The sequence below is a fragment of the Carassius gibelio genome, chromosome A20, assembly GCF_023724105.1.
Source record: "Carassius gibelio isolate Cgi1373 ecotype wild population from Czech Republic chromosome A20, carGib1.2-hapl.c, whole genome shotgun sequence".
NCBI classification, from domain to species: Eukaryota; Metazoa; Chordata; class Actinopteri; order Cypriniformes; family Cyprinidae; genus Carassius; species Carassius gibelio.
Window position 1 is genome coordinate 26,523,261 of NC_068390.1, and position 61,919 is coordinate 26,585,179.

General features: G+C 35.4%; 4 protein-coding genes across 7 annotated transcripts; 2 read left to right on the plus strand and 2 right to left on the minus strand.

Annotated features, from left to right (window-relative positions):
• Positions 1 to 309: 309 nt before the first annotated feature.
• LOC127938533 (exostosin-like 3) lies at positions 310 to 29,347 on the minus strand. Of its 3 annotated transcripts, XR_008148732.1 has the most exons (8): positions 29,174 to 29,347; positions 12,212 to 14,805; positions 11,348 to 11,475; positions 8,846 to 8,990; positions 8,433 to 8,561; positions 7,165 to 7,448; positions 5,637 to 5,758; positions 310 to 787 (listed from the first exon to the last, which is right to left on the minus strand). XR_008148732.1 is itself a non-coding variant. In XM_052535198.1 (6 exons), the coding sequence occupies exons 2-6, from the start codon at positions 14,351 to 14,353 to the stop codon at positions 7,239 to 7,241; spliced, it is 2,754 nt and encodes a 917-aa protein (XP_052391158.1). In that variant the 5' UTR covers positions 14,354 to 14,805; positions 29,174 to 29,347; the 3' UTR covers positions 5,286 to 7,238. The 3 variants fall into 3 exon arrangements, 1 of the variants encoding a protein (XP_052391158.1); XR_008148731.1 differs by lacking the exon at positions 310 to 787 and having other exon boundaries at positions 5,286 to 5,758; XM_052535198.1 differs by lacking the exon at positions 310 to 787 and having other exon boundaries at positions 5,286 to 7,448.
• Positions 29,348 to 29,577: 230 nt separating this feature from the next.
• On the plus strand, positions 29,578 to 36,263 carry LOC127938534 (ribosomal oxygenase 1). 2 transcript variants are annotated; one of them, XM_052535200.1, is made up of 15 exons: positions 29,578 to 29,743; positions 30,283 to 30,423; positions 30,507 to 30,661; positions 31,221 to 31,320; positions 31,402 to 31,515; positions 31,857 to 31,963; positions 32,055 to 32,162; positions 32,652 to 32,686; positions 32,772 to 32,950; positions 33,996 to 34,100; positions 34,186 to 34,327; positions 35,377 to 35,497; positions 35,669 to 35,768; positions 35,849 to 35,935; positions 36,027 to 36,263. In XM_052535200.1, exons 1-15 carry the CDS (start codon positions 29,672 to 29,674, stop codon positions 36,093 to 36,095), a joined length of 1,635 nt encoding a protein of 544 aa, XP_052391160.1. In that variant the 5' UTR covers positions 29,578 to 29,671; the 3' UTR covers positions 36,096 to 36,263. The 2 variants fall into 2 exon arrangements, with proteins under 2 accessions (XP_052391160.1, XP_052391161.1); XM_052535201.1 differs by having other exon boundaries at positions 30,510 to 30,661.
• Positions 36,264 to 36,478: 215 nt separating this feature from the next.
• Positions 36,479 to 38,075, minus strand: LOC127938535 (NADH dehydrogenase [ubiquinone] 1 beta subcomplex subunit 1-like). The gene is made up of 3 exons (XM_052535202.1): positions 38,001 to 38,075; positions 36,705 to 36,849; positions 36,479 to 36,624 (listed from the first exon to the last, which is right to left on the minus strand). Exons 2-3 carry the CDS (start codon positions 36,842 to 36,844, stop codon positions 36,588 to 36,590), a joined length of 177 nt encoding a protein of 58 aa, XP_052391162.1. The 5' UTR covers positions 36,845 to 36,849; positions 38,001 to 38,075; the 3' UTR covers positions 36,479 to 36,587.
• A 750-nt stretch (positions 38,076 to 38,825) lies between these two features.
• Positions 38,826 to 53,077, plus strand: LOC127939002 (cleavage and polyadenylation specificity factor subunit 2). Its single transcript, XM_052535972.1, has 15 exons — positions 38,826 to 38,981; positions 39,546 to 39,702; positions 39,784 to 39,943; positions 40,892 to 40,997; positions 41,126 to 41,255; positions 42,107 to 42,222; positions 42,309 to 42,496; positions 43,782 to 44,072; positions 45,593 to 45,693; positions 46,397 to 46,600; positions 46,732 to 46,884; positions 48,169 to 48,394; positions 49,800 to 50,111; positions 52,077 to 52,211; positions 52,719 to 53,077. The coding sequence occupies exons 2-15, from the start codon at positions 39,554 to 39,556 to the stop codon at positions 52,809 to 52,811; spliced, it is 2,364 nt and encodes a 787-aa protein (XP_052391932.1). The 5' UTR covers positions 38,826 to 38,981; positions 39,546 to 39,553; the 3' UTR covers positions 52,812 to 53,077.
• Positions 53,078 to 61,919: the final 8,842 nt, after the last annotated feature.

Sequence of the window (61,919 nt, forward strand, 5' to 3'; positions counted from 1 at the left end):
CTATTTTAATTTAGCTTTAAATATAGATTTAGTTAATAACACTGATCTATATTTTAATTAATTTAGTTTTTGTGCATTTTGTTATTTTGACACCTTGTAAAATACTATATTGGTGCGTAATATATATATATATATATATTAAAATTGTACATAAATTGTAATTTTTTTAGTAATTATTATTTTAGTATTACTTGCATATTATTTTTATGTTTATTTTTTAAATTATCTTTTTTCTGTTTTCATATTAATTTTAGTTTGGTTTTTATTAATTTTGTTATTTGGTTTTATCATTTTTAATCGTTTTTCTTTTTTAAATATCTGTATTTTGCTTTTTTATTTCAGTTTTAATGGTTTATTTAATAATTTTAGTATTTCAACCTTAACTTCTTTTATTTCAGCTACTTGCCAAAACAACACAAAACATAGAAACTGCATAGCAACGTAACAAAAACTTAAACCACTTAAGCAATGACCTGGCAACCATCCTCAACACCCTAACAACCACATAACAAAATACAGGCAACCACTCAGAAGACCTTAGCAATCACATTTCAACAAAACACAAAAAGGATTCATATTTTACAGTAATAATATGGTTGTCTGATTGGGAATGGGATGGAGAGCTCATGTGTGTGATTATGATGTCATCCTCTCACACACATCTGAGCGGTCTGAAGCTCTCAGGAAGCACAGAGTGATGATGCTGATTGTCCCGCCGAGAGCCTGTTGGTTTGACGGCAGCTGTTATCCAGTAAAGCGTCCCAGATCTCCATCATGAACCGTCAACCTGAGAGATGAGCCCAACACATGAGCCTGATGCGCAATAAACCAGAATGAGCCAATCAGAACTGATCAAGAGTAACAACATCACTTACAGCTCTCTGTAGTAATTCAACAGACCAAGACCAAATAAAGTCCAGTCAAAAATAGGTAAAAACTATTCATACTGAGAAAATTTTAATAATGAGAATGGTCAATGATAACCAACTTGCCAAGATCAAAGCAGTTACTTTAGTAAAATATATATATATATATATATATATATATATATATATATATATATATATATATATTACTAAAATGGGGGAATGTATGAAAACTATATAGACAAAGTAAAAAAAAAAACAAAAAAAAAAAAACTACAATTGAAATGAAAAGAGAAAATATAAAAAATAAAACTAATCAGAATATGAATAAAACTATAATACTATCTCAAATAGGTTGCATGATTGCTATTATTTTATTATTGCTGTATTTATACTCATTTTAAAGGCAAATAAAAATGACAAAAATTATAACAAAAATTAACAGAAAATATAAAAATAAAAACTTATCCAAAATATTTTTAAAACTATAATACTATCCCCATTTTATTGTATTATTGTACGTATATAGATAGCATTATAGCTACTTCAATATCAATCTGTATCTCACATGGAGCTATGGAACAGTTTAAGATCACTGAAATATGTTGACGAAAACGTTTTGGTGCTTTATAATGTTTTTGTGACTTTTCGTGTGGCTCAACAATAACAGAATAGTATACGCATAACATCGGATTTGGATCGGCCTCGTGTGATCAATACCCGATCCGCAGAAAATGCCAGTATCGGAGCATCGGATCTTTGCATCCCTACTGCACACCCCGAGCTGGAAACCTCTACTGAATGTGGCTGACCAACTCAGTTTTTACATCTATAAAGACTCTGTAGACACACTTTCATAAGTTATTATGGTTTAGATGAAGTCTTTTATTTGTGTTTTATATCAATGTCAAATAGCTTTCTGGAATAAAACTTTTCTGTACTTGTTTAAGCCTCGATTTAAAAGTCATCCTGAAATCAAAATCGTCATTTTCTCACCCACATATTCAAACTCAACCTGTCGTATTCAGTTCTGCTCCGCTTGCATACGTCACTTCAAAACGAGTTTTCTGCTAAAGTTTGTTTCTGTGTTGTTTCATCAGCATCAGATGTCAGAGCTGAGTTTATAAATGCAGGAATTTACACATGCTTTAATTAAAAGAGTTTGTGGGATTTTCTGTGAATTTAATCATTAATTCAGATACCTTTGCAATTCTGTTACATTAAAAAAAAAAGAAGCAGAATAAAAGATGATAGGGTTACACAGGGTTATTATAGCTAACTAAGAAACAAATAAATCAACAAAAATGACAAATAATAATGAATATGTGTGTGTGTGTGGCACTAAAACACTGTCATACAAAAGCACATAAAAACACCAAATTTAAAATAAAAGCTAATGCATAATGTTAATAAATGCTAAAACAGTATATAAATATTTTTTAAATATCACTGCAATGACTTCAAAAATATATTACAAGTTTGGGGTAATGGTAAAAGTCTCAGATTTGTAACCCAAAGGTTGTGGGTTCGAGTCTGTGTGAAGCGAATGAGACACCAGACAACATAATGCTCCGGGTGTGCGTGCACCTGGAAGGTTAAACGCAGAGCAAAAACTCAAAATATGTGATGCCATACATGTCACACACTTTCAAAACCATCAGACGAGACTTTAACATGATGAAAGAAAGCTTCTTTAGTGAGGAGAAAAGGAAGCAGACATTCAGTATCGTATGTAATGACATTCAAACTCTTAGAAGTGTCTGAATACACTTTGTTGCCACAGTCAAAAGTTCAAGACAATGAATATGAACCTCAACCTAGTTTTTTACATTCATAATGTAATCCAGCACTCGTGGTCTGAAACACACTGATATCATGTGTGTGTCTCTCATGGGAGCTGTAAACACACACCTAACATATCATCCAGCAACATGTGTTACTTTTACGAGCGCTGGGAAACCCAATGTCTGGACTCAAATCCTGTCATTATTCCAGTTTAAGTCATTAGTCAAAGTATTCCCTAGTCAGTGCTTGTGTGAGATGAATTATCAGTGATTTTATGGTAAGGCAAGTGTCTTTAGTTTTACTAGTGCTTCTACAAGATTACTGACTTTAACAAACCCCAAACCTAAATTGTATTTCGTCTGGCAGACAACACTCATATTGTGACACTATTGGACATGTACCATGCTTTAAAGTATCTTGAAGTGATATAAAAATACCGTTGCACATTAATATGGTAAACCTTCAAAATGATAGAACTAAAACACTGCATAGTCTTCACTGTTTCAGATATGAACGGATCCCAAACAAATATCCAAAAGTGATTCAGTCAAGAGCAGTGAGTGATTTTCTCCGTCTTTGGTTGTTTGTTTAACATTAATGCCACAGACAGCAGCAGATAAATTAGGCTGCTGTCCCTTTAAGACCGACTGCACGGAACTAATATACTAAAAAGCATCCTGTTTTCACCCAACTATTTACATTTAACACGTAACCCACTGTGTTTATGTGAATACTCCACACGCAGGTATCTTGGTATAATTGTGTGCGTATTTGACCATTCAAGCGCAATAAGATGTGAAAGAGATTTGAATTCGCTCATGCTTTTTGTGCTTAACTCTTATTTATCATCCAACACATCCCACTCTTTTTCTCATTCATGCATGATTCTTCATCACTCTCAGTTCAAGTGTATATAACTTGTGCTATGCCGATATATTTGCATACCGCAAAATAAACGATAAGGCCAAATCTCTAAATGATGACACTTAAATGTTATCAGGAATAGAAAACGATAGAACAAAAGAATGAAAGACACATACAACAAACAATGGGAAGAATGACAGAGAATGAAAGACTTTATATTGAAGAGTAGATATAAACACGATGGAGTGCTATAAAGAATGATAAATATAATGAACAACAATGATATAAAGAGCAATATATAAACTACAGAATGATGCAAAGAAGGCTAGATAGAGACATGATGAACAAGCGCGTCATTCATCTTTAGTCATGCTGCTGTGAAGGGTTGTGAGGTTGAAGCTCGAGATGTTTCTTCACAGGGAGGGTCTAATTTCACATTGGGGTGGTTTACAGCCGCTTTTCAGCCTCTCATCATGTGTCTGAGAGCCGCTCGGCTGATGTCAGACAGTAAGATGCATGTCTGGGGTTTGATTACAGACTGCAGTGTTTCCTGAACTGCGGACCCCGCCTGAGGCCCGTCGAAGCAGCTGCGCTCACGGTCCCTGAAGCCCACGGACCGGAGCACGTGATGGACCGTCAAAACACAACCAGAGCTAGCGGAGACGAGCACACACTAGAATGATCAAACATCACTTTAAACCAGTTATTTACACAAATGAATCCACTAAATTACTGTAACGTGTGGAGAAAAGGATTCATTTTACTACTCCAAACAAATGATGAAATCTGCTGGAAGTTGTTATTCGTAAGGTCAAGTGAATTAGAGCTGTGCAGATTTAATTTGTAATATCACATTTTTGTATGCAGTATTTCTGTCACACAAGTCTGGTTTATATATAGAAAGAGAAAGAGAGAGAGAGAGATTTCTATATAGATACATATTTTTACACCTCCTCTAATTTATTTTGTCTGTTTAGTACCATAACTACAGCTAGATTTCTATTTATGGATTTAGACAATTTCTGGGCTAAGAAAAAGTTCTGTCTGACATCATGTCTGATCTAAAATATCAAGTTTAAATAATACTAAACAAATAATATAAAGAATAATAATTAATATTTAGAATATAAAAAAATGAAAACAAAATTTTTAATATAAATTAAAAGATAATTTATAATTTAAAGAGATAAATTAATATAATAAAAGCACAAATCCAGAGAAACAGTGCTATTTTATTATTAAGATACTATTACAAATTGTATATTTTGATTTCAGTATAATTTTATTTAGTATAGTAATTTTGCTGGGGTTTTTTTTATGAATTTCTACAAATATATTTTTTTTTCTATTTTTAACATTTTTTATAAAATGTATTATGTTTTAGTTAACCATTTAATAATAAAATAATAATAAACTTTATTTTATACAGCACCTTTAAAAGTAGCATCTCAAAGTATTTTACATACATATACAAATATGAAGTTTAAAGATAAACACAGCAGTACAGGAAGTAAAGAACTAACCAAACAATACAAAGACAATATAATAAAAGACAAAGTAATCACATAAAAGCTACCCTAAAAAAGTAAGTTTTAAGGGATGATTTAGGAAACATTTTTTGAGTAATGACAATGTTTTTATTGGTTTTAATTGTAGTTCCAGTTTTAGTTAACTGTAATAAACCTCTAGTGCACATGACCTTCCATAACGAGATTCCCATCCCATCCTATATTAATGTCAGAGTCCAAATGACTGAGATCTTCACCATGATGAAGGATGATGACACTGGCTGATTTATTAGTGTGGTTGAAGAAGTTGTCAGTTATAACGTTTGCTGGCATTTAACACTTTACTATCCATAGTTTATACGGTCAGTTCCTTTCCAATCCCAAAGGCCACACGGTCTTCACAATAATAAAAAATAACAACAACAACAAAAAACATATTCCATAAAGCCTATTCAATAGATTTATACACAATACAAAAAAAGGGCCAAAAAAAAAAAAAAAGTTTAATCAAGTCATATTCCTATTCTAAGGGGAACAGAGCCACTTTTTTTGTTTTGTTTTTTAAAAAATAAAACATTAATTTACAATTGCAGAGCCATTTTCCTAAATGTACCTGTCAAACATGTCAGGACAGTCGTCATGAATTAACCATCAGACAGAAGTAGTCAAGCTCAGCGTTCTCGAAGGCATCTCAGATTTGTGAACTGAAGGGTGAAATCAGCCGCAGGTAACATCCTGGCACAGAAGAGAGACACGTACCGTTTACAGAGGAAAGATAAACTACTGCACGTCTCGTCACTGCTATCCTTCCTCACACACAAACACATTCACACATGAAGCTGTCAAGAACATGTCCAGGTCACATTTCACCACAAAATCAAAAGGAAGAAATAATATTGTGCTTGAAGGAAAATTAAGACAAATTATTTCAGGACCAGATTTTTTTGCATTGTGACATGACAAAAAAAAGCACATTTAACCTTACAAATCTACCAGATTTATTATTTTTTATAGCAATAATAATGTTTATATTTTCTATATGTCATAAGTAATATTTGTTGTATCAAATGTAGCATATTATGTAAATAGAAAAATAATAAAAAATTATGTGCATTACAGTAATGACAGATTTTTTGGGGGGATTGTAATAATGAGAACTGATAGTATTGCACTTAATTATTGTGCAAAAAAAATAAATTTGTTATACAACTATATTTTGCATTTGGAAAACTACATTAATGACATATTTTTTTGGGATTAGAATAATGAAAACTGATAGTATTGCGTTTAATTATTGTGCAAAAAAAAAAAATATATATATATTGCATTTGTTATACAACTATATTTTGCATTTGGAAAAGTACATTAATGATGTATTTTTGCATTACGAAATGAGAATTTGTGTATTTTAATTCATGATATTTGTCAAAAAAAAAAACTGGATTTTTCCTTGTGTAAAATATATGATTAAATATGACCTGGATCTTTCTTTTTTTTTAATTTTCAACTATTAAATCATTCAACCTTATTAGAATGACACACAACACATGAGCCAGTCGCCACAAACAGACGTGATTATCCAGCAAAAGGATCTGTTATTCCACAAGTGTACTGAACAGGTTACATACAGACATTTCGTTTTCTCGCATGATTGTGACAAACATGAGAACGTGTAACAGCTTGATTTGGTGCTATTCCTATGCAGTTATGTTTAATATCTTGTGCTATTCTTACTGATGATCAACAAACATTAGACAGAGTTTAATGACGCTTTGTCACCGTCAACCTACTGAACGACACACATAGCCATTCACATGTGCACAAAAGCACACACAAGTAAAAAAAAAAAAAAAAAAAACCTTGACCATCAGTGCTTTTCAAACAAGTATATGCAAAGTAAAAATAACAGGTATCATTTAGACACTTCGACTCTTCCATAATTCTCAGATATGTCATCAAAAACAGCCATTTGACTTTGCTATCCCAGACGTCCCATGAAAAGTGGTGCAAATAAAGCCTGTAGTGGTTGCTGATGAATCACGCACAACGTTAAAAACGCCTGACGGTAATCGCTCATTCTCTTTTTGTTCTCCCTTGACTTCAAGGAAGACTAGTTCAAAGTAAAATTCTCTGATATTTACAAGAAAGCTTCAGTTCCCTTCATGTTCCCAGAGAGAGACCGTCCCGTGTCCGTGCTTTTCTGTCCCCTGCTCCGCTAAATAAATTTAAAACATTTTGTCTTGTCGTGGGGCAATCGCGTCTTGAAGAGTACAGAGTCCACTCTGAACTGTGTATATAACAGCGGCATGTATCCGTAGACTTTTACGAAGAAGTTGATGCACTTGTGACGTTCGTGGAAGTGTGAATCGTCGTGCGAAAGAGCCTGTGGACAGCCGGGACAGCGGAAGGTCCAACGTGATGTCACCTGAGAGGAGGAACATCATGATAAAAATTATATTCATGACTTCAATTCAGCTTGAGAAGACTTGGAATGTAGGGCAAACGTTTGTATGAACAAACAAATATAATAGACGCGTTTAATCTGCCAAGACAGCAACAGACAGAGAAAATCCATCAAATTTCATTACACCGTTAATTGATGGCTGTCTCGAAGCTTCAGTCAATGGACTTCAGAACATCAAAGGCTTTTTAAAGCTAAAACTGAAATCCTACTGAATAATCCCATTGAAATCAATTTATTGTAACATACACGATTAAAACTGGAAGTAATGTGCTCCGTCTGGACACTTTCTAGACATTTCATTTCTTTTATAGTGCACTATAACCACAAAACTGCGGCTGCAAAATGATAAAAGGAGAATCTCACAATTTCCACGACATATTTCACCCCCAAATCAAACAAAAAAGAAAGAAATGCATTTTTTCGTGTGTATTTTTTTTAGCTTGTCTTTCTTGATGGTTATTAAATTCCAATTGTATTACAGCAATTTAGGAAACACAATATTATTGTGATATATAAATACAATTTAAATAATATAATTATTTTAGATTTAAATACTAATAAAAGGGGAAATTAAATGAATAAGAAAGCCTAATACTGCTGAAAATAAAATGAATTTTCTTCATTCACATTCTTTATATTACATTATATTTTCTTTTGATTTGAGGGTGAAATATGAAATATATTAGTATATTATGTTCATGATAAAAGAGAGATTTATCAATGGCAGCATATGTAAATTTGAGCCAGATAATTCAAATGTAACTGTGTTGTAACCAAGTTAAAAATGGGTGGGGCTACCCAGAGTGATGGAAAAATGTATTGTCTAATTAACATTTTCACATTATTCATACCCAAAAATGGCATGTCTGAGCAAGAACTTGAAATCACAAGAGACAAAAGCCCCAAAAGGCTCAAAATAAGTGTTTCAAGTAATAGCCCACTGACCTTGATGGGGGGTTTGCGAGTGATATGAGACACGAGGAAGTTCATGGCAATATCCTCACAGTTGATGTACTCGTCCACCATGTCACGTATGGCTTGAGGCATGACATACGAATAGAGGTACGCATAATACTGAGAAGAAGAAGAAATTATGGATTTTAATAAAATATTAATGCAAGAGAGCAAAAACACTTCAAATGTACCATGATGTTGAACAGCAATGCCCATAAAAGAACCATGTTGTGCTGTTCGCTTATCCACCTGGAAAATGAAGGACTGCATCTTGAACAACAATGTACTTAGTAGCAACATTGTTTTTAACTAACCAAACTGTTATCTGGGTAAACCTACATAAGCCTGGTGTCTATTTGTGGCGTGATCAGACTCTGGAAGTGTCAAAGCAGTCAAAGCTTCACCTTGTGGAAGAAGGCTGCACCAGTCAGCACCATGGAGAGCTCGCAGGAGTAGTTTGAATTGTAGAGCCAAGATTGGTGATTTACATCCCAGGCATGGAACCTTCCTGGGAATCCCACAATCCGGTCTCTGGCCTCCCGCCACACCCTGGGAGTGAGGGAAGAGAAAGAGATGGGAATGATCCAAACTATGAAATGCACAGTGATTTTAATAATCACTTGCAAAGTTTCTTAGCTATATATGCTCTCAAAAAATAAATAAATAATAATAATTAAGTCATTTAATAGTTATATATTAAACATTTCCAATTGTATTACAGTTTTAACAAAAACTATAAACAAAAAAGTTTATATATTTATCAACAATGAATACATTTTCCATCTCATTAATTTGAGCTAATTTAATTAGTTCAACCAAAAATTAAAATTAGCCCATGAATTACTCACCCTCAAGTCATCTTAGGTGTATATGACTCTTCTTTCAGACGAATCCAGTCGGAGTTATATAAAAAATGTATTTGATCTTTCAAGCTGTTTAATGGCACTCAGTGGGTGCTGCATGCATCAGTCCAAAAGAAGTTAAATAAAAAGCACCCAGCCATAAAAACAAACAAAAAAAGTCTCTCACATGGCTCCAGGGGGCTGAACAAAGACAGTCTTGTAGGGAATAAATTAATTTTTTTTTTTACAAAAAATATCAAAATTCAAAACTTAATAATCACTTTAATGTAGCTTGTGCCAACAGTTCCGGGCAGAAGACATATGAGGCCAGCTTTGTGCATGCATCGCTCAGAAGTGAACAAGGAAGCGCAGGGGAGAGATCAAAATAAAACAATGGTCACTAATTAGAAGTACAAAACAAGGATTTGTAGAGAAGAATGTCAGAGGATTCCGATATAAGCCAATAGGAAAATGGTTTTCCTTTGCTAAAGTAAGGAAACATTGCTTCCTTTGATCCTGTAAACAAACGTTGGTTTTTACGAGACTCAGAAGTGACCTCACAAGTCATCAGCCCAGAGCTGCTTCTGTGTACAACTGTTGGTGCAAGCTAGATTAAAGTGATTATTACATTTTGTATTTGGATATTTTTCTCACAAAAGGCCTTCATTCATCCCTAGGAGCTGTGTGAGACACTTTTTTTAATTATGGATGGGCGCTTTTTATTTAACTTCTTTTGGACTGATGCATGAAACACACGCTGAGTGCCATGAAACAGCTTGAAAGATCTTATACACTTAGGATGTCTTGAGGGTGGGTAATGTATGGGCTAATTTTAATTTTTGGGTGAACTAACACTAAGTTTATTAGTTTATGTTAAAATTGTGTAATCCAAATAAAATTTTGGTCTAAATATTTTCAAAGATCTCCCATAATAGACCTACAGATAAATATCATAACTGTTTAGCAATGGAAGCATCTTTGAATAAAATGCCAACCAAATAATAATTATTAGTTGACCATCCTGACCAATTCCCTAATGTTAAGACACTAAAATATATTGGGAACATTACTAGTGTTCAGCGTGTAAAGATTCTTGATATTACCATTTTTACCCCAAAACAAATGAAAAAGAAAAATAAACCAGTGCGAGCAAAATCAAATCCAAAGCTCACGCTATCTGCTCATCCTCCCAATGACTAAACATGCAAATAAATATGGAAATACACAGGAGGGAAGCACAGGGTTTCCTTCAACTGTCATGGTTGTGCTTTGAATTCCTCAAACCAAGAACTGAATCTGCAACTGTTGGCTTAAATTCTCAACATCACATGACTGAATGCAAAAAATCCTGCAGGAAGACTCCACAACAGTTCACTCCTTCTTCACAAACACATTAGATGTTCATGTGCATTTGAAAACACATCTTTGGACCACACTGTAATTTTATCTAAAATGAGATGCTTAAAACAAACAGACTGAGGTAAGAAAACAGACCGTTTTCTCAGAAATATTCTACTTTCCTTTCTTCATAAAACTTATTTTTTTTCCTAAACATACTTCAGCCCAAAGCAGTGACATCATGTGGAGTTTCACATTATTTTCTAATACTATAAATGATAATAATTAAATTCACAAAATAAAATGTATTTAAAAGATGCAAAAGTAATGGAGCCACAACATCATGGGCACCGTTCCAAACAAATAATCTCAAAATGCCCCTAAATTTATCTTTAGAATGGGGGAAATAGCTTCAAAAAAATTATCTGCAAAAATGTAGGAATTGCATTTTCAGGATGTAATTTTTTACCAAGACAAAATCAAAGGTTTATCTCAATATTTTAAGCCTTTTGACAATATTCGGTATATATATCAATATTGCTTGTATTTGCTTTGAAATGGCCAAAAGATGGATATATTTGTGAACAGCCAAAGTAGATAATTAAATATAGCATTTCATTTAAATTAAGTGTTTACATTTTCATGTAAATATTGTAAGCATCCTGTGTAGTTGCTCAGCCTTATTAAACATAATATGGTATTATCATGGCATCATAAAAACCTTACCTGAACCCAAACATAATTTCATCGTGTCGAAGATGGGCATCATCGTCAATAGACAAAATAGCCTCAGTCTCAACTGCATCCCAGGGAAGAAAGCGATTGTTTAAGCTGTTCTTTTCTGTGCGTACCACCTGCAGAGAAAAAGCCCATCTGTTGAGTCAACATGCCTCATTGTGAACGACTGCTGAGGTAGAACATGGCATTATTATGAGGTTTTACTGGGGCTGCCAGACACTCAACCATATGAAAACATCAAATGCCAATCCAAACAACATAATACTTCTCTAAACCATTTCTGATTAATAAAGCAAACTTTTTGTGTGCAGGCATGGATTAAAATTAATTTTTTTGCTAGTTCTAATACAACTTTGCAAACTTACATCCATAATTAAAGATACTCAATTTCAAAGTTCCAAACTAGATGAAGATAGTAAGAAATTGGGGTATTCGGCATTCTGTTTGGGTTGTCATTTCAAAGTATAACCTTACTGTGAGCTTAATACAGCACTGTTTCCTTTAATATCACCAGAACTAATTTGGCTTGCTGCACTAGAGACATGAAAGCTATGCTTCAAAGACAGCAGAGAGAGCAGACCAAATCTACAGCAGAATGCAATGCTTGTGAGGTTCTATCACATTTGAGCCTTGGAGAATTCTGACTAATAACAAGCTTAACAAGATTTTTTTTCCTTTAGTTGTGCCTGGGTGTCCTAAACCTGCCATCATGATGTTAGGGTGTTATGCATTGGTAGGGTATTCAGGAATCTTACTAGGGTGTTTCGGGAGGTTACTAGGAGGTTGCTTACTGGCCCAGTAAAAAAAAGTTATGACTATCACAAATATGATCAAGAAATAATGTATGCTTACCACAATTGGTAGACCAATGTCTGGCCAGAGTAGATCATCGGAAGGTGGTTTGGGGGAATTCCACACTACCACCACTTTGTTAAGATAAGGGAGTCCATTTAGTCTCTCCAGTGAGTTCATAAGAACCTCCTCCCTTTCATAAGTAAGCATGACCACAGTAAACTGCTCCCGAGGGACGTTACCTCCTAGAGCGGCCTGAAACTCTTTACCAGATCCCCCAGAACCTTGGCCGATAGGGCGGAACCCAGTCCCTGACCCTAGAAACTTGGCTTCTGAGGGAAGTACGGGGTCATGGGGAGTATGTGGAAATAGATGGAAAGGGCCAGGTGCACGATTCCAGGTGTGGTAGACATCAGCAGCTGTGTAGGTGAAGTTACGCAAGAAGCGGGGTGAAGCGTAAGGAGGCTCTACTTCAACAGGCCCCAGATCTAGGTCGCCATTGTCAGCCATGTTAGCATCGGTTCCTGCCAACTTTCCAGCTTTGTGAGGAATCTCCTGGACAGGCTCCTCACGTATAGGTGCTGCTGGTATCTGGATGCTGGTTCGTACACTAGCCAGAATGGTGCTGAAGATGCTCTCTGAGGTGGAGAAGTATGTCTCCCAAAGAAACCGACCCTGTCGTCGCATGACCAGAAGGTCATTGTCTGAGATGCTACGCAACAGAAAGTGAAGCTCTGTTATGCGAGGCTTGGGAACCATAATGACTGCCTCGTTCCAGCGTATAAGATGATGGTAGGGCAACTTTGAGTAGTCTCCAAGCACCACCGGTATTGCCCCAACTTCCAAAGCCTCAAAAAGTCTCATGCTACAGCCAGCAGACGCCACCAACTGCACATCGCCTGGAGATATCACCAAGGCGAACGTAGAGACCTTCAGTACTTCTAAACGATCCTCACGCTCACCACACAACGCCCACTCTGTTGGTAAACTTGGCTTAGCCTGATTCTTGCAAGTGAACTCCACTAGAACCTGGTCTAGGTGACTGTCTTGTACAGCCTTAAGTGTGCCAATAATGCGGTCATCATAATCAGCTGGTGGATCACCCTCCATTTCCTCCTCAAAGGACTGCGGTGGGGCTTCAAGCAAGCTGCTCCTCAAAGACTCAACCTTTTCCCCTTGAAAGGTGAAGAGATACTTCCTTTTGACCGGGACTTGCGGAGGGACCTCAAGGAAGTTGGGCTCAGACAGAGCGTGGACTAGCGGAGACAACACCATGTCGAAACCTTCCCTATATTGATTTTCAAAAAAGGTAGACTGTGCCACTGCTGCTCGGCCTGTGCTCACATTGTACAGGAAGTTCTGTGTCAGAGACTTTCTTGAAAGGTGTACAAGCAGGTGGTTGTGGCCATCTAACCTCCAATATGGCAAAGCCTTTAGCTGTTTTTCAAGATCTAAAAGCGAGACAGGAGGAGAGGAGGGTGATTCTTGTATTTCCCCAACGAGCACTATGTACAGGCAAGCAATGTTTGGATTATCGGTCACATATACACTGCTTTTGACGGATGAGGCAAAGGCTTGTTTGACAAGAGGGTCCAACTTTTCACCCCAAGGATACGACCCTGTGTCATAAACATAGACAGGGAAGCCAGAAGTAAGTGGACATCTAGCATAATCAAAACAAGTATGCAAACGACAGTTTTGTACCGACTTCGGAGGAGGGTATCCAGGATCATCCTTGTCTGGTAAAAGTCTAACTGGCAATGACAGTTTTGGCTGGTTTTGTGCCATGAGTTCCTTGTAAGAGTGCTCTGTCTGGCTGATGACATTTTTGAGTTGTAGCAAGTCCTGTTTGGCACTGTCAATACTACGTTTACAGGCCTCAATGCGTAGGTTAAGTCGGGCTATCTCGCCATTTAGTTCTTGACGCTTTGCCTCAAGCTGAAGTAGCTCCTCACTGACGGATTCCCTGATACGACACAGGTCTTGAACATGCTTCACTTCACACAGCTCCCCTCCAGGTCTTGGCCCAAAAATGCGTTTATCTGGTCCCCCTGCTTCATCAATTGTGGTGAGGTAGTAATGTGCAATGAGAGGGAAAAAGACCAGGATAAAGAAGAGCATGAAACTCAGCCAGGTGAGCCGCACTCGCCGCAGTACCCATGGCTGGCCATTGTTTCCGACCATGCCTCCGTTTCGCTGCATTGTGCAACTATCACTCTCCTCTGAACCAGATACGTAAATGAAGCCGTTGAGGAGATTCAGCTGCCATAATGCAACCTCATCTGTTCTGTACACACTTTCAGATTTACCCCTTTATGGAGTTCGTAACTTAGGTGTCCTTGTTTTAATTGGGACTCCTGATAAAATTAAATTTCATCTTTCTCGTGACAGAATGATATCATCCATAAACAATATGGTCTTGTGTGCTGTATGATGTTTGTTGAAAATCAAACTATCCAAGAGAAGAGGGAGAGTCCCAGACAGCAGCAAAAATTGAGTGCCCTTGATAGGGATCACCAATGGAGACATGGCTAAACTGCATTTTTATCTGTGGCATCATACTCTTGTCAATCTTCCATTGTTGAGATTCATGAACTGGCCATAGTGTCCCATGATCTCTTGGAAATACTGCACGCCATCCAACTGCAGTCAATCTGCAAAACAGACAGCAAGTGTCAGTTATTTACATAACAATTCAGGAAAACAAGAAGGCTTGAATACAACTGTGGGTTTAATCTGAAATGCATTGGACAGCCTCCGTATATCATTATGCCTAGGACACATCAATCTTAATCAAGTCTAAGGCCCGAAACAGTACATTAGCACAGACACTCTCAGAGATCTCTTTTTATCCCCCCTTGAATACTGAGTTTAACACATTATTGCAAGTATGCATGTGAAATATCTAGTAGGGCCTATAGGATATTACAATTGTAATGTGTTGGCCAAGCATTTATGCCTGCATTTGTTTCTGGCCTAAAAGACAAATCGCAATTCTTATTAGTGATTACAGTATTTGGCAAGAGATGTTTTTGAACACAGCTCCACAAAAAAACAGTTCACACCCATTTTTAGATTCGAAACCAACTGGCAGCACTCAGAATGACCTCCCAGACTTGTGCTATTCACTGAACACATTATCTGGTATGCTGGCAGCTAGCTCCAAGCATTAGCAGCTGTTCTAAAACAAACTCACAGAGCAAACACTCCATAAGGCATGCATACAGGAAAAACACATGTGTCTCTGCTAGAATTGCCCATGCAGCCATCAGTAAAAGCCATGCAAGATTTCAGAGAGCTTCATTATCTCTGAATAAGAGGACATGAGGGATGATTTTCCCTTTAATGGAACAGATTTTGACATGGCCATGATCCTGCAGCAGGGAGGAGATGCACTATCACACACTTCTGTCAGACCACTTACTCATATACTCTACTGATCAAAACTCACACAGAACACAAAACATATATTATGACCTATGGACTCTTTGATAATCACCATGGTGTATACTTTTTCCATTTGCAATACTAAAATAATTGGGATGCTGCACAAGCCTGATCTCCAGTGCTACAGACTATCAGAGCTAGAACATGTGAGAAAGAAGGGTATCCTGGTCTCCTCAGATTAATTACTCTAGATCTCCAGATACATGTTCAAGTAATAATAGACAGACGTTGATACTTAGGGACAAATTTGGGCTAATGATTGTGGATAATCTTTTTTTTTTTTTACATTTCCCTGATTAACCCTTTGGTGTCGATTAATGCGTATACGTGTTATGACGCGTTTTCTCCTGATAACCCCGAAAAGAACTTAAATTACAATTTCAGTTTTGATCGTACAGATAAGAGCAATACATGAATCGAATCTGTAAAGGGTCTACTTTTTTGTATATAGTAAACTTTGTGCATTTATAAAATAAAGATAACAAGGTGTGCTGTCTGCAGCCTTTGTCTGCGGTGATCTTCATTTACAAACGCGTCATTAAAATGAACTGTAACTCAGTGAATAATCAACGAAGAGACATGAGAGAGATATCTATAGAAAGCTTGACATGTCTACTTTTAAACTACACAAGTACTGCTGAAAACAAAGTAATCTGTGATAAAGTAATCCATATGAAAACAACGTGATGTCTGTTTTTCACGTCTCCCTTCATTATATGTAATGTGACCACGCCCACACGCTGAACACGCTTTTGAGATTATATCAGAAGACAACAGAAGACAATGCAGCAAGAATAAGACATAATTCACCCCAAAAATATGTGATGTGGATTACCTCATTATTTGAGATTTGGATTTCCACAGAAAAAAAGAATGAAGCCCTTTATTCAGCAGAGATCATAAACATGAGTAAGACCCTTTTTATTTATTTATATACTTGTACTAGTTTTCACATAACGTGTAAACATTTTACTAGTATTTTTCCAAACTATAATTCCTGACTAAATGTATTATCAAGTGAAACATTATGAAGTTTCAATAACAATATACACTACTACTGTAGGTAAGGAGTGTATATTGTCATTGCTTACCTAATTATTTTTTATATTCTTTTATTGTGTGTTTTTTTGTTCTGTCGCTGTCATTCTGTCGCACTGCGGAGCTTCTGTCACGAAAACAAATTCCTTGTATGTGTAAACATACCTGGCAATAAAGCTCATTCTGATTCTGATACTATACCATTCAAAAGATTGATGTAAATAATATAAATGAAACAAATACATGTAAATGTAACAAATGTAACAAACAATGCTGTTCTTCCAATTTATCCCAAAAAAACCCTGAAAATAATATTCTCGGCTCTTTTCAACATTAACAATAATAATGATAACAATAAAAGTTATTTCTTTTTTTTTTTTTTTTGTAGAAAATCAGATTGTTAAAAGGATTTCTGAAGGATTGTGTGACTGGTGTAATGCCAAAAATTCAGCTTTAAAGTCAGCTTTGATTGTTCCTAATAAACTGTTTAACTGCACTATCAAGTGGATATTAAATGATGATGTGGGATAATTAAATATATTCTAAATAAACTACAAACAAAAAATCTATACATTTATTTTGTCCTCACATTCTTTCTTGTAACTCTTCCCTCTCAGTGACACACAGCTGACTGAAAGGCTCATTATGCAGCTCATTATGTGCACAGTAAATCTAAAATATCTTAAACTGTGTTCCGAAGATGAACGGAGGTCTTACGTGTTTGGAACGACATGAGGGTGAGTCATTAATGACATAATTTTCATTTTTGGATGAACTATCCCTTTAATATGTACACTACTGTTCAAAGGGTTTTGGGTCTTTTGTTTATTTATTTTGATAAAAAGTGATATTAAAAGACAGATTCCTATTACATATAAATGCTGTTCTTTCCATTCATCAAAGAATCTAAAAAAAAAAAATAAAAAAAATGTATTATGGTCTCCTTAAAAAAAACGTTAAGCATTAAGACTGTTTTCAACATTGATAATAATCAGAAATGTTTCTTGAGCTTCAAATCTGAATTTTAGAATGATTTCTGAAGGGTCATGTGACACTGAAAACTGGAGTAAAGATGCTGAAATTTCAGCTTTGATCACAGGAATAAACTGAAAGGGCCCATATTCACAAAATAAATAAGTGTCCCTTAAAGCAGAATAGTTCTTCTCAGGTGAACAGGCAAGATTCAGGATATCTGAGCTACATCTCCACTGTGAACGGTCCGGACATTAATAAGAAACTGGATGTGTTCTGAAGAATAACTTCACACTGACCTGTGATCCGGTCGGGAAATTTTCCATGGGATAACAACTCTCCGTCTAATCCTCACACTGCCTCTGGGTTGTGAAAGCAAAGCAAATTTACCACAAGCCAATATTTAACCAGTTTTCTAAATGGTAGGATATTTCTAAGTCTGGCCGTGGCCGAGTAGCAGCAAATACGGATGAAAGCAGGAAATGATGGATCCCTTATTATCAGTGTGAGCATATTCTATGCAGCAATGACATTTCCCGATGACAGGGTAACCAGTTTTCTCCTACTGAAATTTGCTTTGAAGGCAAGAGTCCAAAAAAAAAAAAAAAAAACCCTTTGTAAATAGAAAAAATATATTTTTATCAAGTATAGTTCCCAATAGTTTCTGCATAGGAGAAAACTTTCCTCGTCTCTTCCTCTTTTCCCCACTTCCTCTTCAACTGAACTGAAAGCTGCATCGGCAGAAGATAAAATTTGAATTCCACTTTTTTTATTACATTGTTTAGATGACACATATAAATTGTGTAAATCTGCAAATTTTCTTCTTTTTTGAGAGAAAGAGAGAGACTGGATCAAATGTAGTACTACCTGTGTATTTTCCTTTTATGTGAGCTCTTAAAAACCTGATAAATCTAATGATAATGTTCTCCTAGTACATCTCAATGAATCTTTATCTAATGTTTCTGTCGGAGTTGTTGCTCTCCTTCTTGACTTCTAAGTAACACTGTTACTACAATTCATCTTCATTTTATACCATAATAAAGGCAAATTAAATTCCAGGCCATATAAAATAACTCAGCTCAGCACAGAAGTATTCAGCACTCACAAGTTAACTAGGACAAGCTTTTAGCTGGATCAATGTTCTACATACGGCAGTTTAAACATCAGACAGATGTTGAGTTGCACTTTGGGACATCTTCTCTGCGCAGGACCGATTTGTCAGTACTTTCACCCAGATGATCTCCAGAACTCCATCAATGAGTCACTCTGTTCCTAATGCACTGCTGAAACAATATAGACCACTGAGGTAATACAGCCTGATTGAATTATCTCAGATGCATTCTGCCACATGATGTCAATATGATGCCAAGAGACCGATGTCAATAGTGTCAAATAAAAAAAACGTCAAAAAAATTGAGTATGTTTAAGGTTAAAAAAAAATATATATTTTCCACATACTGTACATTATTGTTTCTCCTCTTGATTTTTACAAGGCTCAGTCTGAAAAGCGAGGTGTGCTCTGATTGGCCAGCTATCCAGTGCATTTGTGTTTGACCGAATACCTCAAACGTGTGACAGAAATGTTATGCCCCTTAACATATTGTGATGCCCTGTCCGGCCAGACCTTCTTTCTTTGCGTGAACATCTGGGCAGCGTTATGCAAATCTTCCCACATAGTGATGTAAACATGTGGGGGCATGTTAGAATGAGACGTTTTGGGGGGGGGTGTACAAGTCTTACCTTTCATAAAGAATATCTCTTTGGTTTTGAGACTTTAGTCTTTGCAACTTTACAGATCTTCTTTATGCACCAAGAGCTTTTAACACTCCAAAAAGAAAGGAAAATTTTTTATCGCATCATATGACCCCTTTAAGCATTCCCATTTTTAAGCAAAGTAGGCCAACAACTTCGAAGTTCTTTTATTACTGGTGAAAATCTTTTCTTATGGTCAACAGGTCTGCTTCCCTAGTCAGCAGTAAAAAGGAAAGCTGTGCCACTAACATACTGTATTGGCAGGGAGGGAAAAATAAACCAGTTGTTTGCAAATGACCTCATTCACACATCTGCTCTTCCACAGAAAAGTCAAGCTCCTAAACTTTTCGAGTGGAAATGAAACAGAGACAGCTGTGTTTAATTAACTTATGCATGATGTATCAGAACATTCTGCACTGAATTTAACATTAAAATACACTAGACAAGGATAGACCAAGGTTCTGGCATATGGGCCACACATTGGGCTTTAAATATAGCACTCACAGTGTAAACCCTTTGAGATGTTCTGTATCGACTGGTTCCACAAGAATACGCTCTCATCTTTAAATCTAGTTTTGCTCAGGCTAACTGTCCCGCCGTGAGACCGCCTACAGTGGCCTTAAGGTGCATTTGCATCCTTTTTGGCCGGTCAGTGTTAACAAGAATTTCAACCTTAATTTCTATCCGCTTCACCCTGATATGGTGCACACGGCCAATGTCTTCCTTTGGGCAACACACAGACCCAAAAGGCCCACCTGTAATTTCAGCCTGACAATATAACATTTCTGAAATGAAATTGAGTCACCAGAGCGATCTGTGAAAATAAAACCCAGTCTGATGGTTTTTTTTTTGTCTAAGAATGGCGTTACAGCCCAGTTCACATTTGCAATCTCTGAAGAGAAGATATTCATTTTAAAATCTGTTGTATAAACAACTGTAAGAATATCTATTCTTGAGTACACTGGAAGATATGGTGTAGAAACAATTTAAATTAGAATCATGGTAAATTTCACAAGCAATTACAGAGATGGCAAGTAATATTTAATTAAACAAGAAATTGTAAAGTAGTAAAACTGAAATAGTATTTTTTGGTAAATCTGTACCAGAACTTACAACCTCATAAAATCATTTGAGAATTTGGATTAAAGCGTATTTATATCCTAATGAATATAAAATGTAAAAAGTCTCAATGACCCAAAAAATAGGTTGATTATCAAAAGATGCCACAGCTCTGAAGCTGTTAATTAAAAACAAAGCAGCAAACGCCCCTTGAAATGAGAACACTTCCATACACAATTATCTATGCACAGTAACACATATACTTTTGTTTTTGACACTGTGGCTAAATGCAAGGTCTGTGCTTCTTTGTGGACATTCGATCAGTTTTAATAACGCAAGGTGAGGCATATTCTACAATGAAGACTGCCTGCATTCTTTGCATACTTCTGCTCCGCACTAAAGGTATGTACTTTGCTGGGAATGTGAAGTACGTAATTTTGAGTTCATAACATGACTGGTGGTGGGACATACTTCCACATCATAAAATTGCACCTTAATACCAATTGGAATTCCATGCATAATAAGACTGAAATGTATATTGAGAAATTAAATAAGACGCCTAATTGTTTTTTTTTTTTTTAGGTGCATACATTTTTTAAATGTGCCAGTCGTCAACTGAAAGGTGGAAAAGGAGCCAAATCGCAATCTCATCCTCTACCATAGCTCAATGGATTGTGGGTATAATATTAGCCCAAAGGGCAAGCACAATTCAAAAATCCACCAGAAATAGTATATCTTCCAGTCAGCCTTTGGCATGATATTTTCAGCATATTGTAATTTGAAATTTATTAGGCTAATTCCTAATCAGTCTGGATATTAGGCAAACTGGTTTGCAACTATTCCAGTTACCTAATGTAACCTTGAACGAGATGAGATCCAAACCAGGTGTATATGCCTGTTCCAGCTCATATTTCAGGCTCAATGACTGAGAAAAACGGAGCTGTAGTCTAATTTTATTCAAGACGGAGAGGCTCTGAAAGCTGACAGCCATTTCTCATTGCCTACAGGCAGCTTCAAGAGAAGTCACAAGGAGTCATCTCAATCCTTTTCTTAGGAGACAGACATTAGGTATAAAAAAATCTGATATAGATATGTAGCAAAGGTATGTGGGGAAAATATATTCACAGTGAGATGTACCAACAAGCAGTACCTGGTGTTTGCTCAATCATATTCAGACTATTTATGGGAGTTTGTCATTTGTTATCTAGTCTTGCATAACAACCCACATCTGGGGGAAAAAATGTTAGGATAACTACTCCAAGTTCACATGCTAAAATGTGTTTTTCATTATAATAGCCAACTACTTAAAAACAAATTCATCAATATTGCAAATGTAAACCCTCATAAGACATTTCCTGAATAAATGTAATTAAACTGTGAGTTTCCAATCAAAGGTGCAATAGGAGATCTTGGAAAATGCTAACATTAGCCTGATAGCACTGAAAGCGAACGTCCCAACTTTCCTGCAATCGCTGTGCACAGCCACACCACTGAACGCATTGATGCACACAGACCAGAATACCAGAGACAACCTTACTACAATAGGCTACTACATCAGCGGTTCCCAATTCCAGTCCATGTTCCAAAGTGAAGTAAACCATTACCCAGGGAGTAGGGAGCAATGGACACAGTGTAGGGATCATATCAACTAGAACACAGTTCATTCATGTAGCTCGAGTTGGTCATCTGAATCGGGCGTGTTAACTTTAATCTTTAAAAGTTCTACAATATTATGAAGAAAGACCGGTTTGTTGATGTTTGTCTGCCACTCAAGCTCTGTCTGCATAGCGTGTGGGAATGCGGTAATAACGTATTCTGTCTGTGCGAACAGGGTGCCGAGTGTTTTGAGTGGATGTACATTTCTTGGTCCTACTCCTTCCACAGAATATTTAAATACAAATAAATAAATGTAAACCACTTAACTTAGTGACTGCTATCGGATTGTGAAGTGATTTTCAACCAGTATAACAAAAAAAAATCACGGGACCAGCTCTACTGATGAGATGAGCATGACAATCGAATGCAATTAATGGCACAACCCTACTAAAAATAAAGCTCTTCTTAACAAACCACACAATTTGAGGTATCAGTCATGTTCAATAACACCATCTATCACAATGTCCTTTACACAAAGAACCTCAAAGGTCTTCACAACAAACTGTCAAAATAAAATTTCAGTTCAACTTGGAGAAACTGTGACAGAAATATATACATTTATTACTGGCTGTTGTGGGGGATGAATAAAGGCCTCCTGAAGCGAATCAATGCTTGTTTTGTACTTCTAATTCATGACCGGTGTTTTGTTTTGTTCTCTCCTCTGCGCTTTTGCGTTCATTACTTCTCAACGGAGCTCACATACTACGTCATCCACCGGAACATCATCTATTGTGAACAAGTGTACGATAGGCATGACAGGTAGCAGAAGCTAGAGATTACTGTTTATAAAGTTTTAAATAAGGATATTTTCTTACAAAAATGCTTCATTCACCCCCTGGAGCAGTGTGGGACACTTTTTATGATGGATGCATGCGCTTTATTGTACTTCTTTTGGACTATTGAAAAATAAGAAAGTCATATACACCTAGGATGACATGAGGGTGAGTAAATCACATATTTTTATATTTTTGGGTGAACTATTGATTTAAGCCTCCTCCAAGCTGTGAGAATTCAATGAACTTTATTTCTTCTTACACACTTTTGGAAATAAGGAAGGGATGCTTTATATCAACCAAGGGTGAAAGCACAGTATGTGTGTGTGTGTGTGGCTGGGCGGGAAAAAGTGGTGCTTTTCCTGTCCAGCCACACATACACACTGTGCTTTCACCCCTGGTTGATATAAAGCATCCCTTCCTTATTTCTAAAAGTGTGTAAGAAGAAATAAAGAACATTATTTGGCATTTATGAAGCAGAAAAACAGTGATCACCTTATGTTGTGGTACAGCCACCCTGAAAGATTCCATTATGGCCGAGCTGTGCTGCTAGTAAGATGTTACGCTTTTCATTTACACATCCATTAGCCTTGATCCAGACTGCAGCCGCAGATACATAGATACATTCTATAATTAGCACTTTAATTCAACGTGACTGCATGCTCTGTGGTTTTTCTCTTTTCCATTTCCAAGAAAGTTGATGTATGGAAGAAAAAGTGAAAAAAGAAAACACAGAAGCTACATGATTCAGCACCATCTGACACCTTTAATACCAACCTTCATGAAGACCTGCCACTGGAATCAGACCTGTATTGATCATAATGTATTTCTCTGCTTATTGCTGTCTGTGTGGGCAATGGGAGGCTTCTAACTTTAGCACATAGACAATGAAAAAGAAATTAATATATACAATTATATAGATTTTTGGGCCAGGGCTGAATAATTTTGGAAAATAATCTAATAGCGATTTTTTTTCTAATCAATATTGCGATTTTATATGCAATAATTTTTTAATTCTCTTTTTGTATTATTCAACAAAAATGATCTAAAAATCATTGTATAGTATGAGCAGGGTCTGAAATATTTTTTTACTCAATCACTGTATTTTTAAACAACAATCACCCAACCTAAATTTTTTGTCACAGTGTATTTGTGTTTTAGAATTTAGAATTTTTAGAATGTATTTTTAAGACCTAATGCACAGGTCAAACTGTTACTTATAAGTTTTGTTTCTCAACTGTTAACATTAACGTAATAGCCTGTATAACGACAAGGTTTAGTATAAACTTACTGTTTACATGAATACACTTTTTTTTTTTTTTTTTGCCTGGCGGACAATAACATTTGGGAAAAATCAATAGATTTACACCAAAGAACTCTAGCAATAATATTACAGAAACTGCATCAGCTCTTTTAACTTAATGGGACAAAAAAAAAAAGTGCAAAAAAAGAAAAGAGCAAAGCTCAAAAGACCACCAGTGCAACCAACCTACAACAAGCATAGCCTAAGTGCTTTCTATTATATAAATTAGGACTGACATGCCTCCAGGACAAAAACATTCTGAAACCTTAAAAAGATCTTTAATCATCTGCATAATACATCAGGTTCACTTTCGGAGCAGTGCAAGGTGTATGCTCATCTTAATAAGGCCAGAACCTGCAAACGATAGTTCACAACAGTGACACATCCAAATAGAGAGCAGGAGAAACTCATCCAGAAATCCTGCTCTACCTTCTTGGCATATGGCAAAAAAATAACTGTTAATAAAGCATTTCAAACACCCTGGAGTTGACGTGCTTTGGGATGTCAGAAAGAATATGGCTAAAAACATCTCACCAAGAAGGAAATATGGCATGATATATTAGCTTCTGCCAAACACCAAAACAGATTCACACTAAAGTATAAAAGTATAGCACATCAGGTTCGAAATAGGGCTGTGCAAATAATCAAATGCAATTTTCATGTGCATCTCGTCAGTAAAGCCAGTTCTTTAATGACACATGAAAATCACATTCGATTTTTTGCAAAGCCCTAGTTCAAACAGAGAACATCAAAATCAGACAAAGCAAATCATTTTGAACAGATCAAACCAGAATAAATTAATTCAGATCAGACGGAAGTAAACTACATAGGACTTAACTCATTCAAATTAAACTGGAGGAAGAAAATGGACAGACAAGTGGCTGCTTTGTTCACAATTGGGGCAAGTTTCTAAGATGCACTTTTTCAATACAGAAACAGCTCTGTCAAGAAGAACTCAGAATAGATCTGTGAAATCAGTCATGAGGCAATAAAAAATACCCATTTATTAGTGACATATGCCCACATCAGGGTGTTTATGATGAGGGACACGTGACTCTATTAAGTTAACAATTTGACTTCATTGCAGTAATACAAACCAACAAATTCCCCACATGGCATTTGCCATATTCAGCACCTGATCCAAATAAATCCAATCCCAGCAGCGTTATCCATCCAGAGCAGCAGGCACTTTCCCAGCCTTATGCCGGATCACAGATTTAACACCAGTAAAATCTTAAGACCCTAGTAACAGCTGCCAGACCTCTGCATACCCACACCGCTGGACAGTGACGGATAGCGAGAGAAGAGCCAGCGTGATTGTTCCTTTGCCTGCAGGGAATTACTGCATTATGCTCAAACTACAGTAACAACAATGGCCCAGGACAACAGAAAAGCCATGTCTATTTCCATAAAGTTTAGACTAGAATTCTACATAGACTGCAAAGGGAACATGTCCAAAATCCCCATTCAGAGCTACATTTTGGCATGCAAAGAGTTTCTGCAGGTTTTATGAAGGTAAAATAAAGACATTTTTAAAGAAATCGTTCATCCCAAAATAATTTTTAAAGAAACTATTACACCCTCTGGGCATTTAACTATAAGCCAATAATTCTGGACAAAGCAAGAGCCAATAATACATAATAACACTTCCATTAGCAAAAAAGTCCCTTATTTTTTTATGAAAATAAACAAGCTGAAAACATACTTAACTGAAAAACTTTTAGTGCTTTTCTATATTAAGCCTCAGATGTCAACTATACATCGGATTGATTTCTTCTTTAAATTATAGAAAAGTAAAAATATGAATGATATTATAATGTTACATTAAAACTAAAATTAAAATAATTGGAAAACTTTTTAATATAACATGTAGAAATAAGCACAGCGAAAGTGGACTTTGAATGCTTAATAGATGCTTTGAACGATTACTTAATTGTGGCATCCATTACAATTACAATTCGATTAATTATGCAGCTCTAGTCGAAATTTCCTTTTTTACTTGGTAGAACTGGTGCTCCCAACTTCAAGAAGTTAAGAGCACCAAACAAAATTTTAGGAGCATCCACTGAATATTAAGGAGCATCACTACTGCCAATTGAGCGGAAGGGCTGGCAACATCCTGATGATTAAAAGCTTTTCAATTCTTTGCCACACACACTTGGCCCAGTATTTCTTGCTAGTGATGCATCAATCTTTATTCCAATTGTTCATTTTTCAGATGCGAGTAAGCTGATTCTGATAACAGATGATTTTTTATTATTATTTTTTTTTTAAGCGAGAGACAATAAAAGCATTTCCTTGGTTACTGCTTTGTTTTTTATATGCAATATACAAAGGCAAGATGAGAATAAATTGTAATTTAAACTTTTCTAAAGTCAATCAGTTACCCTCAGAAATACATTCATTTAGTCCCCCCTAACCAAATCGATATTTAGCAATTTCTTTCTATATTTCGCACATAGTGATCAGTGAGCTTGTTCTGCCTGCTACAGTATTTTATTTTCTTTGATTCCATCTTCATGTAGCAATAATAATAGGTAGAAATAAGCACAGCGAATCACGTAAGTGGACTTTGAACGATTAATAGATGCTTCAGCGTCTCTGGCCTGATTACGGCTATTTACAAACTTCGTAATTTTCCAGACAAATTACTTTTTAGAAAATTATTTCAATGCAGTTTGTGCAAGTCCAGATCAGACATTTCGGGAGCATATGCGACCAAAACGGTTGCAATTTCAAGCCCTGTAATGGACAGAGCACTTGTATTTTGTTTGGATTACTTGTGGATTATTGTGATGTTTTTATCAGCTTTTTGGACTCTCATTCTGACGGCACCCATTCACTGCAGAGGATTCATTGATGAGCAAGTGATGAGTTGCTACATTTCTCCTAATTTGTTCCAATGCAAAAACAAACATCTTGGATGGCCTGAGGGTGAAGAAATTTTTTAGCAATTTGCACACAAGTTGTATTAGCAACACTTCAGAATTTGAACAACAGATTCCCATCACTACTTAATTAATTTCCAAAGAATCTGCTCCAAAACACTTTAGATAATGGAAATAACTTTTACTTTACCTTTTGATAACACTGTAAAAAAAAAAAAAAAAAAAAAATTCCATTGCAAATGTCTAAAGAGTCTTAAATCAAGAAGATGCATTTACTTGAAAATCAAGATTATCTAAAACGAGACTTTCTGAGAAACTGATTCAAATTAATTTTTTTTTTTTTTAAATCAATTTAATTCAAATTGAAAACAAATTTTCATACCTCGCTGACAGCTATTGTTCTTGTTTTAAGAATAATCTCACTTAATTTTCTGAATTAATATCTTCATTTTGCAACTCAAGTAAATGTACCTTGATTTAAGGAAATTTAGATATTTGGATTGAAAAGCAAGACAAAAATATTGAGAAAGATATTCCACAATGCCATGACTACTCTGTGCTTTTCTGACCTTTTTAAGGCCTTAATTTCTGGAAGGGCAAATTTAGATTTTCAGATCAGCAGAAACCCTTCTTTAGTATACAAATAAATGCCAAATTAAAGACTCCACACATCTAAAACACATGATGCCTGTAATGAGAGCTGTAAGACTAAAAATGGTTTGGTGATTTAGTATTTGTTTTAGTCATGCCTGAACTGGCAGTGCATCGCACAGATGGTCACACATTATCAGGGCAGAGACACAAAATATCTTTATTTTCCTTCACAAATAAAACATGCAATGGTTTGTAATTTTCACAGATGGGTTAGGAGCAAAACAACTCATTTACACAAACACACAACTGGTCAGCACTCTAAACAATGACTGACCACCTCAGCACAACTCATCAGAGACTAACACATCTGCTCCTCCAAATTCATCGCACCTCTGACCAGCTGGACAGGCTGATTGGATCTAATCAATATCCGTGACCTGATAAAACGATCATTCACAGATATTTACAATGTGTTATATTCATAATATGTGAAGAGAATATAAGAGTCGGACACTCATTATCAGACACAATATGTTCTAATCAACAATATCAGATATGATGTGATCGTACGTGTCAGACTGAAAATATCTTATGTTAAAATTCTGAATCTGATCTTCATAACGTGCTAAGCTTATTGTGAAGGTTTGATCTCTGAGTTAAACTTTGATTAAGAACAAGTCTGATATTCTGAGTCTGTCGAGTGAGATCAGATCATAGTTGCAGCATGCATGTATTATTTAATATCAGCTAAATTAATATCAGATATTTTAAATAAGAAAAAATAACCAAACCAGGTTATGAAAGACATTAGATCCTCAGTGTGTCTATATTACAATATAACAGTCACCTTCTAATATTATTAATCGTTATTATTTCAAAATTAGACTGTATCTGATATTGTTGATCAACTAACTTAGGTGTTATAAATTAATTACTATATTAAAGAGTGCCTACTATTGCAAATCAGATTAAATGTTTTATATGAATAACAAATCACATTTTAGTGCCTGTCTAATATTATTGAACATATCAAACGTTATGAGCAGATTAGAGTGAGACCAATATTATTGAACGGGGAAGAATTAGAAATCACAACAGAGTCTGATATTGATAGATATATCAGATCTCATGTAAATAAACCAGATCAGTGTGATTCTGAGATTATTGATAGGAGCAGATGTTAGAAAGCAATGTCCAGATTAAAATGTGTCTGGTATTGGTGATCAGATTAAATGTGCTTAATATATGAGATGACTTTATGTCTGATATTTTTCGTTGAGGTGATTCTGTCTGATTTGTTCAACGCGTCGTTTAAATGACTAACTTAACGTTACACCGAGTCCCTGCAGTACTTTAGACACACAGAGATCTAAAAATATAGAACATATCCCGGCTAAACACCGATATAATTCATTTTAGAGCAATACCACAACTAAAATACCACCAATATGAGTGTTATTTTGAAATTAGTTGTTTGATGTTAGCCGCTGCTAACCGACCCGCTTTCGAACGACACAACCGTTATTTTACAGTAAGTTACCTCAGGATAAATCCAGCAGAAAGGACGTCGGTCCTCAAGCACGTCAGTTCCTTGGCGTGTTCATGGCGTCGGTAAGGGATAGAAACGGCCCGGTAAACGGCTGCCGAAAACGCTCGGTCTCTGAGGTGCAGCAAAACGCGTACGCGCTCCAGCAGACAGACAGCGAGCGGCGATATGCGCGTGCGCGACGGCTAACCGGGAACGCGCGAGCGCGTGCTGCCATCTAGCGCTCAGAGAGGAGAACGCGAAAGTACGTTTACAAATGTTTTTAGTAATATGTCGGCATAAAATTAATTTATAATAATTAATTTACTGATAATCGTGTATTTGCGTGTTTGATATATTACAAACGCGGATATAGTAAGAGGAAATTGTTTGAAACATGTATTTGGAGCTCCAGACCAGTAGGTGGCAGTGTGAGCGCAGGTTGTCAGTGTTGACTCCAGCTGAAGAAAAGCGCTCACGTGTCTGATGTCTGCTGCTCCTCACGTCTGAGCCATGGAAAGAAAACACATGTCCGCATTATCTATTTACCAGTCATTATCAGGAGGAACAAAACCACAAGTGCAGGTAAAACTTTTGCTTATGAGGAGCTGCATGAAAGAAAATATTATAGAATAATATGTAATCCATAAATAAATATATAATATACTGTATTGTGCCTACATTGTACAAAACGTCTCTGTTCCTTTGCCAACAAAACAGAATTCTTTAGCTAGCATTTAATAAAACTATAAAAATATAATAATAATCATAAAAAACTGGTATACTCTGTTATTCCTACTCTGTCAAACTGGGGTGTATGAAAAAGGTTAGACAAACAGTGTAAAAAAAATCTACAAATAATGTAAAAAAAATAAATGATTGTAATAAATCTAACAGTATAATACAATAAAGTAATTAAAATAAAATATTTTTCATATAATATTAGTTTTTAGCTGTATAAATGTGGTCTTTATTCATGAAAACATATTGCTTCTCTTTAGCTTGTGGGCCTTATCACCAGAGTGATGTCATTTGGGGTCTAAATAAAAAATGTATATATCATGGCATTACTTCTATTTTTTTGTAAGGGCTGTGAATGTAATTGCATGACTTCTGCCTTGCAGGCAAACTCTCCGCCAGCGAAGAAAATCAAAAAGAAGGAGAATGGCGTCCAACCAAACAAGAAATCCAATAAAAAGAAAAGGATGAAGCCTCTGAAGTCCAGTATGAGGCTCAGCAGCAGTGATGAGGAGAAATCAAAGTCTGTAAGTGTCTAAAAACTATGTCTAAAGAAGACTTCGTAAAAAAAGAAAGGAGATTTGAAGCTCATGGTCTTTTGTTTTTCCAGCAGGAGTACTGCGAGACACATAACGGTGAAGGATTTGACAGTCCAGCTCTTGATGTGCTCCTGACAGATCTGGCGAAGGTCAACAACAGCAGAGAGAGAGCTAACAGACTGTTCCAGTGGCTTCTTCACCCCGTCCAAGACAAGAGCTTCTTCAGGTGTGAGAAAAGTTGTTTCTTAATTGATGGATTTTGTAACATTGTCCCCGTTATTGAATTAAATCGTATAGAAGCTTGTTTTCACCACTGGATAAAAAAACTAAAACTCACAGTTGCTTGTTTATTTATTTATTTACTTTATTTACTTTTCTTCTCAGATATAAACTGAAAAGTCTGAATTGTGATCAATTACTGTGAAAGAAACACAAAAACAGAACTCTGAGAAATTCTGAGAAAAAAGTCAGAATTGTGAAAAAAAAAAGTCCAAATTCTAAGTTAATATCTTGCAGTTTCTGTGTTTACATCTTGCAAGTCTGAGGAAAAAAATCTAGTCTAAATCATGAGATACAAAGATTTTTCTGTGGTGGAAAAGGGCTTGCATAGAGACGAATCAGCATTGAACTACATTGAGCTGAATATTGGTAATATTGTCTTCTGTAGAGCTGGTTTTCAGCCAGAATTAAAGTTACTTAATAACTACTTAATTCATCCACAGCGTGTTCTAGAAGTCGCTTTGGATCAAAGATGAGTTACAGGTCTTGTTCTTTCCACATTACAGAGAGAACTGGGAGAAGAAACCGATTCTTATCCAACGACAGAATCCAGAATATTACAAAGGACTCTTTTCGACGGCTGAGTTTGACCGCATCTTAAGAAATGTAAGTAGTTTATTCTTTGATTTAGAAAGAATTAGTATCTCTAATGTCACTGTGAGATGTAATGATCAGTGTTTTGTTTAGAATGATGTCCAGTATGGAGTGAACCTGGATGTGACGAGCTACACAAATGGAAAAAGAGAGACACACAATCCTCCAGGAAGAGCTCTACCGTACACGGTGTGGGATTTTTATGAGGTACATTTCCCTGACACTGAAGACTGGCGTAATGATGCTGAAAATTCAGCTTTACATCACAGAAATAAATTACATTTTACAATATATTTAAATAGAAAATGGCTGTTTTAAATGTTAATAATATTTCACAATATTTGTTTGTTTTTACTGTATTTTTGATCAAATAAATGAGTCATTCTAAAATGTTTGAAAATCCTTTCAACATCAAACTATACGATACAGAAGCATAAAGGTTGTGATATGCTTTCGTGCAATATAAATAACGTATATGTAAAGCCTCAATGTTTGCTTCACTGTTAAAATCTGAAGTTTATTCACACATGTTGTTCTTCTGTTGTCAGAGCGGCTGTTCTCTCCGAATGCTCAATCCTCAAGCGTTTTCCTCCACTGTGTGGCAAGTGCTCTCTATTCTTCAGGAGAAGTTTGGCAGTATGGCGGGTGCAAATGTGTATGTGACAATGATTCAATGAACCACTATTTTATTACATTCTTTTGCTAAAATTTCTGTCGGTTATTGTATAACTGTAACATGTTTTCAGATATCTGACACCAGCGAGGACGCAGGGCTTTGCTCCTCACTATGATGATATAGAGGCATTCATTTTGCAGTTGGAGGGGAAAAAGCATTGGAGAGTGTACAACCCTCGGTGAGCGATAAGTTATGCTTTAAAGGAGCAGTTCATCCAAAATGTCCTGACAATTATTAATTTTCACCCTCAGGCTATTCAAAATGTAGATGAGTTTGTCGCTTAATCAGATTTGGAGAGATGTAGCATCTCATCACTTGCTCAGTAATGTATCCTCTGCAAGTGAATGGGTGCCGTCAGAATGAGAGTCCAAACAGCTGTTTAAAACATCACAATAATCCACAGCACTCCACTTCAAGACATAAACTGATGGACTGGAGTGGTGGGGATTACTTGTGAATTATAGTGATGTTTTTATCAGCTGTTTGGACTCTGATGGCACCCATTCACTGCAGAGCATCTCAGATGCTCTTCTACATCTTGGATGGCCTGATGGTGAATAAATTGTAAATTACATTTTTTGGGTCCTCTAAACTTCAGCTGTCATGTCCATAAATAAAAAATAATAATCTTGCAGTATTAACTAGTAGCGCCTCTGTCGTCCCTCAGATCTGAAGATGAAGTGTTGCCACTGGTGTCCAGTCGTAAGTACAGTTATTATGTACATGGCTGGTCATATTAACGAGTATAAAGGGGATAAACTCTCTCTCTGATGCGTTTCTCCTAAAGCTAATTTCAGTCAGGACGAGATCGGGCAGCCCATCATGGACGTGGTGCTGGAAGCTGGCGATCTGCTGTATTTTCCTCGTGGCTTCATTCATCAGGGCGACTGTCTGCCTGACGCTCACTCGATGCACATCACCGTCTCCTCCTTCCAGAGGAACAGCTGGGGAGATCTGCTCCTTAAAGTACAACCTTTTACCTCTGAATGAATCACTGATGAATATCGGATAAGAGAATCTCACAAAATGAATCAGTCGATGAATCTTGAATAAGTGAATCTCACAAAAGGAATCAGTCGATGAATCTTGAATGATAAGTGAATCTTACAAAATGAATCAGTCGATGAATCTTGAATAAGTGAATCTCACAAAAGGAATCAGTCGATGAATCTTGAATGATAAGTGAATCTCACAAAAGGAATCAGTCGATGAATCTTGAATGATAAGTGAATCTCAAAAAGAATCAGTCAATTAATCTTGAATAAGTGAATCTCACAAAAGGAATCAGTTGATGAATCTTGAATGATAAGTGAATCTCAAAAAGAATCAGTCAATTAATCTTGAATAAGTGAATCTCACAAAAGGAATCAGTTGATGAATCTTGAATGATAAGTGAATCTCACAAAATGAATCCGTCGATGAATCTTGAATGATAAGTGAATCTCAAAAAGAATCAGTCGATTAATCTTGAATAAGTGAATCTCACAAAAGGAATCATTCGATGAATCTTGAATGATAAGTGAATCTCACAAAATGAATCAGTCGATGAATCTTGAATAAGTGAATCTCACAAAATGAATCATTCGATGAATCTTGAATAAGTGAATCTCACAAAATTGAATCAGTCGATGAATCTTGAATAAGTGAATCTCACAAAATGAATCAGTCGATGAATCTTGAATGATAAGTGAATCTCACAAAATGAATCAGTCGATGAATCTTGAATAAGTGAATCTCACAAAATGAATCAGTCGATGAATCTTGAATGATAAGTGAATCTCACAAAATGAATCATTCGATGAATCTTGAATGATAAGTGAATCTCACAAAATGAATCAGTCGATGAATCTTGAATGATAAGTGAATCTCACAAAATGAATCAGTCGATGAATCTTGAATGATTTAAGCACATTTAACATCCCTCTTTCCTGTGAAACATGAACTAGATATTTCTATTTAAGATTCATTCAGATTAGATATCATCACTCCAGTGGATGTCTTTGATTTGCAGTTGATGCCGGCAGCTCTGGAGATCGCGATGGAGGAAGACGTTGAGATCAGGAAGGGACTGCCGCTCGATTACCTTCAGTTCATGGGAGTTCAGAACTCTGAGAAGGTACTTGTGTTTCTACTTCATTAATACACAGGCCTGTTCATTCCTGAGCTTTACCGACACACAAATCACTTGTGCGTGTGAACAGGAAGAACCACGCAGAGACAAATTCATTGCACATATCGAAGGCCTGATGAAGAAACTGGTCAACTATGCTCCAGTCGATGCTGCTGTGGATCAGAAAGCCAGAGACTTCCTGCACGACTGTCTTCCTCCGGTGCTGAGCGCTGGTGAGTCTCACATTAACACCTCTGCTGGGCATCAGAGCGTGTGTTTTTGCTTTAAAACATCCCTTTTGAAAGGTCAGACATATAAACTTAAACCAGTTTTGTAAGTTTCAGAAAAGGTTTGTCCGATAAATGTCTAAATATATGCCAGTTTTACAGAAATGACAATTTATACTGTATGTTAAATCTCTTTTAGTGTATATATCCAAATTGCAACTCCTAATTTTGAGTTTGCATCTCTGTTCTGATTTTTTTCTTGGAATTTTGAGATTACAATTCGCAATTATGACCTTTTTCTCTACATTTTGAGTTTATCTCTTGTAATTCTGACTTTTGTCTTTGTATTTTGACTTTACATTTTGTAGTTTACTTTTTTTTTCTCAGAATTTTGAGTTTAAATCCTACAATGCAACATTTTTATTCAGAATTTTTAATTTACATTCCCAAATTCTGTTTTTTTTTTTCTCATAATTTTCCATTTACATCTCACAGTTCTGATTTTTTTCTGTAAATATTGAGCTTATACCTTCCAATTCAGACTTTTTCTCAGATTTTTGGGTTTATATCTCGCAATCCTGACTTTTTTCTTTTCATTTTCTCAGTACATTTTGCAATCATAATTTTGAGTTTAAATCCTACAATGCAAAATTTGTATTCAGAATTTTGAGTCTACATTCCACAAATTTTTCCCCTGAATCTTGGGTTTATATCTAGCAATTTTTTATTTATTTTTCTCAGAATTTTCAATTTACACCTCGCAAATCTTTTATTTTTCGTAGTTGTTTTTATTTTTCGGAAATTACTTTTCTTCTCACTTCTTTGCAAACACATAATTGTGATATTTTTTTTTTTTTTCTCAGAATCTCACAATTCTGAGTTTGTATCTCATAATTTACATCAAAATTGCGAGAAAAAGATGAATTTGTGAAATATAAACTCACAAATTGTAAGGAAAAAGTAAGAATTTTGAGGGGGGAGAACTCTCTATTACCTTCCATAGGATTAAAGCTGAAATACTCCTTCAGTAAAATGCATTTGTGTGTGTTTTGTAGAGGAGAAGGCCAGCAGTGTGTACGGGGCTCCTGCTCGATGGGGAGACGGTGAGGCCCTTGATGTGACTGTTCAACTGAAGGGCCAAACCCAAATCAGACTCTTAGGGGCCCTAGCTGCAAGGTACCAATACACAGTATTTTCTATAACCCTGATCAGTCTTCTCAATCTGGTTTTGTAAGATGCATAAAGTGAATTTGTATTCTGCACTGAATGTGATGAGAGAACTTATCGGGATATACATTCAGTTTGTTGTAATAAATATTATTTTAATGTAAAATCACGTTTTCATAGGTTGTGCAGTGATGGAGACACTGTGTCTCTGTTTTACACTTCTGAGAACTCTAGAGTCTATCATAAAGAACAACCCAAGAGCATTGAGATGAAAGCAGAGGTAAGCATGAGCTCTTGTCTGAAATGACTGCAGCTTTGACCTTCTTTAAGCAGTGGACTGATCAGGTTTGATTTTAACAGCACATAGATGCCATGGAGTTTCTGATTCATTCATATCCCAAGTTTGTTTCTGTGGCCAGTTTGCCATGTGAGACAATGGAGGCAAAGGTACTGCATTTGTTTTATACTTAAGGACTTTAGCTTTTATATATTAATGCGTGCGTATTATGTTGAGTTTGAAATGAATGTCGTTTTGCAGATGTCTCTGGCTGAGCTGCTCTTTGAGAAGGGACTGATCCACACAGCTAAACCTTTCACAGCTGAATAAAACCAGTATTTTGTGTCCTATGTCATAAATTTATCATCTGTTGTAACTACAATGTGTATAAAACATCTTTAGAAATCAACCAAAGAGTATTTTTGAGGTTTCTTTATCCTGTTGACCAGTTATGGTAAGTCTAAAAAAATAAAAAGAAATGTATAGGTGTTTGCTCAATTTAAGCTTAAAATGTTATTATACATTGACAAAGCCTTCCATACATTTTGGGAAAACAAATGCTTAATAATCTGTTCAATCAGTTATAGTTGCACCAATGCTAAAATAGTTCAGTATCGTTCAATATCATGAGTTTGGACTGAATAGAAACCAGCCAACTCATAAAATCTCTCATCACTCGTCCTTAATGTGCTGTAAATAAAAACTACAAGGCATTACGGAACTAAATGCAAAATTTATTGCACCAACATGCTTGCAATCAGAAACATGGTGGATGAACAGACAATATACACATAGAGGGTCCAATATATATTTGTAGGAGTCTCACTTCCAGGTGTATTCCTCACCAGGCTTCAGTTCTCTGAAATCAGAAAGTTACATATTCAGTCATTATAAAGGCACGCTCTGGTTTTAAGACATCTTTATAAGAAGTTGTGTGACCTGCTGTATAAAGCACTCTTGTTTCTGAATGCTGTGAGTTTCTGGTCATTCCATCGGTCCAGATAAACCCCGATGACGAAACCCAGAGGGACCAGGATATTGACCCAGTGCTCACGAACTGCTGCTGCGAAGTTCACCATGATGACTGTGATTTAAAGAAAACAGGGTAGCACTTTACAACAGTTAGTGTTAGTTAATTTACGAATAAAACGAACAAGGTGTTACTTTTTTTTATGTTAAAACCTGTTAACCGTCGCTCACATTTTTGCACATAGCTTGGAATGTGCATGATGTAAACCTACATTTTTATAATTCATGACTGAAACTTTTTTGACATGATTTTGATGTACCATTTTCACGGTAATGCAACGTTTGAATTTAAAATGGGTTTCAAAGGATTAATTTTTGAGATTTAGTTTTTAAGTGATATGATTTCTAAAGTGTGATAGAGAAAAAGGACAACAAAGGTCAGAACTCCTGGTATGATGTAGGTTTTCGAGGTGCACACATGCCATAAATTAACCTATTACTTTCCTACATCATTTTTAACAAAAAAGATTGGTCAAATATCTATTTAGGAATCTTCGACCTTTCCAAAGATATTTAGTTTGTCGTGATTAGATTAGGATTTAATTGTAATATAGTGAAGTAAATGTAGGGGGCCCACGGAGGGGCCAGGTGGCAATTAACAGGTTAATGAAAATACAGTGGATCATGTTAATTCACAGTGCGTTAGCGAGTGTTAACAAGCACACTTTTGACTTTATTAATGCATTAACTAAGATTTATAAATGATGTAGAAGTGTTGTTCTTGCTTAATTGATGTTAACTAAAGTAGCTCAATAATGAACCTTATTGTAAAGTACCGAAAACAGGTATAAATTGAGTTCAATGATTAATGGCTTCTGCTTAAATGGTTAAAATAAATAATAATAAGAATGACATGTGTCGTGAAATATTGTTCAGTTATGTGGAGTTAAAGTCAATGAAATACAGCAAATCTGTCGCATTCAATAATTTGTCTACAGAAACTTAGTCTAAACTTATTATCTACTGACTTAATTGAAACATCGAAATATAGATAGCATAATGAAAGCAATCATCACTTATATAATGTTATTGTTGATGTGAAGGTGACTGCATCTACACATCTGTTACTGTCCTCACATAAACACGAGATTTTAATCCCATTACGTCCGCAGAAAATTATTATAAACGTTTACTTAACTTTAATAATGACAATTAAGTTTAAAACACGTTTTATAAATAAATATATATGAATTTTAAGTAATTTACCTAACGTTAGTTTCCTCTGTGTTATTAGCAGAGCAGCATTAGCAGGACTGTACCAACTAGAAAAGGGAGGTGCTAATCTCTCCTTTCCACAATATTGAAAGGTTTCTGTATATATATATATATATATATATATATATATATATATATATATATATATATATATATATATATATATATACTTTTTTTCATAAATTCAATTTTTTTTTACAGTTTCATAGTAGAAAGGCTGTACTTTTATACTGTACTTTTCTCATCAAAACTTACGTTTTAGAGATGGATTTAATTCAAACGTGTTGTATTGATATTAATAAAAAGTGAGCCATGTTCCACAATACGCTTTATGAGACTTTTCTTAAAGGGATACTCCACCCCAAAATGAATATTTTGTCATTAATCACTTACCCCCATGTCATTCCAAATCCATAAAATCTTCATTTGTCTTTAATTAAATTTAAGATATTTTGGATGAAAACCGGGGAGGCTTGAGACTGTCCCATAGACTTCCAAGTAAATTACACTGTCATGGTCCAGAAAAGTATTAAAAGCATCAATATTATAGTTAATCTGCCATCAGTGGTTCAACTGTAAAGTTATAAAGCAACATGAATACTTTTTGTACGCAAATAAAACAAAAACCACCAAATCACCTTAGCACCATTTTGGAGAATATGTGCTGAACACAGGCAGCTTACGCTCTTCTGAGTCTTCTTTTACGTGTTTGGAACAACATGGATGTAAGTGATTAATGACAAAATTTTAATTTTGTGGTGGAGTATACCTTTAAAAGGATTTGTGAGTGCCCCCTTTTTGTTGTCAGTGGTAGAGTCCAGTGACGTCTGCAGCGTCAGTAATGGCTGCTTCTCTCATGCCGCAGATCTGAAACATTACGCTTCTAAGAATTGAAACATGATTTTTCAGCGATTTCCACTACTTATTATTGACCAAACCTGCTGAGATCAAAAGCAATCTAACGAGACACGGGTATGCACCTTTTAAAGTACATAAAGCAAGTCAGGTTTTAAAGTAAATCTCTTCATTGGTTTGGCTGCAGTGTGTTTTCATTGAGTTCAGATTATTCTGAAAGTTGAGTTACTGTATCATGGATGTAGGTTTATGAAAAAACAGTTGTCTCGATACGAGTCCTGAATGTAAAGGCCCGGTTTTATGTTTTTTATTTTTTGTGCTTGCATATTCATGACTAATGTATCATAATTGGCTGGCTTTTTGATAATATTACCATAGTATTTGGATAAATATAATGAGATATCATGATTATAGTAATGTCTTCTTTCCATTTAAAAGGATTTCTATTGTGGTGCCATTACAATTCAGAATACAGTACAGTAATGTTGTCCTGAATGATTGATTTCCATATTCACATACCATGTTATGAATAAGTTCTTCAGAAAATACCATGTTGTTGCCATTATACATGTCCAAAAACGTGGAGCTTTTCTTTTAGGACCAGACTTTTCATTCAAGCAAATGCTCAAGACTAAATGTGAGTCATTTACTGATAATCTCTTGTGTGCATCCATGGGTCAGACGGCAGAATGACGTCCATCATCAAGCTGACGGCTCTTTCCGGAGTGCAGGAGGAATCGGCTCTGTGTTACCTGTTACAGGTGGATGAGTTCCGCTTCCTGCTGGACTGTGGCTGGGATGAGAGTTTCTCCATGGACATCATAGACTCCCTGAAGCGGTACGATCTTTGGGCGATGAGGAGGTGTTATTGAGGTCACTTCCTGTATGTGATGTGTATTTCCTGTCCTGTGTCTGTCAGGTATGTGCATCAGGTGGACGCAGTGCTGCTCTCTCATCCGGATCCTCTGCATCTGGGAGCTTTACCGTACGCTGTGGGCAAACTGGGGCTCAACTGCACCATCTACGCCACCATCCCGGTCTACAAGATGGGTCAGATGTTCATGTACGATCTCTATCAGGTGAGATGGACCGGCTTCAAATGAAGCACTGATTATCATTAGCTCATACATTTGAAATACGGTTCTTTGAAATACTGGGTCAAATTAGTCATTTACAATGAAAAGGCATGACAGTTCATGGCAACATTTATATGATGAAAAAATAAACACATTCACATATAAATTAATAATTAACACAAATATATATATTTAATCATTTTTCCATGATTATTTTTATTTTAAATAAATAATTGAAACATTATTATTTTTTTAAATGTATTTGTAATTTTTCAATCAAAAAAAATTCTGGTATTTAATAAAAAAATTTTTTTTACATTTTAAATTAATTGATAATTCAAAAGATAATTTTGAATTTATTGGTTGTTTCTGAGAAATTGAGTTATAATATTAAAAAAAAGTATTAAAAAAAGTATATAATAATAATAAATAAATAAAAAACATGTTCAGTTCGCATCACCTTAAAATAAATACTTTTTTTTTTTTTTTTGCATAAGGAAAATGAACCTAATTATTGGCCCAATAAATATAAAATTTTATAATGATTAAGCACATTTCCCCCAAAACTACCTATAACTGTAATGCATCCAGATGTTTAACTTTTGAGCTGAATTCCCATTATTATTATTATTATTATGATTTACTATAGTAAAAATTGAAATCAGCATAAAGGCAGTTCAGCAAATATTATATATTATTTGAATTATTTTCAAATTACGGTAATAATAAAGTATGAAAATAAAGTCAGATTTAATAGACTTAAATGTGACGTATTGGAGAAAAACACCTTTTTTTGTGGTATTATGCAGTAGCTTCACTTTATTAAAATAATTTTACTTTGACAGAGATTTATGATGCATCATAGACTTTTATTGTTAGTTGAATTTAACATATTGGTAGTGTATGATACTTCTCGCTTTGAGGCATTGAAATATTAATTTGACCTCATAGTCTCGACACAACACAGAAGATTTCACTCTGTTCACTCTGGATGATGTCGATACAGCTTTTGACAAAATCCAGCAGCTGAAATACTCTCAGATCGTCAACCTGAAAGGTGAGAAAACGTCCTCATGCACGTGTGCAAAAAGAGAAAATCTTTAATAAAAGCTTTAATAATCCAAAAGCATGATCATGTGTTCTTTTGTACATCTTGTAAGTTACTCCTAATTTATTAACGAATAGGAAAAGGTCACGGTCTGTCCATCACCCCACTTCCTGCGGGTCACATGATCGGTGGCACTATCTGGAAAATAGTGAAGGATGGAGAGGAAGAGATCATCTATGCTGTGGATTTCAACCACAAGAGGGAGATGTAAGTATGAAAGAAATCACCTGGAGATGAAAGAAATATGCATCAGAAAGTTTCATGTATTAAGAGGCAACGTTTGCACCCTGGAATTGATATTCAGGGGTATTTTCAACCCTTTATGAGGTATATTTTTCTCCAAACCCAATAAAAACACAATGCACACAATGCTATTTTCTCAAATAATAATTTGTGATCAGATAAATAACATTATTATTTACTAATTAATCAATGCTGAATTCAAAACAGTTATGGCTGTTATTTAAAGATCAAACCAACATCAGATACAAAAGTAGCTTTAATAAAGGGAAATAAATATACTCCATTATACAATTCAGATAGTAATATGTAACCCAAAATATAATAACAAAAAACTCAAATGTTATCTATTAGATATCAAATTATTATTTGAATAAAATATGAAAAAACACATTCACCTATACATTAATTATCAACACAAACAAAATTGTTTTAATTTTCATATTCAGACAATCTCAAATTGTAGGTCATAATGTTAATAAATAATAAGAAGAAATAAAAAATTAAAGCACTTTGAGATTATTTGAATATGAAAAAAATATATTTATATTTATATTATTTCCTCAGATATTTTATAAATATTTTGAGTAATTAAATTTTAAATTATTTGAATCATAAATTTATTAGAAATATTAATTAAGTTATATTTAATAAAGCTTAATATAATAAAACCAATTAATAAATGCTGAAGTCAGAACTATTATCACTGTTAATAAATCAAACCAATATCAGATAGATACAGTATGTAGCTTTAATAAAATGAAATGAATGGGTCATTTTCCTAATTCTGGTTAATAACTGCTGCTCGTGTTGGTCAGTCATCTGAACGGCTGCTCGCTGGAGAACATCAGCAGACCGTCTCTCCTCATCACAGACTCCTTCAACGCCTCGTATGTTCAGCCTCGCAGGAAACAGCGCGACGAGCAGCTGCTCAGTAAGTTCAGCCTCCACCAGCTGCAGTGAAGCCGATTCCTGATGCTGTTATTCTGGATGAATGTGATATCTGACCTTCTCTTCCAGCCAATGTGATGGAGACGCTCCGAGGCGACGGGAACGTGCTGATCTCTGTGGACACGGCGGGGCGAGTGCTGGAACTGGCTCAGCTCCTGGATCAGATCTGGAGGACCAAAGACGCAGGTTTGGGCGTTTACTCGCTCGCCCTGCTCAACAACGTCAGCTACAACGTGGTGGAGTTCTCAAAGTCCCAGGTCTCTCCGTCACAGTCGAATCCTTCAGGAATGTTGTCAGTGTGGTCTACAATAATATCAGGATTGTTTAATGATGTGCAAGCTGCCATCATAGAGTATGTCACTCGCTTTGCAAAAAACAAACAGCTCTCGCTGCATCATATTTAATGTCGTCTGAATGCCCCCGAAATTCACTTTAAAAGCTGACACACATCTGGTTTTCTCCCAACTTTTGATGGTCATTTAGAAATTTTTTTAACTCATTTAAGACCGTGTTTAGAAGGACACTCACTAAAAATGGGAATTTTTACATAATTTAGTGTTTTTGTTCTGTAAAAGTGAGCTAAGCTAATTATCTTTTGCATCTTCCTAACCATAGGATACCAATGCAGACCTCGCTGAACCTGACCCCCTCACCACACTGTGTTAATTGCAAAAAACAGTTATGCATTAAAATAAAAAAATGCCCCCGAAGTTCAAAACAGACAGGGTTTTTTTTTTTCTTAAATTTATATCAAATAATATAGTTAAGCAATATTATTTGAACAAGAGTGCTGTTTTCCAGAATATCAGCACGATTGCAAATGTTATATTGATTTGATGAAACGGCTCATTTAATAAAAAGTTTATATTTTGTTACATTTAATTCTTTTTCTTAGAATTGTGAGTTATAAACTGCAAACTCTGTTTTGCAGGTATACTCTCAGAATTGACTTCTTTTCTCAAAGTTGTAAGAATTCAGATTATTTATTTTCGAAATTGTAAAGAATTCTGAATTTTTTTTTCTAAGAATCGTGACTTCTCAGAAGTGTGTAGAATTTTTTTCTCGGAATTTAGAACGTTTTTTTTTTCTTCTACTCATTTTTGTGAAGAATTTATATATTTCAGAATTTCTTGTAAATTTATGAGTTATTAATTGCAAATTATAACAAAAAATTTACACTTTTTTTTTTTTTTGAAATTTGAAATAAAGTGAGAAATGTACAAAAGTCAGAAGTCATAATTACCATTTTACGTCGTTTTTTTTCCCCATGGCTTTTGCATCCCCAAACAATAGCTACATAGCAATGCTTCATTACTGAATAAAACGGAGTTTGTTTAGTTAATGATTCAGTTACCGACTGATTCAATCGATTCAGAATCGTTTCTAATTCGATTTATTGAATAAGTGAGAATTTGACATAAAAGTGATGAATCTACTAAATAAAGTTATTGTGTAAAAATCCCATTATAAAGGTAAAAATCAGTTTGCACGTGTAGCGAGATGTGTCAGAAATCAAAAAGCTCACAGTGTGTTTTCTCACAGGTGGAGTGGATGAGCGATAAACTGATGCGATGCTTCGAGGACAAGAGGAACAACCCTTTCCAGTTTCGGCACCTGTCTCTCTGTCACAGCCTGGCCGATCTGTCTCGGGTCCCCAGCCCGAAGGTGGTTCTGTGCAGTCAGCCCGACCTGGAGTCCGGCTTCTCACGAGAGCTCTTCATACAGTGGTGTCAGGACGCCAAGAACTCCGTCATCCTCACCTACAGGACCACACCGGGAACACTGGCCCGCTACCTCATAGACACCCCGGGCGAGAAGAGGATTGAGCTGGAGGTGAGGCCCTGGACTGCATCACTGTGCTGTCAATACATTAAAAACTGATTAAATTAAAGGGATAGTTCACCCTGTCATCAATTACTCACCCTCATAGGACCCCGTAAGAAGCTTTCTGACCCTGCATAGACAGCAACGCAACTGAAATGTTCCCAGACCTAGAAATATAGTAAGGACATCTGTAAAATTTTAGTGAGTACTCATGCTCATGCTTTCTCCGAATGTGAACAAGGCACAGCACATGTGTGTTCTCCATCAGCAGCGTTGTTTACGTTCAGGGATAGGTACTCGGAGGAGAAAATTGTTGAATAAAAGTTATTTTAGTTTTCTTTTTGCACGAAAATATTCTCGTAGCTTCGTATTATTAGAGTTGAGATGCTGATTTCACATGGATTATGTCAGACGGTCAAAAATCCTTAATTTGTGTTCTGAAGATGAACAAAGGTGTTACGGGTTGGAACGACATGAGGGTGAGCAATTAATGGCAGAATTTTCATATTTGGGTGAACTATACCTTTAATTGAACATTTTTCTGTAATCTTAAATAATCACATAATATATTTGTGCTCATAATTTCGCACAATCTTCAAATGGATTTGAAAAGAACATTTTTTAAATGTTTTTAAATGTTCAATTATTCAAATGTGTTTAGTGACATTGTTTTACTCAGTAGCCTATTATTCATTTTCATAATAATCTCTATTAAATGCATTTTCACTCAATTATAGCCATGATTATAGGCATTCAACATTACAGCGTAATAGAAAGCCATTATTTTTTTTGAACACTTAATAATCTTTTCTTCTTTGATTTAAATCAATGACAGATTGCAGCAGGTTTCTCTTTAAATGCTGACACACATTTGGTTTTCTCCCAACTTTTGATGGTCATTTAGGACTTTTTTAACTCATTTAAGACCGTGTTTACGAGGTCACTCACCAAAAATGGGAATTTTTACATCATTTAGTGTTTTTGTTCTGTTAAGTGAGCTAAGCGGTTTTCTGTGCATGTGCACGTGTTCACAGACAGTGCACCAGCACCCCATTTAATTATCTTTTGCATCTTCCTAACCATAGGATACCACTGCAGACCTCGCTGAACCTGACCCCCTCACCACACTGTGTTAATTGCAAAAAACAATTATGCATTAAAATATAAAAATAAAAACATTGCGCTATTAACAGTTTTAATTTTAAGATCAACATAAAGTCTGGGACACTTTGCAATAGTGATGCACTGAAATTTCATCAACCGGAAATATTCTATATTTGGCAAAAACAGTTTTGCAAGACCACAATTAACACTCCAGTGGTGCATTTGGACTATGTTAGTGTCTGAGCTGTCTGTGCATTCAGATTCTGTCAATTTTATTCACACTCAATCAGTCTCTCAACCACAGAAAGACGTCAAAGAAACAGCTTTTTAAACAATATCACGAACTTCACATTTACCTAGGAAAACCATATGTGTGATTAGTTTTTCTTAGAGATTCATTTTTATTTTTCATTGAACTAATCCAGATAAGAAAACGTTGTCGACTGGAAGGACGAGAACTAGAGGAATACACAGAGAAAGAGAAAATGAAGAAAGAGGCTGCCAAAAAACAAGAGCAGGCAAAAGAGTGAGTGGAAATGTGTTTATGTGAAATAGAAACATTTGTTATGTTTATAATGCCTTTACAGATAATTTTGAATAATTTAATACATCCTCGCCGAATAAAAGTAAAACAATGAAACTTTCCGACCACGTTTATTTTATTTTATTTACGTTATTATTCTTGGAACCCAGTAAGTATATACTAATGAATTGTTACATTATATTATATGAATATAAATATATTATATATCATGGTGCACAATATATATTTTGTTTTAGAAACAATGTATTTAAATTCAGTTTTAAAACCACAAAACTGTTATTGTTGTTGTTTTATTGCATTATTATTAATAATAATGTTTTTAATTAAATAGTTGATATACCCTAACAATTTCCTGTGGTGTGTAATTACAATATATATATATATATATATATATATAGTAATTAATCAAGGTGATATGAGACAATATATGTGACCATTTGAAGGGAACTACTGAAGTTAAAAACCTAAAATATGATCTTTATGCAATAATATTCATGTTAACCTAAAGATATGGAGAGCACCAGGGTTCATGAGGAAGTTATATATTATACAGCCTGTTCTTTTATGATTTCTTCACTTCTACGCAGCTCTGTAAGGCAATCTCAGCTGTTTCTGGTTTAATAATCCCATTGGTGTAATTAGTGCAGCTCTGAGTTTAAATGAGAGACTGTGTGTTGATGGTCAGGGTGGACATGGACTCGAGCGATGAGAGCGATATGGACGATGATCTGGAGCAGCCGGTGGTGGTGAAGACCAAACATCACGACCTGATGATGAAGGGCGAGGGCGGAAGGAAGGGCAGCTTCTTCAAACAGGCCAAAAAGTCCTACCCCATGTTCCCTACTCACGAGGAGCGAATCAAATGGGACGAGTACGGAGAAATCATCAGGTCAACGAGAACAATTAGAGCTACTGTTTACTCCATAAAGTTTCTGATCTGTATTGTTGTTTACCTTCTGTTTCATCTTATGATTCTTGTTCTGTATTTACTCTGCAACGACCCCTGACTCTGACCCTCAGGCCCGAGGAGTTTCTGGTTCCTGAGCTCCAGGCCACAGAAGAGGAGAAGAGCAAGCTGGAGTCCGGACTGACTAACGGAGAGGAGCCGATGGAGCAGGACCTGTCCGACGTCCCCACCAAATGTACCAGTGTCACACAAACTCTAGAGATCAGGTCAGGATTCATCAAATTTGCTAACATTTAGTCAAAAAATATCACTAGTTTTAATAAATGTAAAGAAATTAAATGTAGGTTTGATGCCTGTTTTAAAATTATCTTAACTCAAGCATTTAGTGCAAAAGAAAAAATTCTAATTATATCTAATTATATAGTTATTTTTTTAACTATAAGTCGCACATAAGTATAAGTCGCATCAGTCCAAAAATACGTCATGACGAGTAAAAAAACATATATAAGTTGCACTGGACTGTAAGTCACATTTATTTAAAACCAAGAACCAAGAGAAAACATTACCGTCTCCAGCCGCAAGAGGGCGCTCTATGTCTTCAGTGTAGACTACAGGAGAACTGAGCAGCATAGAGCGCCCTCTGGCGGCTGGAGATGGTTGGCTCTTGGTTCATTTCTCTCGGTTCATGTCAAATTAATTTTTATAAATAAGTCTCACCTGACTATAAGTCACAGGACCAGCCAAACTATGAAAAAAAGTCCGGAAAATACGGTACTTTGTAAATAAAAGTAATTAAAGATTTGAGCTACATTTAATGCAGATGCATTTACCAGCATTTTACAGTTATCATTTGATCAATTTGAAAGCATAAGTATATATTAAAAAAAAAACAAAAAAAAACATAAAATTACCTCAAACATAAGAATGAAAATGATATTTCTAAAAGAAATAGACATTTCAGCATGTCAACACAAAATATCTGCTTTATAGTGTAAATGAAATGCATGGAAGGTATTTGGAAATTAGTAAAAATATTAATTAAAATAATGCATAATTATTATATTATAAAATGTAATAATTAAAATAACATGCCAGAGCTTTTTACGTTCCTACCATTTTTTAAAAACCTCATTAAATAAGTTTTTTTTTTGTAAAGTTAAACAATATATAGTGTCATTCTACAGTTATTGAATCTTCATAAATAAATAAACAAAATGTATTATAAAAATAAAAATATATTTAAAAATTAAGTAAATATCATAATTAGAAAGTTGCATTTGTTTTTGTTATCATAATAATATACAACTAATTTTAAATAAATTAATGTGAAAAATCTCTTAATATTTTGGTAAAAAAAAACTTTACTCTGGGTTTGAATCTATAAAAGTGAAATACTTTTATTTAATTATAGACTAATCATACTGTGATTGGTCAGATTCATCTCTGTCAGTGTTGTGATATATGTACACTTCTAATGATATTGTTTGGTCATATGTTTATGGCAGACTGACCCAGATATGGCGTATTGATTCATCTGTTGTGTTCCTCAGAGCTCGAGTCTCGTACATCGATTATGAAGGCCGTTCTGACGGCGACTCCATTAAGAAGATCATTAACCAGATGAAACCCAGACAGCTGATCATCGTTCACGGGCCGCCGGAGGCCAGCCAGGACCTGGCCGAGTCCTGCAAGGCCTTCAGCGGGAAAGACATCAAAGTTTACCTGCCAAAACTGCAGGAGACGGTGGACGCCACCAGTGAGACCCACATTTACCAGGTAAAAACTCTCTCTGTCACACACAACCTGAACTAAACAATTATATGTGTTTCAACAACGTATATATATATATATAAACCACTTTGAGAAATTCCAACTATGATGATAAACCAGTCTTAAGTGTACATTTTTTGAAATTGAGATTTATACATCATCTGAAAGCTGAATAAAAAAGTTTTCCATTGATGTGTGGTTTGTTAGGATCGGACAATATTTGGTCGAGATACAACTATATTAATATCTGGAATCTGAGGTTGCAAAATAAATCTAAATATTGAGAAAATCGCCTTTAAATCTGTCCAAATGAATTTTTAGTGATGCATATTACTAATCAAAAATAAAGTTTTTATATATTTACGATAAGAAATTTACTAAAGATCTTCACGGGACATGATCTTTACTTAATATCCTAATGATTTTTGGCATAAAAGAAAAATCGATAATCTTGACCCATACTGTGTTTTTCTGAGTATTGCTACATATATATATATATATATATATATATATATATATATATATATATATATATATATATATATATATATATATATATATATATATATATAATCAGTATTGCATTTTGCAAAGTAAAAATATAATCAGGACCATAACTTTTTTTTTTTTTACTAAGAGTTCTTGTTTTGTTACATTTCGTTAGTGAAAAAATTACGAAAACTTTTTTTTATAATTTTAAATAACTTTTTATTGTATCACCTTTTTGCTTTGAAATTTTGTTTTTAATTTTTAATTTTTTTATTTTAATGGTGTAACAAATTTAATGGTATATATATATTTAAATATAAATATTTAAATATATATTTAAATATAAATATTCCATTTAGTCTCAATTAATATTGGGTAAGAACTAAAATTTCTAAAAATATATGTAAAAAATTAACAAAATGAATTTCCCATTGGCATGAATAAAGTAGCTATTATCTACACATTTATATGAAAATGTGTATACATATACAAATTTTTTATACATTTTTTAAAAAAATAACCAAAACACACAACTAAATTCCTAAACATAAAAAAAACAAAATATAGCAATAAAATCTAATTCAAAATATCAACAAAAACTATGAACTTAAACCTATTTTATTTCAGCTAATCACCAAGGCAACATTTAAGTTTGTTAAAGTGTGACTAAAATGAAATTAGCTAAAACTTATAAATGATAAATAATACATAGACATTAAAAAGAATAAACAAAAAAAGTAAACATTAAAAAAACTCAACTCAAAATAATGAGATATTTCACTAAAGTTTCTGGGAGCTGGGAGTTGTGAATGTTTCAAAACCGCATGATTAATCATGATATGATTCTCTGTACATATGGTTTCATCTTTGTCCAGTCTTCTGAGATGTTCACAGACTAATGAAGCTGTGACTGTGGCTGTAGGTCAGACTGAAGGACTCGTTGGTCAGTTCGCTGCAGTTCTGTAAAGCTAAAGACACGGAGTTGGCCTGGATCGATGGCGTTCTGGACATGCGGGTGGAGAAAGTGGACACGGGTGTCATCGCAGAGATGGGAGACGCCAAAGAGGAGACGGAGGATGGAGAGCCGGCTATGGACGTCACGCCGGACCTGACCACTGAGCCCAGCGCCGCTGCTAACCAGCAGGCCATGAAGACTCTGTTTGGAGAAGACGAGCGGGAGATTTCAGAGGAGAGCGACGTCATTCCCACACTGGAGCCGCTGCCTGCTAATGAGGTGAGAGACACAGCAAATACAGCACAAACCAGAGCGTTAACCTCAATATTACCCTCAACTAGAACTACAACCATTATTGGTACTGGGAAAAAAAATATAAAGTTAACTTAAATAAAATATAAAAATATATACCGTATTTTTCGGACTATAAGTCGCACCGGACTATAACTCGCATTTATTTAGACCCAAGAACCAAGAGAAAACATTACCATCTACAGCCGCCAGAGGGCGCTCTATGCTGCTCAGTGTAGTCTACAGGAGCAATGAGCAACATAGAGCGCCCTCTGGCGGCTGTAGATGGTAATGTTTTATTCTGGTTCATGTCTCTTGGTTCATGTCAAATTAAATTTGATAAATAAGTTGCACCTGTCTATAAGTCGCAGGACCAGCCAAACTATGAAAAAAAGTGCGACTTATAGTCCGGAAAATACGGTACTACTTTTTTTTATTACTTTATTTCAACTAGTTTCCAAATGCCATTTCTCACTTTCATTTAGTTGATGTACTAAAACTACTAAAACTAAAAAATATAAACATAAGAGAGATTTTTAAAGACAAGATTACTAAACTAAATGGGCTGAGCGGGTGGGGCGTGAACCTGAGACCCACAGTGACGGATTGATTGACAGCTGTTATCAAAGTCGCTAAAATAGAGAGTGACTGTAGTGACGCATGTAGCTTTGCAACAGAGCGTTCATTTGAAGTAGAGGACTTTCCTCTCCCACCTTCACCTGATGTGGAGGATGTCGCAGTGTCTGTTCATATCAATTCGAGCTGTTGGCTCAAACTGCGGTCTTAACTCCCGCACTGCGTCGCTTTCCAGCGAGAGCCATGTGGAGGAGCCCATTTACACGCGTAAAATGCAGTTTGCACACTTCAGCTCTAGGCGGGAACTCACGGTCTTCCAGGCCAAGTGCATGCAACAACTGGCGCCTAATTTTAAAGTCTGCTGGAAAACTATGCAGTCCAGCAGTGCTGTCGCAACCAGCAACACTACATCTACATACCATCCTGACCACTGTACTAAATACTGATAAATCTTCGCCAACTTGAAGCTATCCTAACTGATGCAATACTATGCTACTAACTGTGCTTCTTACAATACTAACGTTACACTAACAACTATGCTAATTAACTACGTAGGCCACACAAAATAATCTAAATAATTATATAATTGCTATGCTAAAGAGATGCTATAATAGTCTATCCTGGTCGTTTTGAAAACTCGCATTTCCAACTAGTGATGTCCGATTTGCGAACGACTCGTTCAATTTAAGCGGTTCACCTTAGTGAACCGGTTGAACCAGTTCACCAAATCGAACTGAATCGTGTGAAACGGTTCACGTCTCCAATAAGCATTAATCCACAAATGACTTAAGCTGTTAAGTGTTAAAAACAAAACTACTAAAACAGAAAATTATTAAAATAAAATCTAATTTAAAATAATTGTAAAAAATCCTGACCTTAAATTATTTGTTTTTCAGCTAGTTCCCAGGCAACATTTGTCATTTTAATGTAGTTTAAGTTGAAGTACTAAAACAATTAAAACTAAATAAAGACTAATAAATAAAAATTAACAACTACTTTATAGACACGTTTAAAAATAATAATAATAGTAGTAATGAAAAAACATTTCAGCTAGATGCCAAGGCAGCATATCATATTTGTTGAATTACTAAAATAACTAAAACTAATAAATAAAAATTATTAATACTATTATATAGGCATATTATATTTTACATTATATATAACTAATAAAATAAACTAATAAAAAAAATCAAAAAATGAAAATATGAAAATAAAATCTAATTTTAAATATTAAACACAGTGATAATGAAATAACACTACATTTATGGCTTGTTGGTTAGAAAAACAAATTCTGCTGCTTTGCTAAACCCTGAATAGATGAACACACAAGGTGTTTTGTTGAGCATGCATGGGAAATAACGCACGTGTTCTCCTCAGGTCCCGGGTCATCAGTCTGTGTTCATCAACGAGCCTCGTCTGTCAGACTTTAAGCAGGTTCTGCTGCGTGAAGGGATCCAGGCTGAGTTTGTGGGCGGAGTTCTGGTGTGTAATAATCTGGTGGCTGTCAGGAGGGTGAGTGGAATCAGATTACCCCCCCACGGTACAGAAATCATCTCTCGTGAACATTTGATCAGCGCCTGGCTCATTATATGCAAAAAACACACCTGGATCCAGCAGCTCTGGGACATTGCCTTAGATGACGTTTGTTACTAGTGTAAATAATGTAGTTATGTGTCTGTAACATGCAGCTCTTTCAGCACATTTGCATCTTGCCATGATACACACATGCACACAAAGTAAATCTGTTTACTGAGTTCTTACTAAGCTGTTAATGCAAGCAGCATTGGCATCGTTTCGTATTTATGGAAAAATACTACATTTGCCTACTGTATCCCACAATGCAATGCTTCTGAACACCTCACTGCTCTGCTGTACAACACTGACTCCCCTCCCTCTCTCTCTCTCTCTCTCTCTCTCTGTCTCTCTGTCTCTCTCTCTCTCTCTCTGTGTCTCTCTCTCTCGCTCTCTCTCTCTCTCTCTCTCTGTCTCTCTCTCTCTGTCTCTCTCTCTCTCTCTCAGACGGAAGCGGGCCGCATCTGTCTGGAAGGATGCCACTGTGATGACTACTACAGGATTCGTGAGCTGTTGTATCAGCAGTATGCTGTAGTTTAACGGATCTCAATCAGCTCCAGTCCCTCCTTTCGTTACCTTTCCTTTTCTAGGTTTTGAGTTGTGTATGTTTTATTATAGTTTCTCCCTCTCGTTTACAAGACAGACGTTCATTCTGAAAGTGACCCGAGAAGAGAGAGCGTCTGTCTGGACTGAAGAAGAATCGATGCTCCAATGTTTTGTTCTGAACTGCTGGATGCAAAGAAACGTTTGAGCTTTTTTTTTTTTTACCACCCCATGTTTTGCTCAGATAAATTTTCATAATGAAACATTGTGTCTGTGTGGGTTTGTGCATTTACATTTATCCATTTCAGTGCTTTTATATAAAATAACTTGGGCTTGTTCAGAATAGTATGCTACCCTCTGCAGTGTTTAGTATGCTATGCATGGAAATATGTACTACATTTTGAAATGTCTTTTTCTTGAGGTTATATTGTGCAATTCTGAGTTGATATCATGCAACTCAGATTTTTCTCATAATTGCGTGGAAAAAGTCAGAGTTGGGAGATGTAAACTCAAAATTGCATGAAATAAGGTCTGAATTGATAAAAAGTTGCGACGTTTTTTTTTTTTCTTGACAGAAACTAGCCTGCATATGGGTACAATATCCCACAATGCAATGAGTGGACCTTCCCAGGTAGAATTTGGTGAATTAACTAATACCAGCTATTATACTTAAAACAAATTTGATTCATAATCTGACAGCCAAAGTTATGAAATGTTTGCTTTAATCAAAAGGGCAATGCAACAATTTATTAAGTTAACTAGATGCAACTTGCTGAATTAAACATGCAATGTAATGAGGTCATGTGACAACAATTTTAAAATGTTCAGTGACCTTAAACCCTTAACCCTATGAGGATGCTGGGATAATAATAGTTCTTTCTAACACGCTACACAAAAAAAGCATCTTAAATGATTTGTATTCTCATGATAACTGCCCTGTTGTCCTTTGAGCTCGTGATAAATCCACGTCATGCCCTCTTTCCTTGACCTGAATAACTGATCCAGGGTCAAAGCTTCCTGCGATATTCAGAAATATTTCCAGCTGATCCTGAGTCATCTCTTTGAACGCATGATCTGCCAGCACAGCAAACATTATGGCCCAGATAGGTTTATTCTCATCTCTATACAAAACATTCAGCATTAATATGAGGTTAGTCACTTCTTTTGTCAGTTTTCACTTTCTCTACTACTTGACAATTGGTGGTTTTGTTACTTCCATCCATCCCTGTATTTCTGTGTCTCCTGAATCATAAAAAACTTCCACCAAGCTCCAGCTCATCACAGTTGACTGGGCATCTGTTGAACCTAGATTCATCCGTCAGGAGGAGGAGTGTGACCCATCAGGCCGGAGAAGATGCTTCCACTGACCCACGGTCCTCTCGGGTCGAGCTGTACTCCTTCCTGACTGACACTTGGCACTGTGATCTCAATCCATGAAGGTATGAAGATGCATAAAGGTCATTTGGAAATGTGTATGCTGTGTAACCTAGTGCTCTGTGCTTTTTATTGACCGCAGCAGCACTTCAATCTCCTTAAAATTTATTACAATTGCAAAAACCGGTGTAATTTTCACATTATTGCCCAGCTAACGGGGATTGTTCTCAGAGCGTTCTCTCAAAGTTATTACCAAATGTTCCTTCAGTAACGTTCATAGAACGTTTGTCTAGTCTTAATAATGTTACAAAAATCAGTAGCATAAAATGTTGTCTATGCATTTCTTGGAACTTGAAATAATCTAGTTTAACTTTTATCTTAAGTACATTAATACGTGATGACATTTAAAAAATAGTTTCTGGTAATATTTGCACAACAGCACAAAAACATTATTTATACATTGTTCATGATTGTTCTAGTTTTAGTTTAGTTTAGTTTAAATGTTATATGTTTCACCGTGTACAGAGAACATTTAAAGTAACGTTCCCATTATGTTTGCAAAATGTTAGCACAAAAATGTTATACATCATTCATGAAAAGTTTTTTTTATGTTTTAGTGGAACATTAGTGCTACTTGTTTTAGAACGTTTAGAGAACATTAAACACTAACGTTTCCATAACATTTGCAAAATGATAAATGTTCGAAAAATACATAAAAAGTTGTAAATACATCAAACCTTTAAAAAAAAAAAAAAAAACCTACCAGTTTCACAATATTCAGAAAACATTTAAAAGTAATGTTACCACAATGTTTGCAAAACGTTAGGACAAAAATGTTATTAATACATCAATCATGGACAGTTTATTTCTGAAGCGTTTTAGTTGTACATTTACATACAATGCTTTTTAAACATTGTAACTTACTACTTGTTTCAGAACGTTCAGTTAAAAGTAACATTCCCATCATTTATGGAACACTTTTTTTCTAAATCATTTTAGTTATATAATATTTTCTAAACATTACTGCTTTTCACTTGTTTCAGAACGCTCCCATAATGTTTGAAAAAAGATGAACTGGAACATTCCCTCAATGTTTTCTCTAACATTAGCATAACAGAGAAACATTTTTTTCAAAACATTTAAAACACTGGACTTTTTGAACATTCACAAATAACTCAATTGGATCTGGGAAGAGATTTACAGATGTTCAGGAGCACAGTTGAGCCGGACTGAGTGACCGTCTGAACCTTCTCCTCTGTTGCGTAATAGTTTTATACTCTAGAAATGTTTAAATGTAAAGAGCTGATGTGAACGCCGTCCTGGTGTTTTATGTCCCCCAGAGTAAGTCAGCTCCAGTAATCCTCTCTGTGAAAGAGTTGAAGAGATTTAGAAAAGGCGAGCGCGGTTCCTTGCTAAAGTGGAGCATGAATCCAGCTCCACCTCTCTGCTTTTCATTTTGATAAGTGACAGGAACCAGCAGAAATGTCCATCAGCTAATCCTCTTAGCGTTCATAATGCTGACTCTGCTTTAATGGACCTGACAGCTGAGCTGTAGACCCGACGGGTCAGAAATGGACCGTTGTGTTCCTGGAGCACAGAGTTCAGCCGCTCATCCTCAGCGGAGGCGAGATGGTGACATAAGCACCGTACTAAAGCTAAAACCTACCTAGACAGCATTTTAAGACATCATCCCCCAGTAAGACAGCTGTTTGGTAAGGTATAGTCCTCCTTTTAACCAAAATCTGAGACCGTCCTGCAGAACATAACAATAGAAACCATCAGAATAATGGGAATTGTATTGGTTTTAATGGAAACGGTAATGGTCTCTACTGGTAACTGGTCACCTTCACCTTCAAAACACAGTACAGGAAACCGTTTTTTAATGCTTATAATGTTTGTAATGGTATTTGTAGTGGAAACCGCTTGAATTTCTGTGATGGTTTCTACAAACTAGAAGCCTGTATTAGACAAGAATGGTATGACATTCCTATTCCTAAACTCGTCTCCTCAGTCCCCAGACGTTTGCAGACTGTTATAAAAAGAGTGGTAAACATGGCCTTGTCCCAACTTATTTTTCCCTTAAAATGATACATTTTCTCAGTTTAAACATTTGATATGTCATCTATGTTGTATTCTGAATAAAATATAGAAATTTGAAACTTCCACATCATTGCATTCTGTTTTTATTCACAATTTGTACAGTGTCCCAACTTTTTTTGGAAACGGGTTTGTATTTTTATTTTTATGTATTGAGGAAAAAAAAAACATCCAAGATGGATGGCATTTTGATTATAAAATTGTTTCCAAAATGTAAAATTTTACAAGTATTTCTGTGTGCTATACTGTATATTTATATGCTAGCTTACCAATGTGAGTATCGTGTTATAAGCTTAGCCACATGCTAATTACAACACACTGGGATTCACTTCTAATTGAATCTGAATTCAATTTGTTTTATTGAATTCCGTTCAAGTTTAACAGTTTAGAGAATGTGAGGTAGATAACAAAGGTTTCTTGTTTTGTGCTTTCATATTCGAAAGGGTTTCAGAGTACAGCTGAAGATCTGTTTTACAGAAAATCATATTTTTTAGTGGACACTGAGGTCAGATGATCTGATGACGGTGATCTGATGGGGTCTACAGCAGCACGTTTGATTGACAGCATTTAAACCCACCATTTTTGAATTGTTTATTGAAACAGAACTTCCATAGCAGTATACATTTTTCCCAAACTACAAAGGTTCCTCATTAACAATCATTAGTCGTCGTGCTCCTCTCAGTAGGTGGGTGAGATTGTTATTCACCCACGAAACCGTAAATGAAGCAGTAGTTTGGATCCAGCGAATGGCATCACTGTGTGTGGGATCTTTTAATGGCTCCAGTGATTTACCCACAATCCTCACCAGTATACTGTAGTTTTGGAAACAGCTAGGGTTTCGCTTTTTCTGTTTGGGAACGTCAGTCTTTTGGATTGTTGCTATGCAGTTGCTAAGGTCTTGTGAGTGCATGCTTGCCTTTGCAAACAGTTGTAACATTTGGATGGTTTGCGTTGGTCGGTGAGATTATAACTAATGATGTGTGAATGTGGGCAGCATTATCTGCTAGTAAAAACACTAATCAAACCTCTCCTCGAGATTACAACCACAGTCAGCAGGATGAAATCATGCTTGATTACATTGTCCTCTTCTTTACAGCTAATCAGTGGGAATATGGGACATGGTAATACCATTTATATTTAAAAATGTAGACTTTTTTTTTTTGTTATCCAAAGTGGCTTACAAATATTGCAGACAAAATTAGCACTGCTGCAATAATTAATTGACATTATTGTTTATACTTTTATTTTTATTTTATTTATTTATCATGGTATTATTATTATTATTTTAATTATTATTATATATTTTTTGCATTACCATTTAATAACAAAAAAAGCATTTTTGTTCCTATTTTGGGGGAAATTTTATTTTTCTGAGCACATTACCATGTTATGACAAATTTACATTAGTTCCAATTTAGAAAAAAAAAAACTGTACTATTTTTGCGGTACATTACCATGTATTAACAAATAAATGTTTGTGCATTATTGTTTCCAGTTCAGTGTTTTGAGACTAACCTGTTACAATCATAGTTAATTAAATATACATTGTGATAATATTCACCAAGTGCTTGAATTGCAGATGATCGACTGAACGTTTGTTCCTGAGGTGATGGAGTTTGCAATATGCAATAAAGTACAGAAATAGCTGTCACTTTCTGCAGGAAGAGGAACAAATTATGCCCTTTTCTATCAGTATTATACAACATGGGAACAGAGAGCATTGTAGGTAAGGTGACACTGTCATTTTTCTGCAAGAGAGAGATGTGGCAGTGCAGATATTAGATAATATTTTATTAAAAAGAGGAGCAATGATGTAAAGTGCAAAACAATAAAAAACGCTCCCTGTGAATGTTTACTCTTGTTAAAACCATAGTATTTCCATTAACAATTGTGCACGCACTAGACTATGTAGAAACAATTTTCACTCTGTAATTGCTTGTGAAATCTAAAAAAAAAAAAAAGGCAAGCAATTCATTGAAATAATAAATTAGTCGTTTTAAAAGTTGCAACATTATTTTAAAATGTAATATACAATTAGTCACAATCTACAACAAATGATTCAGCTGCCTAGAGAGTATTAAATTGGTTTTGAAATCCCATAACATGAGATTTGCATTGTATTCCAAGGTACTTTCAAGAATACTGTGGGTTTTGCCATTGTCCTCAAGGTGAATTTCTTTAGAGGTGGTCTCCTGCTCTGAACTGCACTCGAGACACAAACAAGCCGTTTGTTACATCTTTATCATGATGATGCCGTCACTGCAGATTAAATGGGCTCTTTCTCTGAGTAATAACCTTTGTGGTTTGTCTTTGTCTGAGTAAAGGTTACCCTCTTAAACCTCTGCATTTCCTCTACACACATCAAAGACGGCAAGTGGGTGAATTGAAATGCTCTACTTTGGGGAAACAAAACATAACACCCTCAAATGTGCAACTTTTCATGATTTTAAATGAAATATGAGTACATTACATTATAAAAAAATGCTTTTTTTTGTCATGTTGTTGGTTGACAGTCAGATCTTATACGGAATACAGTGGAAAGGATGTTCTTGAAAATGTTTGTTTCAACGAAAACAGAAAGTCATATGAGGATCAGGTAACACTTTACATTCCCCTGCGTTAACTAACATTAACTAGCAATGAATGAGCAGTATATTTGTTACACTATTTATTAGTCTTGTATCATTGTTTATTGTTTTTATGGTGTATTAGGAAATTAAATATGATAAAATGCTTTCGAATGTATTTCCATTTTTATTTCATGTTAACTTGTGGTTAACAGTGTTATTTTAGTATCATTGAGAAACTATTATGGTTTAGTTTTTCAGTATTTTCAATTGGTTTATGTCTTTTGTTTTGTAATGGTGTGTAATTTGATGTTTTGTATATGTTTTGAATTTTAGTTAAACTTTAGTAATTTTGTTGTGAGAAGTTTTTGTTGTAAGTTTATATATATGCAGTGTTTTAAGTGGTCCAGTATGCAACTGTAGTACCTGCACTTCCAAATATAGCTCTTGAGCGTACAGCCACCTCTCCGTGCGGCCAGAACGTGCTTTTAGCTTACCAGTACGCTCTTCACAATGCACCCTTCCTAATTCTTCCCAGTTCAGAGTATATGGAGCGTGAATCATTTGAACCAGTTTGGGAGTTCGGAGCGGGATCGCGAATCATTTGAGTCAGTTTGGTAGGTCGGAGCGGCTCCGCGGATCATTTGAATCAATTCGAGAGTTCGGAGCGGGTTCGCGAATCATTGAGTCAGTTCAGGAGTTCGTAGCGGGTTTGCGAATCTTTTGAGTAAGTTCGGGAGTTTAAAGCGGGTTCGCGAATCATTTGAGTCAGTTTGGGGATCGCAAATCATTTGAATCGGTTCGGGAGTTCGGAGTGGGATCGCGAATCTTTTGAGTCAGTTCGGAATTTCAAAGCGGATTCGCGAATCATTTGAGTCAGTTTGGGGAACGCGAATCATTTGAATCAGTTCGGGAGTTCAAAGCGGGTTCGCGAATCATTTGAGTTAGTTTGGGGATCGAATTATTTGAATCAGTTCAGGAGTTCGGAGCTGGTTCGCGAATCATTTTGCGAGTCAGTTTGGAAGTTTGAATGCAGTAATGCAGTAGCTCTTTCTAAGGGTATTTTTCAAAATCCTTTTGCACATTTTATTTATGTTCAGTAGTTCTTTCTAGCTCAAGCAAATCCACAAACTAATAAAAGGATTTATTATTAAGGTCGCCTGTTGACTGCTGTATATAAAAGCCCTTCAATATAGTTGTTGTTACCTCAGGATGAGGGGAGTCACCAAAAAAAAAAAAACTACAGAAAATATATATTTTTTGGGCTATAGTAGAGTACCGACACCTCTTTTGGGCCACTTAAAGCACTGTATATATTATTATTGGTTAGTGTTTATTTTAATTCAAGTAAGTTGAAAGTTTTTAACTATAACAATAACTTTAAAAAAAAGTAATACAAATAAATAAGGCACAATGTAATGTTAATATTATTTGAAGGAATTTCCAGGTGTTTTACCTGTACAAATTTTAAGTTTCATTTTTGAATATTACACTGCATTGTGTTGGTTTTAGAGTTCACATAAATGTCTGTAAAATGAATAGACAATGTCCTTGTAATGAGCTGCCAGTGTTATTTTACGTGTTTAACACATAGAATCTCACTGTAACTTGTTACCAATGATGACAGGATTTTCAGCTGCAGTTAACCGAGTCTAGAAATACACATTTCAGAGTTTCTGCATTACATAAACAGTCTGATTTCCCACTGGTCCTCTTCTTCCTCAGCTGAATGTGATGGTGATCAGATGTGACTAGGAGGCCAGCACTAAAGGTCAGTGTTTACCGGCCCGCAGGTTTGTAATCATTAGTGTTGGAGCGTTGCAGATGTTAAACGTGTAATGAATCTGGCTCAGGCCGCCGTCTTCCTCTGATGTGTTTTATGTTGTGTGGCGTCCAAACAAACCCCACCATGATGAATATGATGAATATTTTATCTTCCTGCCAGTGATGCAAGCGCTTGTGGATGCATTAAATTTGTAGTGTACCAGTGGGAAAGAAAGGCCTGAGTGTGTTTGCACTATCTGTGACATCAAAAGCATGCCTGCATCTCATTGCAACTGAGAAATATGAGCTATTTTTCAAGCTGAAATTGTTAAAAATCAATTGTTTTACAGTATAATCAGTGACATTCAGGTGCATTAATGCTTGTGTAAAGCCTGTGTCATATTTGATATACACATTTTTAAGACCTTGAGAATAATCAATACTACTGAAAAACTCTTGCATATAATCTAGTCCACGCCTTCTTCTTTCTCTGGTCATAGAGATTTTGTGTTTTCCACCAACTGGCAACTGGGAGTGTCGAAATACTATTGGTTAAATTGAAAGTGGGCGGAGTTACACAGACCAAAGCAAAAACAGACATTCTGACACGGAATGCACATTTGATAAGAATAACTTGCAGTGAACTTATTTATATTATATTATTTATATTGTCTAAACATCTGCATGATAACATACACCTCTAAAAGAACCATTGTTGTTTTTTTGTTGTTTTTTTATGTGAAATACATTTTAATAACCTAAAAGAATCTATTTTCACAATAAAGAACCTTTTGATCAATGGAGAGTTTCCAAGGATGTTAAGAGTTCTTCATGGATGCTAAATAAAAAACTAGAAAAAAAACGTTATTTTAATTTGTAATAAAATTTCACAATATTGCTTTTTTTTCTTTTTTCTTTTATCAAATAAATGCAGCTTTGGTGAGCAAAAGAGACGTAAAAAAAAAAAAAAAACATTACCAACTCTCAAATATTTGATGTGAAAATGTATTTATTCTCAAGAATGCTAACATAAGCAAACTTTTCAAGCAAAACTTATCATAAAAAAGAAATGTATTTGGCATAATATGCCAAAAATGAGGAGTATTGTTGAGTCAGGATTATGGATGTTGGTGGTTAATGTGATTCTCTGCTACAGGACTCCTGTGTGATCTTGAGCAGAATCATGCTGATGTGTCCAGGTGTTTTTACCTCCTGTAAATCATCATTCTCTGGAGGCCACATCTCACATTCCTCTGTATCTGCATGCTTAATAATTGTATTGCATGGGAGAATTAAAAGTTTC

Excerpts from the sequence above, each read along its gene's own strand:
- LOC127938533 (XM_052535198.1), bottom strand. The coding sequence starts at position 14,353 with ATGCAGCGAAACGGAGGCATGGTCGGAAACAATGGCCAGCCATGGGTA. Across the intron at positions 8,562-8,845 it reads GTGCAGCCTTCTTCCACAAG|TATTATGCGTACCTCTATTC; the intron begins GTGAAGCTTTGA and ends TCTTCTTCTCAG. Across the intron at positions 7,449-8,432 it reads CTCGCAAACCCCCCATCAAG|GTGACATCACGTTGGACCTT; the intron begins GTCAGTGGGCTA and ends TCCTCCTCTCAG.
- LOC127938534 (XM_052535200.1), top strand. The coding sequence starts at position 29,672 with ATGGAAAGAAAACACATGTCCGCATTATCTATTTACCAGTCATTATCA. Across the intron at positions 34,101-34,185 it reads GAGTTCAGAACTCTGAGAAG|GAAGAACCACGCAGAGACAA; the intron begins GTACTTGTGTTT and ends GCGTGTGAACAG. Across the intron at positions 35,498-35,668 it reads TTAGGGGCCCTAGCTGCAAG|GTTGTGCAGTGATGGAGACA; the intron begins GTACCAATACAC and ends ACGTTTTCATAG.
- LOC127938535 (XM_052535202.1), bottom strand. The coding sequence starts at position 36,844 with ATGGTGAACTTCGCAGCAGCAGTTCGTGAGCACTGGGTCAATATCCTG. Across the intron at positions 36,625-36,704 it reads AAGAGTGCTTTATACAGCAG|AGAACTGAAGCCTGGTGAGG; the intron begins GTCACACAACTT and ends TTCTGATTTCAG.
- LOC127939002 (XM_052535972.1), top strand. The coding sequence starts at position 39,554 with ATGACGTCCATCATCAAGCTGACGGCTCTTTCCGGAGTGCAGGAGGAA. Across the intron at positions 42,223-42,308 it reads GCGCGACGAGCAGCTGCTCA|CCAATGTGATGGAGACGCTC; the intron begins GTAAGTTCAGCC and ends CTTCTCTTCCAG. Across the intron at positions 46,601-46,731 it reads GAGTACGGAGAAATCATCAG|GCCCGAGGAGTTTCTGGTTC; the intron begins GTCAACGAGAAC and ends TCTGACCCTCAG.